Below are 66573 nucleotides of genomic sequence, written 5' to 3'. Positions count from 1 at the left end.
CTTAATTTAGTGTGGTAATCCTTACACCTGAATTTAAGTTATATCAGTAAATGAGATGTTAAGGAAAGGCAGCTGCTTCTGCTAAATAAACTCCTTTGTCTAAGACTTAAAGGGAGCAAAAAAGCCAGGTGGAGTTATTGATCTGTGAATATCAGCTGGCTGGGCCTCACAAGCAGTGCACTCCTGTTTCTTCTAATTGCCAGTGCCTTCAAGGAAACGCTGCCCAAGCCAACAGGCAGGGAGACCTGATGGTCTGCTGGGGATTGTGTCTCCCAGAGTTGCAGACGGTTTATTACCAACAAAGCAGAGAATCTGCAAATGTATGAATTCACCGGTGATACTTTAGCCCTATTGAAGACAAGGGCAAAAATCCCACCGCCTTGCGTTTCGGTGTACGTTGTACCAGATGCAGTTTTACTGACACAATGCAGGAGGGGGTTCTTTGTCTCACTTCATCTACTTAACAATTTGAAGCTGCTGCACAGATTTGCTTATTGAATTGGATGCTACCTCATTTTTTGCAATTTGCCTCCTCTCCAACATTAAGAAAACAATTAAATTATACCTTCAAGTCCACAAGGTAAATAAGACTTATTACTTGGGGACTTACTGTTTTGATTTCCAGTTTAAAAATTGATTGGTTTCTTGGTGAGGAATGTAATGACTATTCTTTTTGTCTGGTCTGTTTTAAGTCAAATTGAAAAAAAAAAAAAGAACGAAACAACAGGAAAAAACTTGTGAAATTCATACAAAAATTATGCTGAAGAATGTTTTTTATTTTGGAAGGAGGGAGCCTGAAGTTTTTATTTTCTTTGACACAGTAGCTGTATTGTGTTTTATATTGCATTGTTTTGCTTGTTTCAGTTCTGTATGTTAATTTATGTTGTGATAACTAAGTATAAGCAAGATTTTTGGAATATGAAGTTTGGATATTAATGTGCATTTGGACTTGGGTGACTTTTCCTTATGTGTTTTTAAAAATACTCATTTGCAGTTGATCACAACTTTTAAAAATTGAAATTACTGAATGTGTTTTAGGGCACCATCTTCTGGTAGACCGGACATACTGTATTTGAAGGGCTACCTTTGCTAGGCACAACTATTTCAAGTATTTTTGACTAACACTACTCTGCAGGCTTACAGGTCATTTCTCATTCTAAATCTGCAATAAAACACTATTTAACATTTTTTACATTCTTCTTATTCATTGCAAATGCAGCTATTCACTGCGCTGCACAAATGTAAGTTGGGACAGAGCCTGTAAAATTCCAGTCACAACAGGCACTTTGTGAATGTGCTAGGTTAGCCAGACAACATATGTCCAAGCGCTTACAATTAATAGACCATTTATGTATCTTATTTCTTTTATAGTTTCGCCTTCCACTTCTCTTACATATTTCAGAAAATAACACTTCTGGCCAAAGCAGTTTATTGGCTCATGTGCACATGGGCTTAGTCATACTTCCTTGCAATCGCAGGGCATAACCACTGTATATTCAAACACAATCATTTAGCTTAACAAAGGCCATTACATTTGCATAAATACACAATTTAGTAGGCCAGTTCAATTAGCAGTGCACCCGCTTAGTACTTTTAAAGAGGTCCTAGGCTATAGAATTTGTTATTTCAGAGACTTTGGAAATATAAAAACAAACCTGGGACTCTACAGAGCTAAAATTTTTTTGATGTGATAAAAAGAAAGTCCTGGTTACAACATGCAAATTGTCGTCTGCCAAAGCAATCAGATAGCGTTAGTGCATTTAATACAAAATAGAAACACTGTGCGAGGGTCAGACTGCTATACACGTGGCCCCCTCTTCTCTGCCAGTGAAAAGTACCAGACCAACTGTGTGCGCCTCTTTGCACCCATTCAAGAAATAAGGCAGGCTGTGAGCGCTGACCTCCTGACGACAACACAACACACTTCAGCAATGATGAGAAGGATCATTTCAGCAGAGAGGACATTGTTTTGTTGAGAACACCAGTTACATTTACATTTCATGGTATTTTCCATATAAAATAGTATTATAGAGATAACACTTGTTAACTGAAAATAATGAACACATTTGCAAGCAGCACAGAGCTGTTCCATAAGCCATGGCACTAATGAAGGCTGGTCTCCTACAGGTCTGTGTTCTGCATCCTCTGCATTCTCTAGCTTGTAATCTCTTCTCCAGATCCCCAGTTACACTGCAGTTCTGCCACCCACTTGGTGCCACAGACCTCTCTCACTGCTACAGGACTTAGCCTGGCCCTCGGCCACTCTTTACCTCCAGGTTCCTCCCACCATATTCACCTATATCCCTCAACAGACTTGTCAGTGTTCTGTCTCTGGCACTCCTCCTCTACATCATCTTTAATTTTCCCCCAGGTCCACCTACATGCTGCCTTCTCTCTGTCCCCTTTGCAGTATTATCCACAGCTCCTAGCAGCTTCCTAAGCTTCTAGTTAGGTATCTTAGCCGCCCTTTCCACCCCTTGTGCACTCCTGCTACCTCCAGTTATCACTGGTTTGATGTGCAAAATGCAGGTAACTCCCCTGTGGACTTGTATACAGACCCCCCAGCAGCTAGCTGCACGAGTACCACAGCTACAAAGGCCAAGTGCTGCTGTAGAAATCTGTCTCTCCTTACCTACAGCCACTTACTTACCTGTAAAATTGCAGTAGCTTTGAGATCACTAGTTAGCTGCTTAATGTTTGCAAGTAGCTTCCAATGGTGCTGGAGAGGACTGGTAGAGCAATTCCCCCGGTATCGTTTCTTTAGGAAATCATACTGAAAATTTTTCACTTTTGCTCACGTGAGTGAAGAAGTATGCTGATGAGAAAGACAAAGATAATGAATGTATCTAACCAGCAATTTTCTTCTCTTACTATATCAAGCTATATCTAGGAGTAAGTTTATTTACTTAATCCTATTCCTCCCTTAAGGAATTAAGGCCTCCAAATCAAAGCACTGAATTGCCTTCCCCTCCTATTCTTTTGCCTGTAGGTGTATGTTTTCTGTGATCATTCTGCTTAAACACTAGCCCAGAATAATCTCAGGCAAGCAAAAAACCAGATGTTTGACTTCTGTGAGATTTGTTTTATTACTTTGAGCCTAGTTTTGGCTTTCTTGCATATTCAGTATTTTAGGTGCACAAAACTGAAGGCTTCTTATAGCTGCAAAAAGAAGAAAGAAAAATCTCTACCTACAGGCACAGAAACAGGACATGGGGAAAAAAAACAAATTTATTTTCCTCAGTTTAGCGTTGATTCCATTTCCTAACCCCAATTTAAAATTTTGGGCCAGTAGAGATAAGGTTTGAAGCAGGTATCAATGGTATATAAGAACTGAACACAAGCCTACTTTATCTTCTGGGATCTAATAAATGGTTAGCAAGAGGTCTTTGTTGTAAAGTTCAGAACCTGAAATGGCACATCGATCTGCTTGCCAGCTGTCAAGAGTCACCAGGTCAGGAAAGCATGCATCTTTCTCCGTGGTTCAACAATGAAATGATTTCATAAAGTAAAACTTAAAATGTCACATAAAACTACTACAAATGTTAAATGGTTATCTACAGGTTAAAATTGCTCTTTAGGAAATGGGCTGGTACAAGGCTGTCTGTCATCATGGCCCCAAAAGTTCTTCCTCCTGAATTACTATCAGTTGCCCCTTAAGGATGACTCACTAGATGCTTTGAGAATTAGATCGGTTGCACTGCTGCTTTTTTATCTTTACAGTAAGAGTGTAGGAAGGTCATTACAAATTTCTTCACTGTAAGTCAGAGCAGCTTAACGAATCTCTAGTTAACTGTTGATTATCAGTAGTGGTCAATATTCCTTTCCATGCTCCACTGCAGAAAAGGGATATTGCACCAACAGCATACACAGATACTAGATACACTCTCTGCTGCATTTAACCACACTAAAATCTTACGCCTTTTTCCTTGTCCTTTTCATACAAGACATTCAAATTCACCGAGTAAAGAAAACATACATCAAGAATTAATTGTTACTATGAAAAGCAGCCAGAAAAGCTTATCTACATTAGAGAAATTTGCGTCAATATAAACAAACAACTAGAAAACTGTGTGACAGAACAGCCAATTTGTACCACTGCAAACAGCAATTTGTAGACTGATTTAATAAGCCTGGCTCAAAACTTGTTAGTGAAGACAGAGCCTACATTAGGCTTGCTAAGCTAAGGCACTGGGAAGAACTGATCCTCCATTTTAACATTTCAGTCTTGTGCCTTCCAACTATACTTCCTTCCATATCAATATTACTGCTATTAGGAGTTGAACAAATTGTCAGTTGAAAAGTGGCTTGCCTTTTTTTTTTTTTTTTTTTAATTACTTGAAAGCTTAATAAATGCTTCAATTTGTAATTTGCTGCCAAGGGCAAGACAAAATTTAAGTTGCAAAATTCTACATTAACATAGTGTTGGTGAGTAGTAGCCAATCAAGGATGTTCATACTCCCATCAGTTCTGAAAAGCAGTTTTTCATTCAGCACAAAAGCAGTTTGCATTTTCAGTGGTTCATTCAGTTTTGCCGAACTTAAGAACCGAATAGAGCAGCTGACACTATACCAAGTTTGTCCTAGGTTCTATAGAAGAAGCCTGTGTAAAGAAAATATTTTAAAAATTATTCACTTTGAAGTTTTTTACAGGAAGGATCTAGGAGCATTTTTTGGCCATCTAACTACTTACTACCCGGACAAGAACAGCACAATTACCTCTCCTAAATGCATCAGGACATAATTGTTTATGTAGTTAATTCTAGACTACCTTTCATGCTGCAAGCCAAATGATGATGCATCATTAAAATTACTTAACGGTTCTCTAAAACTTAACCTAACCAGTGCCCTGCAGTGGAAGCCCCCATCCAAGATACAATGCTTTATTAATTGTGAACATTTTTACAAGCCAGCCTTATCGACAGTTGTCTACTGCCCTAAGAAATTATGAGTATCTTCTTGGACAGCAGCATCTCAAATAGTTTAAGATATCTTTTGAGTACCGTCATCTTATGTTAAGACTAATAACTTAAGAAGTAGATGCCAGTGACACTGAATAGCCCTCCCCCCCCCTTTTCACCCCCAAATCTGTTAGTGTTGCATGTATTTCTATCCAGCTCATGTATCACTCAACTTCCAAGTCATGAACATGCTCAACTTCAGTAAAACTAAAAATAAAGTTACCAGAATTACAGCCTCTACTGATAAAACAATCAAGAGAGTTAGAAAGCTAAATTCCTGTATACCAACCAGTACAAGCTGGGAATAACAAATCCTTTCTGTAACATCTTATTTACATTTTTGCCTCTCAGTCTTCACTCATGCTGGCCAAGAAGCATCTAGCTCAAAAGGATTAAATTTCACAGTGGAATATTACGCCTTCAAACAAGCCATTGCATATGACTATTACTACCTAGAAGAAGAGAGAAAACGTTAATTGCATCATAGAATTGTAGTTTTGCACTGCACTGGCAATTTAACACTGGTGACAACCTGGCCTTCGTACTGGACAGAACCAGATGCATGAACCAAAGCCTAAAAAGGTGCTGGATTTGTTTTTTGTTACATTCTCCTCCTATACAGTTAACGTCTTGTTTAAAATTCACTGTTTGCGAACTGCACCAGAATAAATCTTGTCTGCTCAGTTCCTCTGCTCTGTAAGGCTAATGCTGCATACTTATCTGTGAATAGAAGCAGTTTTGGTTCATTAACACAAAGTTGTAAAGTAATTTCAGTACAGTGACAGAAATAGCTGATTAACGCATTCTAAGAATTAACACTGCTAGTTTTGAGAGCTACCAAAATAGTTAAACAAATGCAGTTTGTTTTTCTTTAAGATACTGATTCTAAACACTGAGCTTCTGTCCTATGCACAAAGTGTCATGTATGAAAGATCAGTGCTTCCTTCTTTCTGAGGGGTGAGGCGGTGAAAGCATGCGTGTGGTGGTGCAAATGCTCCAACTGAAGAGGCCAATAATTGATTGTCCAAGAAAAAAAAACATTCACAAAAGTTTTATTAAAAAAATTCCCCTTTCACCTCAAACAAGTGAAGCTTAAGTTCCGTTCTACTAGGTTATGTTTAGAAAAATGAAAATAATACAGTAATTTTTGAAGGCTATACATTGTAAAGTCCCGTAAGTCAGCATAAACTTGGACTGTGCAAGCAAATATAGCAAGTATTTCAGATGTCATTTATTTGGTCCATCAGATGTACAGTATAGTAGTAGTATCTGAGTTTACAAAACATCAAATATAAATAACCTGAAACTGTAACAATACACAAAAATTTGCTTCTTACATTGACATACCAGGCAGTACGAGCTGAAAAACTTGAGTAAATTAACAGTTTTACAGTAATGTACATAGTGCCAGTTGAAGTTTCAGAACACTGTTAAAACATGGCACTAATTTGCTTTATTGAATTTTCTTCTTTACTTGTTCAGGGTGTGAAAAATGTTTAGGACTAGGCTAAAAATATTTTTCTTCAAGCAAAAAATAAGAATGTAGTTACTTAAAATCTGGGCATCAGATGATGACACACTACTAAACAAGAGTAGGTTTTTTTTGTTCTATTGAATTATACCTAAAAGGCATTTACACAAAAATAACATGCTTTTCCCATGACTGTTTAAGCAAATACTTATCTGTAAGTATTTATAAACTATGCTTCTACTACATTTAATATATGGAATTATATCTAAAAACTTCTGAAAGAGTCTACTGAGATGAGAGCTTTATCATCAAGAGAAACAGACACAAATTATTTAAGCCAGTGGTTTGGTATTCACTTGGAATAAAGGCCTGAAAATTAGTCTAGTTCTGGACATTTTTCACATCCCAACATAACACGCTGTTACTGCATTACGTTATCTGAATCATTGTGTCAAGGGGCATTTGCATGTTCAGTCTAATGCTATAATTTCATCTTGCTCTTCTGTCTGCTCAGTACGCACTCTCTTTGTACCGACACACTCTTTATCTTCTAGTTTTCTCTTGCGGCTTTTGATTTCCATATCATCATCAACATTGCTTGAAGTACCTTCATCTTCAGAATCAACAATCAATAGATCGTCTTGATCTGGAGCTGCAAAATACATGTGTTTAATTCAAATGGATACTGTAAAGATAGTCTACTGAAACCAAATTTCATACTTAAAAATATGAATGTCTCTAATACTACAAATACAACTTGAAGCATTCTTCATCCATATTCTCTGTCATTCAACTGCAAGAGTATTTAGAATTTCTCTGAAACAAGGATGAAATAGGCTTTTCACACAGTTTATTCCCGCTTCGCTAGAGGTATGGAAAACATTGCAGTTATGCGGGAAATGCATTAGTTAGCACTGGGTTTTTTGCATGTACAAAATAGAAGAGTCGCGTGCTGTCTGCAGCAGTCCTTAGAAAAGAACATTTACACACAACTGAGCTGTAGTCCAGCCTTTCCTTTCACTAGCGCATTCAACAGAGGTCCCACTAGAAGCCATGCCCCATGAAAGAGAGAAAACAGGGAGGGAAGAGCGGAAGGGTGAGGAGACTTAGAGAGCTGAAGGATAACAATGGATAGTATACAGAAGGGAAAATAGAACCAAATGTGAGCTTTCAAGACATCTAGTGGATTTTGTTTCTTCTGAAGTACAAATTCACTGTAAAAACTAATCTTATGCTTTTTTAAATACAATTAGAAATCAATATTAGCAATACTCTTTAACATTTAATCCTCCCCTGAAACAAGACACTAGTGGAAGTGACTGTGTACTTGTGCGCGTGTCTTAAATAGGACCATCTGACAGGCAAAGGAACATCATCCAAATGTGTAAGACTGAACTACAGTTATCTAACTGACATCTGTCACAAATGTTCAGATTCATACGCTATCCCTATAAAACCGTATGTTTGCAGTACTTCAGCCTTCAGTGCTTAACCATCCCACAGTCACGAAAGCTAAACTATTTTGAATATGTTCGAAGAAACACTCTACATTAGGAAGGTGATGGTACTTCTTCCTGAATAGGAAATACTGCTTTTCTTGTCGTGCTTCCCTAGACAGGTGAAAAATAATTAATTTGTAACCAGATAATACCAGATGTTTTCTTAAATTAGCAGAATGAAACATGATCAAAAGGAAACCACAAAGTAATATTTTAATCTGTAGGGAGAAAGTGACAGATTTGGTTGATTCTTTTTTGTCAAGCCATAGCGTGACCATCAGAAAGAATGGGTCTTACTTCATTTAGAATACACTTCAGGTGACACCCCATCAAGCCCTTGCAAGTTAAATAATGTAATTTTGAGGTGTATTTACTGTAACCCTTTGTAAGAATCTCAAATGTGCATTTTGTAACAATTGTAAACGTGCATTTTTCTGTTTAATATTATGTTTATACACAGAGGCAACTTAAATGCTTTTTATTTCATGTTGGCAAACAAGTCATAAAACTGAAGACAACTATTTTAATTGGACTGCACTACTGAACCACTCTTGTTTTATTCAATATTGATTACCATTATTTACCTGTTGATGTTGAGGGCTGCGCTCCATCATCACTACCGTTGGTAATATTCTTAGATGCTGGTTCTGATGGTTTAGGACCAACCTTTTCAGGGCTATCACCAACAACTTCAAATTCTACATCTTTCTCTAGGTCTTCACTATAGAATAAACATATATATGCTTTTAAACAACCAAGTGAAAATAAAAACCTGTCTTTTTCACAAAGAACGCGATTCAAGTATTAGAGCACCCTGCAACTATGACAAAATGAGAAAAACATTAAAAAAAGAGGAAAATCTGTTCAGTCCTCCCTTACAATTTATGCTTTGTCTATTCACATACACTGTTCCACCCAGTGCCACGACTTAAAATGCTTAGGAATGAGAAGAATAATTCCTTGAGCTTACCCTTCTTCCTCAACGTCACATTCCTATACACACTGCACTTTCAGTGAGATAGTGTATATAGTAGCTATTTTATTTATCCAGGGCTAAATACACACCCCAATTATTTCAAACTGACTTCTGTTTCCACCGCTGTATCTGAACACAGGTTTTGCACTGTATTTTTACATTTATTCCAATTACTTTTGTAAAACAAACCGAAACAACAAAACCCAAAACAAACCAAAAAACTCCAATTCTATAAATTCATAAAAAATGACAATTCCTCTTTTACTTCTGTATTTTCTTTCCACAGCTTAATCTTTGAGCTTTAGTCATAAATTTAAAATTCTGAGTTGGAAGTTCCCTGTGGAACTGTTCTACGTATACACACAAAAATAATTATTTCAGAATCCTTACCTATGAAGCACATTGATTAACAGCGTATAGTCCTGGAGGAAATCATCTGCTTGTAGTCGAGTGCCATTTCGAATTCCAAAGTCTGATAATTTCCTGTGGTTATTTGCTACAAAAATAGTGGAAAACTGCCGTGTATAAAGCTATTTATATAAAGATCTTTTACATCTGAATAAATGAGTACTCCAGAAATGTTATGTAGAAACTTAAGACTAACATTTATCAGCTATATTTAAAGTAAAAGCTGACATTTAAGCCTATGAGTAGTTAAAACTACTTATGGCTGACTTATTTACTCCTCATGCATCATATTCAAGCACTTTACTATTATTACATCTAGGAACATTTCTGAGATAACATTTATATTACAGTAGCGTCTGCAAGCATCATAAAAAGACCACAATCTAAGAACAAGAAAATGAACAGGACTTGCAAGCAGAGGAAAATACTGGTGTACCTTTATAGCTGAATACCTATTCTTGAAAGGAATCCCAACACTCCAGATGAAAAGTACTTACACAGGAAAGCTGAACTGGACACACAGGCTTGTAGACAATATCACTAGCTATTCTTGGGCCACTTAAAAGACTTGTAAATCCAGTTCTCTTCAAATATTAGTCTACAGGACGAACACTAGAACATTTGCTATACTTCCATTCTGTGTATCTTTGTTTCTTCCAAGTTTTTATCTACTCTTATCTTTAAAAGCTGCAGTATGCATACCTTCTGTTTCTCCTTCTTCTGAAGAGATAAGAATAGTTCCTTTTCCATCATCTATTTGTACATCTGGTGCTACCATAGCAAATTTTTCTTTCACTATCTGCAAAGATGAGTATGATTATTTAATCAGTATTTGACTTCAAAGCACTTATAGAAGAAGGAACCTTGAATTATGTTGATTTTTGTATCCTGGCTCATTTTCAGGCATCTGCTGAAAGCCTGTACTTTTTTTTTTTCTTACTTCCATGAACAGAACTATATTTTTGTTGTCTGAAACCTACAGGTTCAGATAAGCTGAAAATTTTTTAAAATACTTCACAGAACGACAGAATTACACATCAGTTGTGCCTATGCAACTCTGACGTTGGCTACTGAACTATTCACCTGAAACAATTTTAGAGTTTTTGCTTTTAGATATGAATAGGCTTAAAAAAACACCAAAAAGTTGTAAAATATAAACATCCTTTCACAAGATATACAAGCACATATGAGCAAGAAGCATACTGGCTAATCTAGCTCTCCTTGTAACTGAGGGAAATGCAAAATGTAGAGCAAATATAAACAGCTGATGTTCAGTCAAAATATACTGAACAAAACCCTAACTTTAATTTACAGTATTAGAAGCAGAATGAAAGATGTAGCTAATGTTCAAGATTTACCTTATCCTGGAGTGTTAACACAGTAACTTTGTGTACATTAAGTTTCACAGTCACTTCTGGCTTACTTGCACATACATAACAGTTAGGATTTGGTGGATCCAAAGCGCAAGGAACCAATAGCTTCTTTCTGGGATTTGGCTGCTTGTTCAGAAAAATCTTGAGGACAGACAAGAATAAAACAAGTTATACTGTAAGTAACAGCACTCATAAAACCTGTTCTCTTACAGATTTATTCTTAGTCTCACAGGCTGTCCTGTTCCCTAATCCTCTTTGACATGCTTGCTGAACAGGAGAAAGTGCCGATTATGGCTAGTCCACAACAACACCTGTGCTGGCTGAGCAGCTATTGCCAAACAGATTTGTAACATGAAACAACCATGTTTCAAGTGATGTCAGTCTGGTTCTCTCTCCTACCCACCAGCCAATTTTCATTAAATCAGAGGAATTTAATGATCCTTGAGACTTCCACTTCTCTTTTCATTGTGGCTGAAAGTACCCAGCACATTCAGAATCTACTGAAGCAACAAGTGAGAGACAGTAAACACTACACAATAGTCAAAGCAGGTTAAATGCAACTTTTAAACAAATTATAAGGAACAAGAAAGTAAAAGTATCTTATTCCCACTTACCGTTCTACACTGATCTATTTTTCCTGATAAAATCTTCAAACCCTCCAGCACTATCAGACCAGCTATTACTGCATTAGTGGTAGCTATAGCTGGGATAATATTTCCTGCCATTGCTGCAAAATAGGCAAGAGTATGCAGATTTTTAAACAGTAAATGAAAATGAGAAGTTTAGATTAGTATTTAAATTGAAAAATGTTATATTTCATCCTTACACTTGATATCAAATCTGCTCTTCATATTCATACTGAAAACATGCATCCTGAGGTTCGCGGCAGAAGTGACAAAATCCATTGCAGAAGGATCATCCTAACAAGAAGTTAATAAAAAAAGTATTTACAAATCAGATTACTCGTTGGAAAAGGTTTGCAAAACATGGTCCTTAAAAACTTAAAATCAGAAAGTTTAGAAAACAAGAGTCTGTAAAATATTCTATTTCAAAGTCAATATACCACTTCTTTGAGATGGTACATTTAGACAGAGCAGTAATACTTTAAATACACATTTAGAAATTGTACTTAGTAGTAGTAATAAAATGCCTTGTATGTTCAAAATAATGTCTAAACCCTAAGTCTGACAATGTTTTATGCTCAGTTTCAAAAACTGGTGTTTAGAAAAGTATTTTTATTATCTGTTTTAATACTATTCCACTTTTTTGTCCCCTCTATATTTACAAACTACTTTTTTTTTTCTTATGCCAAATGACAACTGACTGCTGGAAGATTACACTGTTCTTTTCTTGGTTTTCTTCAGCAAAACTCCTAATACATCACATACCTACTGTCAGAGCTAATTACTGCATACAACTCAGCAGAACTCCAGCTAAACCACTGTATAAGAGCAGGTTTTAGAGAAACTTATAAAGAAAAAATGAAGTTAATTATTAAAATATTTTCAAAAATCAAAATATGACAAAATACTTCTGCATTTGTGCTTTTTAAAGTTGCTAGATTAAGTTATTTTACATCACAATAGTTAATCCTTACACTCAGTGAGTTACAAAATATAGTGTTTAACGTATATATTTGTTTACATATGGAAACCGATTTCAGTGAGGTGCCAGACGTTTTTGTTCTAAGCAATACTATCTTGGAATGAAACTGAATGAGTCCAACGAATACTTGTACTACGTATGTAGAGTATAACCGGTTCTTATCTATTTGGCAAACTAACTTTATCCCATATAAGCTCTGCTCCATCACCCTTCTCAGCCAGGTGAAGTCTCAGGGTTTCAACGCTCTTTGAAAATAAGTGTGCATAGCTCTTGACATCGAGAACTTGTTGATCCTTCAAGATTGCAGAGGATTCATTTTGTTGATCAGATATGTTTTTCTCTTTGGGAAAAGAAAAAAAAAATCAGGAATACTTACAAAACTCACAGTTCTCTCAGAGGAATTAGAATTTTCCATTTCAGCAAAATTAAGTATTTTCTAAATTAAAGAACAATACACTTAAACTACAGTAGCCCCAACATTTTACAACAAATCTGCACTTAAAACTGCAACTATGGCTATACTTGTATCAATATGTACAAATTACAGCAAATTTAAATTTTCAGCATGAATCAGGAATCAGCTTTCAGAAATGCATCACTGCTTATGGGTAAAGCCTCCTAGAATAAGCCGACAGATAATTTTATGAAATGTGACATTTCTGCAGCCAATACTGAGTATCTAAAATGACAAATGCAAAACAGTTTTAGAAAAAACATTTTCTATATGGAGAAAATTTAAATGTCTTCAGGAATCACAAAGAATTAACATGTTCATTATCAGTACTCACCTGTGACAGTGAGAAAATCTACATATCACACAGACGCATTAACAGCCAGCAGGTATGACTAAAAAATATACAGTGGAAAGAAGGACAAGTACCTTGATTTTGTACCTCAGCCCAGTCCAGTGGCACTGGAGGCTTTCTTTTCCTCCACAGCTTATCCATCGTCAGCAGATATCTAATGTCGTCTTTGAAAAGCTACGAAACATTTTAAATAAAAAAAACAACAAACCAAAAAAAAAAGCCCATTAAAATTAAAAGGGGAAAAACAGACATTATTTTTACATCTGCTGTGAAATTGAAAAATCAGCATAAGATTTTTGAAATTTTGCTTTCCGCCTTGATAATATTTTTAACCACATAAATAAAAACATCAAAAAAACTTCTTATTCCCCATTCTCTAACACTTACTGCATAAAGCAGACACAGCTCTGATTAATGAAGGGGTGGTGGTGCGGAGAGTTAAGTAAAACATAAAGAAACAATAGTCCTAACAGTAGGTTCACCTGTCCACTGAAGTCATCACTACAGCTTTTTGTATACTCTCCCTAATTCTTACCTACACACCAATGACTTTCCAAAGTTATTACTACCTATCAACATCACATTCTGTAAGTTATTAGTACCCATCAGCACTTCATTCTATGCTAATTTTCTCTACTTATCCACTTTCAGCAACTATTTAGAAGGAAAACTCCCAAACCAGTTTATATTTTCTTACGCCAGTGCCTGATTATACACAGAAGATGACTGATAGCTTTTAGGTCCTCACATGGGTTCTGGTTATGCCCAGTAAGACTCCTATAGAATTCAAGTTTACCTTTTCATATTAAAAGTAATTTGAATGAAGTTTTTTCTGTATGGTACAAACAAACTGCTGAAGCCATCTATACAGTCACAGAGGGAATGATGTAAACGAGCAAACGTAAAAGACCAACAATACTACAGCAAAATTGGTGGAAGTCATAACATAATTGCACTAGTGTTTGACTTAACTTTAAAGCACTTCATACACTGCAAATAAAGACATTTCTTGGGGGTAAGGAATACCTTAGTAAAAAGTTTAACTGGATCGTATCCAGTTGATTTAGCCCACTCCTTAGTTGAAACACGTTTAATCTCACCATCTTCATTGGATGCTCGTGCTCTGGCTTCTGCTTCTGCTGGCTCCCCTATTAATAAAGTGTTAGCCAATATTTTAATTCAAAAAAAAAGGGAAAATCACATCCAATATTTCCCCTAGGGTCAAAACCCAAAATTATGCAGGGCCCATAAAATGGATTTACTGCACCCAGCAAAAGCTGAGGTAGACACACTGCAACTTCTCCTGTTTGCTTTTGTAACTGTGACTCAACTAATTTAACTTGATGTCACCTAATTCCTTTACCGGTAGGAACACTGAACAATTGTTTCCTATTCGTTTTCTCCACATAATGTTGTGATTTCAGTGGTCTCTTTTCCTGGCTGAAGAGTTTTAGTTTGCTTAGAACTTCAAAACACGCAGAAAAATAAAGTGGCTTCCTACTTCCAGTTATTCCTACACAAAAAATTCCACACACAGAGATACTATTCATTTTGTGTTTCTTTTCCAATCACATCTGGCAATTACTATCATGATTCCCAATAAGCAGCACGTTGATGTTTTCATGAAACTGTCCATTAACTTCTCGACTGATTAAGAAAAATCAGCTCCGAGACCATCACTTTACATGTAAATTTGTGAATGATTCCCCCCTTTTACCAACACATCACTTGCATCATTTCGTATTTATTTGCACCAAGTCTACCTAATGTCTCATTGCACGTCATTCTGCACCGTGAAACTTTCTACAACTTTTGCAGTTAGTCCTCATCTTTATTATTCTGACTGACTTTGCTTATCAGGTATGCTGAACAGCAGTGGTCCCATCACCAATCTGAGACACTCCTCTAATCACCATTTATCTGTATCATTTAAGTAGCTTATCCACTTCAGGATCTTAAATCCTTTTTTCTCCCCATGGCTGCTTAGCTCCTTCGGGTTCCTCACAAGAAGTTTTTGGGTGCCCCCTGCAGATTCAAAATAGCGTAAACCAGATGTGCTTGCCCACAGGTTTGCCAACTCCTTCAGAGGACCTGCAGAGCCACGCAAGGCATGGCTCCCCTTCACAAAGGTTGCACTGACTCTCCCCTGCAACACCACATATGTCCACAGATTCCAAACAGCGTTACTGCTACAGACACTTTGCTCACTGACATGAGGCTACAGCTCAGGCCTTCCCATAATTGCCCTGGTATCTTTCTTTAAATTTAAAGTGGCATTGTGCCTGCTACCATCCAAGTATTCCAGCTGCCATTGTTTTAAGGGAGTTTATACACCACTTTTTAAGACTCAGTTATTTCATTCTGCACGTCCTGTCGGAACCACCTGCTGGGTGATCACTATCTGATGTTCAGAGAACCTGAAGAGCTGGAGGATCCTCTAAGCTCCGTCTCCAAAGTCCATTCACATATCAAAGAATCCAAAAGAAACAACACAGAATGATGTTTATTCACCTCCACAGTAACTACAGTTACTGTCCCTACAGAAAAATACTGAATAGCTACAAAAACATCACTTAGAATGGGCATATTTCCTATTTGGATTAACACTGAAGTGCTTCAGGCTAGAAGAGTTCAAACAATCCCTTATTTCCTTGCAGTCCCTCAGCGAGGAATGGAAGAAGCCAAGTGGTCACAAATCCTCAGTTTCTTGGTCCTCTGTTCAAAAGACAAGCCTCCCAGCTGCAGGGAAGGAGGAAGCACTCCATCAAAGCCAAATATATAGGGGAAAAAAAGGCCACCCTGTGAATATCAGTTATATTTAATTTGCACTTCAAGCTCACGTTTCAAGTTTCTGTGCACATGGGGAAGGCCGCTGGCTGCAGAGGGAACAGGTGTCTCCAAACAGATACAAGCCTACTCGCCTAAATCATGTATCTTGCACCTAGTTGTGTTAACTGAACTTTATGATTAGCGAGTATATCGCTTGTGTAGCTCACAGCTGTTCTAAGCACACTACCTGAGCACAACTAGTGAATGCCAGTGACCCACTGTATTAAAAAGTTTTCACAACAGCTGAAGTAACCCTTTTGAAAATGTTTTAGGCTGCCCACAACAGCCACAGTTCTGACAGGTGAAGCTATTAAACTTTGTCATTCTGAAGAGTATTTTTTGCACATTTTTATGCAAAAGCTTCTGGTACGCACTATGCATCAAGTTAACTAAAAACACTGCAGTTGTTCCAGGTACCTATTGAGCAGCAGTATAAGGGAACTAACCTACGCACAGTGTACATGAAGGTCTGCAAGGGAAACTACTGTTAATACCCCCCGAACTCTTGTCTGAGGGTAAATGGAATCCTCTTAAGAGAAAACAGAGCTGAACTCTCTAACCTTAAGAAATGTACAGCAATAAGTCACAATCTCTGAAACAGAACATTTCAGTAACAGGGTAAGCTACCAGCTTATATCACACTCACAGGCAGCTTCAGGATCAGCTCTGTCAGGAGAGACTTCTTGATCAGCATCTTCTTCTCCAAACAACTGGCTATATGATAATTAAGAAGAACAACACAACACTAGAATTTCATCGTATCTGGTTAAAGACTAAAATACTTGCTAATGGATATATATCCACTCAGAATCCTTGCTAGCAGAGTGCAACTTCATACGCTGCTTTTAAATTTGCTGGGATTCGTCACACATGGACTTAACACTGACAACATAAAATGTCCGATACAAAAATTCATTTAGCAAAAAACAGTTCTGTGTAACTCACTCCATAGTCCCCCTAGCCTTATATTTATATTGCAGGACTGAAAGCATTGCTTATAACCCTATAAGATCTCACCAAACTTTACATCTGTTAATACATGATTAAACTGAAAATCGTGTTAACTTCATATAAAGGTGAAGAATAAAGTAACCTTAACCTACACTGCTGTGCCAAACTAATATGCCCAATTTTTTGTGATATTACAAGACCACCTAAATACTAACCAACTTTCCTTATATTAAAAGAGAAAGAAAAAAAACACCCTCAAAAAGCCACTCCAAAACCTAGGTCAAAGAACTGGAATTTTTTTGCTATAATCCATACTTATTAAAAACAAAAACCACAAAAGCAAACAAAAAAACCCCAACCCATGTCCACTTATTTTGCTGTCAGTAGGTTTAGAAACCAGAAGACTGAACCACTTTTTAAAAAAATCACTTACTTGAACAAATACTTAGCCCACACAATGCAATGGATAGGTTCTGACGGCGTATTTCGGATTGTACAGCCTGGAAAAGTCTTCTGAGTTGGTTTAGGATGACATTCATAACATTCTGTCATTCCCTGGTGAAAAGTGAAATATTTACTTGTCACACTGTGAAGACTGCTGATAGTAAATGCTATTACCAGATGAACTGTAACTGTATCTCAAAACACCCAACACCCTGTTGCCTAAAATAGCCAATGATTTAAACTGAAAGCAACAAAAGTAATACACAACCTAACCTTTTTTATAACTGTTACTTGTCCAAGGTAGCCTGCAGTTCCACTCTCTATAAGAGGAACATCAGCAGCCAGACACATCCTGTTCACATGGTTACGGGCAGCTGCAAATCGAAGAGTTTTTAAAGAAAATGTTGAATGATTAAAAAAAAAGTTTTACTTCTCCAAATTCAAACTAGCCTCCTATGCAAACATTTATCCTTAAGCTGCCTTATTTTGTTACAGAACACTACATCATTTTCACAGTCATTTTCCAGTTAACACAAAATATATCAACACTATTAAATACAGCAAACTCAACTAAACAAAGTTACATATGAACACACAATACTCATCAGTTCCCATAAAGCAGCAACACAGCAGTTAATGTTTACTTTCAAAACACCTGTAAAAGTAGTAACTACCCTTTCAAGTTCCTAGCGAAGCACACAAGCGTTAGTAAAACTATAGATAAGTTAGGAGGATACTTGTTATTTAACTGACATTGCAGAAGTACTAAGTGTAGAACACATTAAAGTTCTGTTTCTACAAAGAAGCAACAGTGTTTTCATCTCCAATATAAAATCATAGTGAAAACTTCACCTCTGTTATCCAGAGCATTCATAACCAAAGTGAACTGGCGGAAGAACTCTACGTTATAGTCAGGGCTACAGAAAAGAAAAACAATACTCAAAATGGCACATCAAAGTTGTTGGTTATTATGTCACAACACAAACTACACATGCAAAGGGTAGACTGATATTCGTGTGATAAATTACACATATTATAAATATACTGCTAGCCTTTAACTGCTCCATTTGTCTCCTGCCCATTTTAAAGCTGGGTGAAAGCACAAATTTTATGCTGCTGGAAGGAAGCTGCTGCAATTAGTACTAATTTTACCAATGAAACAGACAGACAACGAAAAAGTGATTATACTGCTCTGACCTAATGAGTAAATTGGCTGAGCTGTGGTAACTGACCTTAAAAACCATCAGCTGAGGCTAAAATGTGCACACTGTAATTACCATAGCTCATCAGACTGTTGATAATTCATTATACTCTGATAGTTCAATTGGTTTTGACCACGCCTCCATACCCTTAGGAGCCAAGACATGGGATTTTAAAATCTTGACGCTCCAATATCTTTACATTGCATTTTTCTGATTTAAAGAAGGTGACAAAGAGAGAGCATAGAGGAAACAGGACTAACGGTTTTACAGTTTCAGGAGAAGGATGCAATGAGTCAGTGTTTCAGTGGCTAATCGCAACATCAGAGTTAAAACCTTAATATTACAGATCATAAATTTTTAAGAAACTGGACACAAATTAAAACATGGAAAATAGCTAATGAGGATCTACATTATCTTGTACTCTACTTATTGGTTATGGACCATAAAGACTAGATTTACACAGTTTGGGGCATATATAAGTGACATTCAGCTACCTACATACACACAAAGGCTTTCATTTTTTTTAATCATGGACTCAACATTCACATTTATTTCAACCTAATTATTGCTCAAGACATCAGGGCATCCTTACAGTGTAGAAACTTACATAGTAAATGTTGCTAATAAAATGAAAAATGGACAGAAGCAAATGACTACAGCTTACTACCAGAGCTTAAGAAAACTCATACAAAATCCATACTCCCACTCAAATGTGTGGTAGTCTCATATTTAAAACTATTCCTTCTTACTGCGCCAACTTTGTAAAACACCTTAAAGCACACCATAGTAGCATTTAAATAACACAGAACTTGCAAATCAAAAAACGTAAGTAGAGCTTAAAAACAAACATACTTCATGATGCTATCATGGTAAGCTATAATATTAGCTTCTGGATAAAACTGTAACACGCTTTCCTTGGCAACCTAGAAATAAAACAAAAACAAAAAAAACCACTTATTATTCCTTCCTTCCTTCTAAAGACAGACTCTATACCAGTTGAGTATTGAGTAAGTCTACTACCTTAAGACATTTAAATACTTTTGTTACGAAACATTTGGACAGCCATGATCAACCAACACTTACCTTGTCACAGCAGAAACTAAATTGTGACATATTTCTAACACTGTCTATAAAATAACAGAGTAAGACTTGAGCTTTGACTTTTTCCTCACCTGTGATTTTGATCTTCCAACATGCTTCTTCTGAAACAAAAACTGCCTGTTGAGATTGCTGACATCAATAGTATCCAAATCAATCTAGAAACACACAACAAACAGCCATTTCACTTTTATATAATAAATAACACAGAGCTAAAAGGAACATCATTAACAGAGTTTATGTGATTGACCAAAATGCATAAGCATTACAGATCCCTTTTCAGACCTGTGTATAGGTGTTACCTCTGCACTATAGCAACTGTAGAGGCATTAATGATCACCTAATCATCCTCAGGAATCCATACATTTTAAATAATTACTAGCAAATGGAACCATATGTCAAAAATTAAGGGCTACATGAGAACACTTTCTGAAGAGAGTCCCTTCTGCAAACACATGTGAATGCTGAGATATGTATGCACAGCAGTTGGTAGCAAGTCAGTAACTGATTGTCCTATTTATGGTAGGATAAAGATTTTAGTGAGAATTCATCAGGAGCACAACTCAGAGGAGATACTGCAGGTATTCAGCCTAGATAGGTCCAGTCTCCAGCCAGACTACATAGTCCACTTCTCCACCCCGAATGCTGGCTTTGTACCCTGCTCCATGCTTCCCCAAGGTCCAAGAAAGGCTACTCGGCAAACTAATTGGTACTTCTACTTTATATTTGCACATGGCTTTGAGCAACTGAATCAGTAAACTGAGGGCTGCACTGCCATCTAATTCATACACTGCAGGGCAAAAGCTTTTACTGTTTGTCACCAGCACTAACTGCTTAAGTGCGTATTAAAAAATGAAGCCTACTTAAACAAAAGATATCCAGTCATGCAACCAAGATGTTTAAAATCATATACCACAGAACATCTGTGATGTACAATCTCAAAGGATGCCATGACTGTAATTCCCCTAACGGCTGTGTTTCTATTAATATGCACCCATGAACATTATAATTTCAAATGTGTTTACACCCCACCACAAGAATTAAGAAGATGTAATTGGAACTTTGAGAAGATCTATTCCTACCTTTGTTGCCACTGCTTTTCCTTTAATTAAACAGTTTCGCTGATCAACCACTCTGTTTAGAAGCCCTCTCCTATCCCTAACGTTTTTAACAGGGAGGGGAGGGAGACAATTTTTCTAAGCATCAGAGATATTTCTCCCAAATTCCTGACACAGTCAACATAGTAATGCTTGCCACTATATGGAGAGTACTATCAGACTGACTGTACAGTGTGAAGTTTAAACATGACCTACTGAGGGTGTTCTCATAAGCTTTTAATTTTAATAACCAAACTTGAATAATGAAAAAACTATGCCTGACTCTTCTCCCTGAAGATCCTTTGCATGCAAGACCCAAGCACCACGATTAAACTTCCTGTTTTCTGAAGGGACTATTTTTAATTTAAGAATTAAGTTCTGAGATACTAAGAACTGTTTTAGCTAAAACTGTTTGTTTAAACACTAAATAAAAGCACCCATGGATACAGAGCAAAAAGAAAAATACATGTTTTAGAAATACATTATCCTAGTAACTTCCCAAGGTCTTCTATCTTTTCATGAAAATAGTATTTGCATGGAAACGCATTCCTGCCTCCTTGCCTTTCTCATAAGACACACTCAGAAAGCTTGCTTAGTCCAAAGCCAAAAAGCCTGAGAACCTCAAGTGAAAATGATTAAACGCATAATTCTGTTAAAACTTCCACCACCCAGAAAGCTTTTAGTATTTTAACTAGAGATGATAACAAGTGACACAAACTGCAACTGAAAACAGTATTACCAAGACCAAAGAAGAAAAGGAAGTTTTTGTCTTAAGAGAATACCTGACACCATTGGACTGCAACAGAAGCTTCAATCTCGCTAAAAATTACCAGAATTTAACAGCTCTCTTGTTAAGATAACTTTTACACTACTGCCATTTTTGCAAGTGTCATGATTTAACACCAGTCAGCAACTAAGTACTAGGCAGCCACTTGCTCACTCCCCCTCCACCCCCCGGGGATGAGGAGGAGAATCAGGGAAAGGTAAAGCTCATGGGCTGATATGAGAACAGTTTAATAATTGAAATAAAGGTAAAGAAACCCAACCAAACAACGAACATTAAAAAAAACAAACAACTCAAAACAGTAATAACTGTAATGGAGAGGGGGAGAGAGCAATAAAACCCAAGGGAAAAAACCCCAAGTGATGCACAATACAGTTGCTCACCACCCGCTGGCCGATGCCCAGCCGGTCCCCGAGCAGTGATCGGCAGCCCCCAGCCAACTCCCCCAGTTTATATACCGAGCACGACGTCCACGGTATGGAATATCCCTTTGGCCAGCTCGGGGCAGCTGTCCTGGCTGCTCCCTCCCAGCTCCTTGCCCCCCTGCTCGCTGGCAGAGCATGGGAAGAGCTTGAAAAGTCCTTGGCTTAGGGTCAACACTACTTGAATGTTATTCTCTTGCTAAATCCAAAACACAGCTCTGTATCAGCTACTAAGAAGAAAATTAACTCTATCTCAGCTGAAACCAGGACAGTAATTTAGATGGAAAGGCCTCAGAATTCCCTAAGAATATGTATTAATGTTCTTAATTCAGATTTGGAGTAATTTGATTTTTTTCTTCATTCATGAGGACAACACAACCGCCTTTCCACAAAATATACTTAATGAAATCATGTATTTGTGAGTTTTCTGGTATTCAAAACCCCTAAATTTTTTTTTAGCTGATATTTTGGTTAAAAAAACATTTCACAACTTACTCATAAAAAAACCTTTTCAAGTGTTCAAGTTTGTTAGTGTTTAATGAGGAAAGCCCTCAACAACATCACAAACGTTGACAAAAGCAATTTATTCTCCTAATGGCAAATTTCCTCTTTGCGTAACAATCCTCTCTTTGCTTTTGCCTCCTCTTTTGCCCACCCACTCCGTATGTTAGCAAAACGTTACTGTCTTGCATAAAATGCTGCCAATGATATTTTTAAATGAAGATGGCCCGGATCCAAGATGCACTTAAGTTAATGGAGTCCAACCAAGTCGGCCTTGAAAAACAATACAAAAAACTCAAAACTACAGTAAGTGAAACAATAAGCATACCCCAATGAGATTTATGCCTAATGACTAACTGGAAAATCAGGAGATACTAAAGTTTTTCTATTATAACAGACTGCAGGAGTACAGAAATGACATAGTAAGGCAGGGGGAAAAAAAAAGGCGGGGGGGGGGGGGGGCAGGCAGGAATCAGTGCAGAAAAACGCAGGCTTTCACTCTTCTGTGTATGTTTACTTCACCTGTACAGTGTTATAAGTGGATAAACTCTCAGTGGCAGACTGAAATCCAAGGGGCAATCTGGAATTACACTTAAGCATATCCCACAAGTTTTAAAAAGTGCTTCAGCAGAAAGGCCTGAGTTGTATGAGTAACAAAGCAAACCAGTAGCTGTACTCTTCTACAAGCCGATACAGTTTTAGCTGTAGTAGATACATAGTTTAGACATAGCTTTAGCTGTCTCCAGTACGCTCTGCTCAAGACCTCTGACTGCAAAACCAAATTTCTTACAACTCGTTATACAAAACTCTCAGATGTGAGTCCTAGCCAGGCACCCACAAGTAAGAACACATTCAAGGAAACACACCTGTGCTCTAGCTGGATTTGTTACTCCCCCGATTTCTTAAAACCACACGCTTTCTGTAACTGCGGTAAGAAATTAAGAAAGGTCTAGAAACCAGGTAACTCCACGTTTTGCTAACAGCATTCCTCTCTATCCCGTTTTCACTGCCACCCTCTCAGTTCTGCCTTTCCCATACACAACCAGAGATTCCTATCAGGAAGCAAAAGCGAAAGCAACAGCCCGCGGGAAGGTGCCGCGGCCGGCCCGCCGGGGCTGACAGCTTTACCGCTCGCCGCCGCGGAACCCACCGCCCCCCACGGCGGGCGTGTTTCGCTGCAACCCGTTACCGGCCCATCACCCGCGGCGCCCGCCAAGGCGGCGTTCGGCGAAACTACGACTTTGCGGAGCAACGGCCGGGCAGCAACCACGGCCCTCCGCTCCTCCCGGCGCGCCCCCGCCGGCTCCCCCGCCCGGCGCGGCACGGAGCGCGGCACGGCCCGCCGGAGGGAGCCGGGCGCGGCGGGCCGGCCGAGGCGGGGACGCGGATGGCGGGCGCAGGCCGCGGCCCCTTTGTGGCGGAGCCCGTCCCCCGGCGGCGGGGCGGCGCGGCAGCCGCGCCCGGCGGCTTTGGCGGGCCGGCAGCAGTTTGAAAACACGCAGACAATGCGGCTGGCGGGAGGGGCCGCGCCGCCACAGCGCCCCCGCCCCGCTCGCCCCGGCCCCCCCGCCCCCCGCCCCGCTCGCCGCGGCCCCCCGCCTCGGCCGCGCCGCCGCCCGCCAGCCCCTCGGCCACCCCGGCCCCTGCCCCCGCCCCGGCCCGCACCACGTCGATGTTGCTGAAGCCGGTGAGCACCAGGTCCTTGAGGAGCTCGCAGCCGATGCCGCCGGCTCCCACCACCAAGAGCCGCGCCTGGGCCACGGCCTCCGCCAGCTCGCTGCGCAAGGGGCCCGACACCGGCACGGACATGACGGCGGGCGAAGAACGGCGGCGGCGGCGAGCGGGGGGAGCGACTCCGCGCGGCTCTCCTCAGCCGGGCCGCACTCCGGACAGAGAGCCCGGGCGGGACCAGAGCGGCGCCGCCCGCCTCGCCCGCAGCGCCCCCTGCCGGCGGGAGGGCCTCGCCCCTTTCCCGCGCACCGCCCAGGAAGGCCGCAGCGGCGCCAGGGCTCGGGCGGGACGGGGCGGGCGGAGCCGCCGGTTCGAGCCCCGCTCTCGCCGCCGCCCAGGGGCTGCCCGCGGCCCCGCAGCGACCGGCGGGAGGGCCGGACCGAGCCCGCCTGCTGCAGCCGGGGCTCGGCCCACGGCGTGGGCTTGGCCGGGGGAGCGAGCGGGCCGAGCGCCCTTGCGGGCGCGGGGGATTTTCGCGCCGTTAGCCTGGGCTAGGGGCTGGCCTCCAGGAGCTGACCGGGCCTGCTGCAACCCTCCCCCGCACAAAGTCGTTCTGCGCACACGGTCCATCCCTTCAGCATCACCCCATCCCCCCTTGGTTTTTTTTTTTGGATCCACACTTCTAGTGCATTCATTTAGTGCTGCAGCATTAAACCTGTACGAAACGCTTTAAGGACACTTACTTAAATTACTCCTCCATTAAGTCAATTAAAATACTGCAATTTAGCCTAAGCCAACAGGGAACTCCACAGAGGAACTCAGATTGTTTTAAAGCAAAGCAGCACGACCAGCTGGTGCTAAGGAGCAGGGCGCTACACCTGCCCCGCGCTCCCCGCTGCGGGAACAGCAGCACCAACACAACCCTCCACCTCTTCCCACCCAAAGCAACATGACTGTCCAAGCCCATTTAAGCATGCCAATGTAACTTATCCACTGGAAAAAACGTATAGAAAAGCTTCATGGTAGAACACTACAGTGACAGCAAGGCCCTTCCAGCCACTACCCAATGAATTCCTAACCTGTGGTCAAAACAAAGTAGATTTATTTTGAAAAAAAATCAAGCCTACATGAAGTTCCTCACTGCTAGTAGTTCCCTGTCCGGCTGATGAATGCTAACTATAACTTCCTGCAACAAGACACTCTTTCCCCTTTACTTTCCTCCCCAAATGTTAAGTGTAACTAGCATCACGAAACAATCTCTACACTTAGATTTCCATGTGTAACCAAAGTATGCAAGTTTTCCGTCACCACATTTTAGAGGCATGCTAATATATACTTCAATTGGCTATTCTTGGAAATAAGCACAATGTGATCGAACGAATTTGGTTTTTCACCACATGCAAGGAAGACTGTTGCATAATTACACACTTTCACCTGTAGTAAAAAAAACCCAACCAACAGACTTTCCATCTATGCCAAGAAATATAATTTATTTAAATAATCTCTGATCTGGGTCTTCTTGCACAAAAACAAATTCTTCAAGAGGGGTTTGATGATTTGTTGGCCAACAGCTTCTCTCACATGTATAAACTATAGCAGTTCCAAATTCCACTGACAGATCTAAAAACAAAGCAATAAAGGTATGTAATGCAAAGGTATGAAAAATGACATAACTAAGGGCCATTGCTTATTGCTATGTTTCAATCTTTGCCAATTCAGAAAATTTTTCATATTCAGTCTCCTATGTACAAAGCATTTTCTAACTTTAAAGATTTTTAAAGCAAGCTGACTCAGAATTTCCAAAGAGCTTCTTAACTGTCCGCAATCTTATCTGATGATATTTATTATTTTCCAAGGCCTCGTTTAAGAGGCAATAAAGACCAATTACTCCCAAGGTCATGGAATTATCTATACTGCTGTTATTGAAGTTCATTAGTGAGCAAATCAAGTTGTAATCACAGAGTATCCATAAACCAGAGTTATAATCTTTTGCTGAGTGAAATCTATAATGGAAAACAGTTGATTCTATGTAAGATGATCATTGTAGCTAATTAAACACATCAGCAAGAAACAATCCAAACTGCAGTTTACTAAACTTTACCAAGAAGGTGACTGTTTCTAGTATTCATTCAGCTAAATCAAAGGTCACCACCTGAATCGCTCTGGAGCATGCTGACCAGCGCTGGCATGAGTTGAAATTCAAATACTCTTTTGCTTCCACAGTTACTGCAGGCTGGAATACCTTCACTAATGTTGGCTGGAGGACACGTTATGAATAAAGGCTGGCCACCCCTGGAGTACCTACAACAAGAAAGGAAAAAAGTAATTTTTTTAAAATCTAATCTTCATAGGAAAACTTGTATGTTGGCAACAGTTGGGACTCTCTGAAACCTCTGAACTTGCTTGAAGTAAAAAACATTGTTATGCGCCAGAATCGTTGTCTAAGCTTCAGATGAGCCATCACACAAAGAATAAAGATGGGGGGGAAATATTTGGAAGGCCAACACTTGGAAAGTCTTAAAGAAACACCTGGATTTAAAAGAGACAAATGCTTTGAACTGACACCTGCAAAATACGCTGTAGCTGACTCCATCAACCAAACTACACTTTCCTGAAAATCGGAATGCTTAATCTGTGGCAGATGAAGATACTCAACATAGAATAGGTCTCAAAACCACTGTAGTTATGCCACAGAACCAACATTTTATTTATAAGAGCTCCACAATTAACAGGAAACCAACATCAAAGATGGTTTCCACTGAATGTCAACAGAGCCCAGGAGAAATAAGGGTCTAAGAGGCGTACTCACCACAGCCATGAAGGGCAATGGGAGGGCCACGTAAAGATTATAACTAGAACTAGTGACAGTCACAGGGATCACCAGAGGTGATGTTTTATAAGAACAGAAAATTAAAAGAGCATAATACTACAAAGTGATAGATCCAGTGGAAAAAACATTTTCTGAAAATGTAACTTGCACTCTGCATTTAATACATTTTCCCTATCATTTCTGATAGATAACGAATGAAAGTTTCTAATGCTTCTTATCTGTGTAACCAGCCCCTCAGACTTTACCTCCTCATCAAAAAGGTACCAGCTAGTTCCACCTGGTTCTGGAAACTTGATAAACAAAGGTCCTGTCACTACACTGAGACAGCTTGACCAGCTAGGCTGCATTGGACTCTCTGGAACAAAGAACTTAAAAACTAACCCTTGGTAGGATCCATTAAAACTATGTGTATTATTTGGTACTATGAATAATTTATTATTTGAACTCTTTGTTATACTTGCATTCAGAATTCACTCCTCTTTTGGGAAAGCAGCTGCTGTGAGGTTAAACCTGCTTTTGTTCTAGGAAAAGCAACAGATTTACAAGAACTAAAGACTGCAGGGTCCTGAGGGGTAATCACAGTAACCCCCAGAACAACTCAGGCTTTAGAACAAGTAATCTCTTACTTCAGTAACATGTCAAGGACTGAGATGTAAGCAATTAGGGTAAGGTTACAAATTTTCACAGGTGCAGACAGCCTTGGAAGTCTATCACAGCGGCATACTGCTCACTGTGCATTATACTTTCAACTCAAAACTGTCTCTTGAAAACCTCCATGTCTGGATTTCTGTGAACCTTCAAAGACAGTCTGGGTCTGTTCTCATCAGGTCTTATGTTGAAGAATGTCTCCCACAGCCAGATCTGGGGCCTCTGATCCTGCTTTGCTTCTCATTTCCTTACACTTTGTATAAAAAAAGCCCAACCAGGGACTGAAGTCTGACCACACAGGCATGGCAACAGCTCTCTTAGCAAATTCTTTGATTAATAAAAACATACGTGTATTTCCAATGAAATAGTTTATTTACCAACAATCTATACTGTTAGTACATATCTGTACTAACACACACAGATATGACCTGTATTTCCCTGTTACAACCAGATGATAAACATACCTCAGAATCTGTTCAGGACACACAGATATTCTTTTCATAAATTTATGGAACGTGGGGTCCCTGCTTTTGACTTCGCTCTTCTCGTATTTTTCAGTATCACCTTCACCTGCATAACTATAAGAAAACAAGAAAAGAAACAAAATTTCCAGTAAGATTTTCAGTACAATAAGCATGCTTTAAATATGCAATGGTTACAATACATTCACATTAAATGACACTAAGTACACTGAAAAAAAATTATACATGTTAATTTAAGAGTCACTTCCCTTTAGAGCTTGCAAGTGAACATTTTGCTTCTAGTCTTTCAGTTTCTGGTGTTTTACAATTACTAACGGTGTTTCAAAACTACCTGCACTACCTGCATGAGATTCAAATCCACCAGATACCTGCTTGAAAAAGCCCCAAACAACTCAATCCTTTAGTAACCTCTCAGAAGTTTTTTTAGCTTTTAAAGTATGATGTCTTTTTAAATTTTGAATTAAGTGTAATTAAGCAGTTCTATGATTCTATACAGGTCAACGAAACTCAACAGTAACACCGCTTCTAAAGAGCATACTATGCAGACTCTGCAATTGACAGTAGCTTTAGTTATCAAGAAAGTCAATGTTGTTCACAATTCAGGAAAATTCACTGTACTTGTTAATACAATCAAAAGACAAATGTCCTGGATATGTGCTTGCTGTGATCACCTAAGTTAATACTGGAAATATTTCCAGTAACTACATTCAAAAATTGTTTTTCAAACACCTTCAAAAATCTTCAGGAGTCTTACCATCATCCTAGCCTCTAGCCAAAATCCCTAAGTATTTACACTCTTAATAATGCAATTGGAATAGAAGAAAAACTTTAGCCTTGTAAAGAAAAAACCAAAAAGGCAAACGTTTCAATATAAGCTCGTGTCATTTAGCATAAAATACTGTTTAAACCACACTGGTTTAGTTTCAGAGATTGACAGTCCACTGCTCTGTCTGGAGCCCAAGGACATTCCAACTGCTCAGTCACTCAGAAATAGATGCATCTCCAAATAACTCACAATCTGTCAGAACTGGGTGCATTGTTATGATCTCCCAGCAAAGCACTACACACCAATGATTCCTGAAGGAGCCAGTTACAAACAAAAAGCATTCAGATTTGGAGAGTCAGATTTAGATTATCAATCAGCATACAGGAAACTACGTAATCCCTTCAATTTCAGCATGAAATCCAGACCCGTTCTCACCTTTCTGACATCAACTGTTGCAAATTAACACCCTCTCTCTGCTGATACTCCTTCCATAGCTCATCTGCATGATCTGTATCAATGAAACCAGAGTAGTCTTCCTCATCCACAACACTAATGTAAAAGGGCTTGAACACAGGAGCTGAACTAGATGTTGCCGTTATCGTTCCCTCACTGACTGGAGAGTGTGCATTCAGGGAACCTGACCCGTCCACAGCCTCAGACAAGCGAAGCTGTTGGAACTGGGATGCACAGTCCGCCTCTCTGGACACGGAGCTGCTCACCGCTTCATTTAAACCAAGCAGCTGAAGGGAAGCACATGCAGGAGATTCTGCTCCATCACAGACTCCCCAGTCATCTGCTTCATCACACCAATCCTTTGCAGCAAAGTTGGATTCTTGTTTCTGGGAAGGAAAAGCAAAAAGAGCATTGTCAAGGTAAGCCACCCTAATGCACTTCAAATACAGGTTGGTAACAGGTAAGAAAACTAAAACCTTCACCTAATGCTTAGTGTTATTTCATCCATCCTCCTCACAGTGGTACTTACCAGCATACCCACACCTACTTTTCGCAGCAGCGTAGTTATGGCAAAAAACACTGCACACTGGAGAACTGGAACAAGAATTCACTGGCTTTTTGAATGGCCTTTGTACATCATGTTGCCATACCTTGGCTGCTGGCAGGACCGCTGACAGTTTGGGTACATTTACTTGAAGCACAGTCCCTGCGCCACAAGTAAGCTCAAAGGACAGAATACGGAGGAAAATAACAAAAACAATAAGGATAATACCATCATCATTTTATCAGAGTATAAGCTTGTTTCCCACAGACCAAGATTTACCACTTTCTGCCTGCCACCACCTGTGACTGCCACCCTCCTCTTTCAGCCTTAAGCCAACATGCAGTTTTTCTTCATGAGCTAAAATACCATAAGTATATTAATGAGAACCAAATCAGATTAAGGAAAACTGATGATAAATTTCAAGAAAAATCTGTAAAAATTAGAAAATCGGGCATCTTAAAGATCAAACCCCCAAACCTAAGCAGAACAGCCGAGCCATTTAAAGTTCAAAAGTAACGTTGAGGTAGCTCAAGGAATTAAAGCACTAAATATCAGTTTTGAGCATAGAGCTGGCCTGCGGTCTCTGCCGGAACACAAGCCTAACGCAGCTCGGGAACACGAAGTTAATCCTCTGGTGAATCCCGCGCAGTGCTCACCGTGCCCCGCCACCGGGGCCGTGCCGCAACCTCCTCCCGCCTCCCCCCACCCCCCGGCCGCCTGGGGGGGCTGCGGGCACCCGACAGCGCATACAAAAGGCGCCCCCCGCCCCCCGGTACCTGCTCCGCGCCGCGGCCCGGCGCCCCCTCCGGCAGGCTCTGGGCGCGCAGCACCGTCCAGCTGCGGCGGGCGGGGAAAAACAGGAGAGCGGGGTCAGGGCGCGCGCGGCCGGTCGCTGCCCCGCGCGGTGCGGTGCGGTGCGGTACTCACCCGCCCGGCGCTCCCCGGCAGCCCGTCCCGGCACAGGCGAAGACGCTGGCGGCGCGGTGGCAGGGGGAGCCGGCCAGCGGGCAGTACACCTGCACCAGGAGCGCCAGCTCCCCGCCGCACAGCCCGCAGCGGGGCCGGCCCGCCCGCACGCGCGGCACCCAGTCCTGGAAAAGCAACAGCACGGGCGCCGCTGGAGACGCGCCGAGGGCGCCCCGACAGCCGGCCGGGCCGCCACCCCCTTGGGGCAGGGCCCCGCCGCCGCCGCCACCACCACCACCACCACCACCACCACCACCGCCACCCTCCCCCCCCGGCCCGCCCCTACCGCGGAGCCCCCCAGCTTGCTGGTGGCCCAGGCGGGGGGCAGCCCGCCTCCTCGGCACGGCCCCACCATGGCGGCGTCGCGCAGCCCCAGCAGCACGGGCGGCCCTGCCGCCATAGCAGCGCCTGGCTACGGCGGCCGCCGGCGGACACGCGCCGCCGGATCGCTGGGCCCGGCCCGACCGAGCGGCGGGGACGCGCCTGTGCGCATGCTCGCGGGGCCGGCGGCCGTGCCCGTGAGGCGGCGGCGGGTCCGTGCCCCCCGCAGGGCGCTGGGCAGCCGCAGGGTTCCGGTGTCGGCGCGGTGCTGAGCAGCCGTGCGGGGGGCGGCGGGAGGCGCCGGCTGAAGGCGCCCCAAAATCCCGGAGACCTTGCGTGAAGGCGCGCCCCGGACCGGGCCCGGGCGAAGGTCGTAGAGAAGCGCGGGTGCAGCGCGACCCCCCCCGCCGGCGACCAAGCCCCACGCAGCCGCTTGCTCACTCCCCCTCACCCAGTGGGATGGGGAGGAGGATCAGAAAGGAATGGAAAACTCAAGGGTTGAGATAAGAACAATTTAATAGGTAAAGCAAAAGCCGCGCACGCAAGCAAAGCAAAACTAGGGATCCGTGCACTGCTTCCCATGGGCAGGCAGGTGCTCAGCCATCCCCAGGAAAGCAGGGCTCCATCACGTGTAACAGTGCCTGGGGAAGACAAATGCCATAATGCCAAATTTCCCCTCCTTCCTTCTTCTTCCCCCAGTTTATATACTCAGCATGACGTCATATGGCATGGCATACCTCTTTGGCTAGTTTGGGTCACCTGCCCTGGCTGTGTCCCCTCGCAATGTCCCGTGCCCCTCCAGCCCTCTTGCTGGCAGGGCCCAAGAAACCAACAAGTCCTTGATTTAGTATAAACATCACCCAGCAACACCTAAAAACATCAGTGTGTTATCAACATTGTTCTCACACCAAATCCAAAACACCGCACTGCACCAGCTACCAAGAAGAAAATTAACTCTATCCCAGCTGAAACCAGGACAGTGATCATGACAATAGATGACATAATACCGAGTCAGAAGCTGATTATTAAACTCTGCATCCTGACAAATGAATTTTGTGTGACTTCACTTTGGGTTTTAAAAGCAAAGCATACCCTCCACAACGCCTACAAATCTGTGTGTTCTCTCCTTTCATTCATAATTTGTTTTGTGAGCTGTGCCCAAAACTCCATTTTGCGTTCTTTCAATTTCTTTGATGCCTTTTGCACTAGGTCTATTTCCAGGTATCCTTCATCCGGATCATACTGAGGCCAATGGACCAAGCCTTCTCCGTTGGGATTTCTGGAAATAACATGATGAAAAGTTAGTTTTCCATTTGCATATCAATTGTGCTCTGACTGCTTAGGTTGGGAGAATTTCAGAAAACTAACAACACAAGCTCAGATTATGTGATTTTAGTATCTGAATAGTTGGATATTTTTTAACAAAACGCTCAACAGTGGAATAGCAAAAAATTAATAATTGCCATTACTTTTGGATCTAAAACTCCATTGCAGATGGAGAAGTAGCTCTTGGATTATTTTTTTTCTTTTTTGGCTTGCAGGTTCATTTAAAAGGTTTTTCTTGCAATCATTAAGAACAAAAATGATTTAATATTTATCTTAAATTCTGCCAAATTTGTAGGAACCACCATATAAGCATTGCTTCAGGCATATAAGTATGTTTCAGGCAGCACAGACAGAACTTGAGCTGTAATTAACATGATTCTCACCCATTTCTAGCAAAGTTAGTCCAATATTTCATAACAGTTCTGCTAAGTTTATTTTCTTCTTCTGTAGTATACCCTGCGAAGTCAGAGATGAAATGGCAACATTAAAAAACCAAATAATCAAAAAAGTAGCAGCTATATATGAATTCAAACAGACTGTAAACAGTTCTAGTTGTTGCTCTGAGCTATGTGAGTTTTACCTGAGCAGAGATCTAGGAGAGAGCTGCAGATGAATGATTTAATGATAAGTACTAAAGACAGAAAGTGTTTATCTTGATTCCAGTGTTTCTAAGACAGAAAAACTGTTCTCAAGCCCTCCAGTAAGCAAAATGATTAAGATGATGTTTGAAAAGAACACTTCAGCAAGCATGGATACATCACCGGCTAAGAACGGCCTTCCAAAGACAAAGGCAATCTCATCTGCATGATCTGCTTTTACAAAGTCTGGTACAACACCTGCCGCTGAACTTTGTCGATGTTGAAATTCATAAAAGTAGACTGGGTTGCCAGCATCTAGTAGAAAATAAACAGAAGGGTGTTAGTTTGAGAAAATACCTGCCACCAAACGTGATAAACTTTCATCACAAGCTGTTTTGATACAATGAAAACACTCTCAGTTCTTGGATAATGACATGTGATGCATACTGTCCACAGACACACCCCAGGATGGAATTCTACATTTCTTCTAATAGGTGCTGAATTAGAGACTTACCTCTATGGTATCTAGCCACCTCAACGGCTGAAATCACAAGCAAGGAGTCTCCCATTGCATCAAAAAGGCCATCTCGCACTTGAGTACGGTTTCCTGTATTCCCTATGTATTCATTGTATACTTGATCAACAAATTCACAAGTAACACCCTGAACATGAACAATAAAAATACTTCTTATAATGTTGATGAATATTATAAAGAGTAACAGCACTGAGTGTACCATCTGCACATCCCTGGCCAAACATTACCTTCTTTCAGAGAAAATCCTCAGCTGGGTAAGAGTGTGGCTCAGAGCTCAGAACTGGGAGTCACACAGCTACCCAGATACAGATGTTCTCAGGGAAAAGAGGTTTGTAAGATCTAAAGATCTTTGATCTTTAGATAAACATCAGTCAGTGATGCTGATAAATACATATGGTAGTCTGTTCTCAGTTCTGTGGAAATAACCCTCATCAGAGAAATCATGTTGGATTTCATAACATTCATTTATTGGTGTAGGTGGCCATAATTTACTGCCTTTCAGAACAAGCCTGGGCTCTGCCATTCTGAGTTCATAATGGATGTCTGTGACACTGAATGATCCATTGCGAGTACTAGCCATGTTTATAAAGTCCTTAATTCTTACTTAGTAATCTGCAATTTTCTCTAGTAGTTTCAGGAGAGCACAAAGGAACCAGAAAGTTAAGAGGTTTGTAAATTACAGGGAAGCAAAACCTCAAGAAACCTGAATGTAGGTCTCAGTGCCATTTTAAACATCTCAAGTTATTACTTTCTATTCTCCAGCTTCTGCTTCAGAAGGGTTTGTTCTATAGGACTTGTGTCATACCTGCTGGTACCATGCATGTCTTGGATAACCTAGGGTATCTAAAATGTCACAGGAGACCTATGTTTAGGTACCTGAATCACTCATGGATTTCCACAGAACTCCTTTTTAAAAAGAGGGGCATTTAGGATAGAAATCCAGAGGGCATTTTCAGTCGCTAGTGGCAACAGGAATATACTGTGTTTGCTGCCCATTACTGCCCCATGGTAGGAAGCTGTCAAACAGAACAAAGTTTGCCTCTAAAATATACCCCTCCAGGAGTACAACACAGAACCAGGCTGGTGAAGAAGCAGCAGTGGTTTATTCTGAAAATGGTGTCTTACCTGAAATGAGGATGATAAGAAGCTCTGTAAAACTTGATATGCAACATCTGTGTCCAGACCATCTGTGTAAGGAGGTAATTTCATTATCTGCATGATACAGAGAAGCATATTTATTAGAAAATCCTGCATTAACAAAATGTTATAAATAAATAAATATAACAAAAAATAAATAACAACATTGTAAGTCTCTTACTGTAGGAACTGCCCATCCAAATTCACAGTTATTTACTCCTATTATATATGGGACTGCAGTGATCAGTTTTTCAGATAGTAACTGCTTGGGACTCTTTGGAAAAAATACACCATCTATAGTTGTGCTGATGAACAGGGAACGCTGGACAAAAGAAACCCAAACCAAACAAACAGCTTCATTAATACATGAATTTTGCTTCTAGAAAAAAATTTCAGATTTTTACTGTAGTTCCAAAGCAAAGCAAATGAAGTGTCAAGTGAAAATATTAAAAATAACAGTATTCAATCCATCTCTAAATTTTCTCTGACATATTTTCTGCTCTAGGCAGAAGATTCTGTGAAGATTAGCATTATATTTTTACCATTTGTGAAAGATAGATGATGATGTTCAATTTACATCTCTTCTTAGTTCAATCCTGTTATGGATGTGTGGAGCAGTGGGGGAAAAAAACAATTTCTGTGTTGAAACTACAAAGGAACATGGGATCCAGCACTGTGATAAGAAATATTAAGTAGGACATAGTTTATTATATTAACTAATTTTCAGGTTCTCCAAGAGAAACTAACATTTCCTACACGTTTTTCCTTCCCCTGGTACAGCATGACACCAAAACACAAATAGTTCAAAGTCCATGTAGAATGAAAGGGAAATTACCTGTTCGCATTTTTCAAGCGAGGTATAGCATATCGGCAGGGTTGCCAAATCCTGACAAGAAAGTCACATTCATTTGAAGTTCTCTTAATATTACAGCACACCAATAGCATACTCTATTATGATAAAATTTGAAATGTCATTTAAACACAAGAAGTATAATTTCACCTACCAATTTTAGTGTTATCTGTACTATCTCTTCTTCTGTTTTTTCTCTTAAGCATTCAACTACTTCAGCTGAACTGGATTTTCCACAGCCAGAAGCAAAAGCAATTCTCTGCAATCAATAAAAACAAACACTCACTTTTTCATGTACTTCCCATGGACGGCTCTATGTGCCACCAGACTGGAGAGTCCAGTAGGGGCTGTCTAAACTTCTGCACAAGGATCACTGAAGCCAGCCATGTTCTAGCTGCAGAGGTAGAAAATAAGAAGCCCTCATAACCCTTCACACTGTGGGCTGAGCAGAAGGACAAAATACATGCCTCCAAAATATTTTGATACAGAAACAGAATAAGATAGTCATTCTGGTAAATAACATGCTGGGCTGAGAAGGCAGGATGACAAAAAGGAGTGAGTGATGCACAGTCAGAATACAACCACGAAGACCACAGCATCACAGAACGGTCAGGGTTGGAAGGCACCTCTGGAGATCATCTAGCCCAACCTCCTGCTACAGCAGGGTCACCTACAGCAGGTTGCACAGAGTCGTGTCCAGGTGGGTTTTGAACGTCTCCAGAGAAGGAGACCCCACAGCCTCCCTGGGCAGCCTGTGCCAGGGCTCTGTCACCCTCAGGGTAAAGAAGTTCTTCCTCATGTTCAAATGGTAAAAAGAGCATGTTATACCATTCCTGATGATGTCTTTTTGGGTGGAGTAACAGCTCTCATTAGACAGGCAGAGCTCATTATAATGTTGTCTCTTTTATATCCCAGATTATCGACTCTAGGTTCCTGGAAGCCGTTTCTTGTAGTCGAAAAAAAATATTGGGTTGAAGTCAGCTCTTATTTTCAAATATAAACAAATCGATTAAGATTTTATTTATTTGCACACAACAGGCATCAAACAGGAGGGGAATAGTAATCAGAATCTGGTGCCATTTTCCAGCCAAAAATTATAGCTCAACTTTTCTTGAAGACAGTACATGTTATAGTATTCCTTTACATTCCACACTTCTTCCCTGACTTCTCTCTTTGCTTCCTTAGTCTTTTGCTTTTATTCAAACATATATGAATATTTGGGTATTTGAAAAGCAAAGCACCATTAAACATGTATTGTCTGCACACAGAAATACTGTCTTTAATGACTGTGGTTGCAGTTTCATAAGAAAAAAAATCTGTTTCTACATTTTAGAATAAACAGTTTAAGATATGCAAAACTATCTGGAAAAATAATGAAAATTACTACAAAATACCCACTTGTGCTTCGTTCTCAGGATGGTCAGTGAACAAAGCCCTGATTGCAGTACCACTCTCTGAAATGGCCTTATGGAACAAGCCCTTTCCCAGGGGAGATAAGACCTGTAAAAAAGCAAGAACAAGCATTACAAGCATGATAAGCATGATGTTCTGATCACTGTCTTAGAATTTCAATATTAGGGATTGCCATTTGAAACGTTTTGAAAGGAAATGTCATAAGACTGTATCCTCTGATCATAGTTCAGCTATGCAAAAGGATTTGGCAGCACTGTCAGGGATCACAGCATCACAGAACGGTCAGGGTTGGAAGGCACCTCTGGAGATCATCTAGCCCAACCCCCTGCTAAAGCAGGGTCACCTACAGCAGGCTGCACAGAGTCGTGTCCAGGTGGGTTTTGAATGTCTCCAGAGAAGGAGACCCCACAGCCTCCCTGGGCAGCCTGTGCCAGGGCTCTGTCACCCTCAGGGTAAAGAAGTTCTTCCTCATGTTCAGCTGGAACTTCCCGTGGTGCAGTTTGTGCCCGTTGCCCCTTGTCCTGTCGCTGGGCACCACTGACAAGAGCCTGGCCCTGTTCTCTTGACCCTTGTCCTTAAGACACTTGTATGCATTGATAAGGTCCCCTCTGAGCCTTCTCCCGGCTAAACAGGCCCGGCTCTCCCAGCCTTTCCTCATAAGGGAGATGCTCCAGTCCCCTCATCAGCTTCACAGCCCTCCACTTGCCCCTCCCCAGCAGTTCCCTGTCTCTCCTGGACTGGGGAGCCCAGCACTGGACACAGCGCTCCGGGTGCAGCCTCACCAGGGCAGAGCAGAGGGGCAGGATCACCTCCCTGCACCTGCTGGCCACGGTCCCCCTCATGCACCCCAGGATCCCACTGGCCTCCTTGGCCACCCGGGCACACTGCTGGCCCAGGGGCAACTTGCTGTCCCCCAGCAGTCCCAGGTCCTTCTCCTTAGAGCTGTCCCCCAGCAGGTCACCCCCAGCCTGTACTGGTGTGTGGGGCTGTCCCTCCCCAGGGACAGGACCCTACACTTACCCTTACTGAACCCCATGGGGTCCCTCTCTGCCCAGCTCTCCAGCCTGCCCGGGTCTGGCTGAAGGGCAGCGCAGCCTCCTGGTGCATCAGCCGCTCCTCCCGGTTTTGTACCATCAGCAAACATGCTGAGGGCACCTCGGTCCCTTCGCCCAGGTCACTGGTGAGTAAGTTGAACAAGACCGGAGCCAGTGCTGACCCCTGGGGAACACCGCTGGCCACGGGCCTCCAGCTGGGCTCTGCTGCCGATCACAGCCCCCTGAGCTCTGCCATTCAGCCCGCTCTCAGCCCACCTCACCGTCCGCTCATCTAGTCCACACCTCCTGAGCTTGCCCATGAGGATGTTATGGCAGACAATGCCAAAAGCCTTGCTGAGGTTGAGGCAGACAGCATCCACCACTCTCCCCTCATCTACCCAGCCAGTCATTCCATCAGAGAAAGCTATCAGGCTAGTCAGGCATGACTATTTCCCCTTGATGAATCCATGCTGACTAACCCTGATAACCTTCTTTTCCTCCACAAGCTCGGAGATGAGGAGCTTATGCCAGCTTTTTCCCATCCCATAGCACCTTGCTTCCAAGATTTCATGGAACTACACTGCAAGCCAGATATGGATCAAATATAACTGTGTCCAAGATAGTGTGGCTGTGTTACAGAAGGGAAATAAAGAACTGTTGGCCAGAGAGCAGGAGCTTAGGAAATAGGAATTGTTATCACATGTATCACTGAACACTCGTTTCACTGTGGGATCTCTACCAAATTGTGAGAGACTGAAGAACCTTTTAACCAGTGTGTTCAGTGTTGATGTAAAAATTTGACATAATCAACTGGGTCACAAAATGCACATCTGGTTCCTCTATCATGACTATTTGCCTTGGTTAGTTTGTGCAAGTGACTGTCAAAGCAAACAGGGAATGGGCAATACATCCTCTTAAAGGACTTTCCTGACAAATATAAATTTTTGTGGCACTGGAAAAAAAAACACCCCAGAATTTAATTTAGTAGATAAGGAATAACATTTTGGGTCTGAACTACAAGATTTGGACATGAATAGAATATTTTCATCAATCAGAGGCTGTATTGTTATATTACAGAACAAAGTAATGTGTCATTTACTATAAAACCATCCCTTTTTTCCTCACTGACTTTTCATACAGGTACTAAAAATTAATGCGGAGAGTGGTTTTTTCCCTAAGTAATTAAAATTCAATATTACTATGATCTTACAAGAGCAGAAATGCTGATTCCTCCTGCAGATTCTCCAGCAATAGTGACAGATCCCGGATCTCCTCCAAAATATATGATATTTTCCTGAACCCACTGAAGAGCTCTTACTTGATCTAAATACCCCCAGTTACCTCGAGCGTGCTTATCACCAGTGCTGCAGAGAAAGAATAGATTTGTTTAAATACTCAGTGCAAGAAACAAGGCAGAGAAAAATAAAATCTGTGGTATAAGAAATCAGCTGCCATTCTCTACACAGAGCTTCTCTACACAACTGAAAACTAAATGTCTCAGAAAGTATTGAGATGAGAGTAGCAGATGAACAAGAACAGACTTGGAAGCTGACTTGGGACCTGTAAATTGTTCCCAACTACTGCATATGTAATGAAGCAATGTATAGTTTCTTCGCACAAGAAAGTATTCTGCACATCTCTTCACAAAGGTTTTGCACACATAATTTTGGAAATCACTTAGCAAAACCTGAAATAAAATCTTACCTAAAATATCCGACAATACCTAATCTGTACTGAATTACTACAACCACCACATTGTCAAAGGCTGCTAATGCTGAACCATCATATGATGAAGCTGCTCCAAAAATGAATCCACCTCCATGTATCCATACAAAGACCTGGAAAAACAAAACAAAGAACAATCCAGCACAGATAACAGCTTCCAGTGATAAAAACTAAATATAAAACAAAATACAGTATTTGGTACTGTTTCACTCCTGACTCTTTCAGATTACATGTCACAAATGGTAGAAGTCTTTTAAATATGAGGCCTGCAGTCTTACAAAATGGCAGTGGTTTGATTAAATACTTACATTATACCAGTGCCCTGTGACATTTCACAGATTATTTAGAGGAAATCAAACATCACCTAGCTAAAATGTCAATAAAATTTTATTTGTAAAATCAGATTTTGTCTCTCTCAAACAAACATTTACTGGGGCAAAGCATGTAACTTGAGCATCATTGCAAAACCGCACCTTAAGTTTGCATATAGCACAAATTGTAGGTTTGCTGTAAAACAATTCTGCTAGTGGTTTTGTAATGGTTTTGCTTACAGGCAGCTTCTCCTGATTTCCTGTAGAAACGGGTGTGTACACATTTAGGTATAAGCAATCTTCAGACATTTGGAGAAGAACATTCTCTTTTCTATTAGTAACAACATCCGAAAAATACTGTCCTAGTTCTTTATCCTGTAGACACCTGAATAAATGAAAAAATAACAAGCAATATAACTAAACAAATAACTAAATAACAAATAACTAAAAAGCAAATAAACAACAAATAACTAAAACCTCAGAGCTACTAAGTGTAGCTTTTCTGTACTTACACAACCAAGTGCAAACCAGAAAGCAAGCTCTAATACATTTCTACATGGTTGGCGACAGAAAACATAAAATATTATTTTCATTTTTAATATATTTTCTTCCTTTGACATGGCATTAAGGAGATCCATGAAAAGGAGCCACAGTCTAGAGCAGTACACAGTGACATGAAGATATAATTTTGCATGTTTCAAAATATTACAGGAATATACCTGAAAATACATATGGCTATAAATTGCTTAAAAGAAAATGCAAATTAATTTTTACATCTTCAACAGGTTTTTTTATTGTAATGGCAGGTATTAAGCTTGAGACACTAAACAAGGGCAGCAGTACAAATGGAGTAAGACATTTACAATATAGGCTAGAATTGGTCTGCATTTTTTATGTGTCCTATTAAGCATGTGACTCCCTTGGCATTTGTTTCTTCTAATAGTGCATTCCAACATTTCCTCGGCTTCTTTCTGTTTCTGCTCCAAAGTTACACAGTTTATAAACATTGCTAAGTAATGGCCAAATGCTCCCTGTACATCAGTGTCCTGGCATTGCATATAATATAAAATTATTAAAAAATTCAATGGTTTCTTACATTGGTGGGTAGGAAGTGGCATCTCTGACACCTTTCCATGGCTCGGGTGGCTGGGGTTCAGAAAACCTCAGTGGTCCAACTGGAGGCTTAGCAAAAGGAAGTCCCAGAAAGACATTTACATTCCTCCCAGCAGCGTCTACTTTGAATTGGTACCCTCGTACTCTCCCATAGTTGGTCATCACTTCTGGTTGCTCTGCTTTTTGTCCTGGGGAATGTGAGCACAAAGTCACACAACTGGTCTATTTGTAAATAATTGCTAGATTTCTAAGAGCTTTAGCTACTTAAATATACACCTTCTGTTCACTTAAACAATTCATTTTCGCGCATGAGGCTTCAACAAACTCTAATCAGTATAGCTGACATTATTTCAGCCTTCAATTTAATTGGTTTGTATGTATAATCTCCCTCAGGTATATCATATGTATTGTCTCACTATACACAAATATGGGTAATTGCATATAGACTTTAAACCTTTTTGATCCAGGTTGTTAGAAGTCCAATAGATTGCTCTCATTAAGAAAAGGTATTTTCTTTTTAAGAAAAGACCTGTGAACACATGAAATATATTCTGGACCCTTGACAGTATGTACAGCGAAAAGAAAAAAATTCTAACACACCTGAAAGTAGTATGGCATATACAAATACGGTTAACATTTAGGTAAGATTCATTCTAAGATCCGTTTGAAAGTTCTCAGTACCAAATTACAAATGTGGTACAGTGGCCTGACCCGCCTCAGATCAGACAAGATTTTGGGACAGGAATTTGATTTTGCTATTTGCAAAAAAGGCAAACATGACAAATGACTGAAAGCAGATCACAAAAAGAAATGAAGAACTATTTGCTATTCAGACTTAATTTCTATGCAGCAAGGGGCTCCCCTAGGTGAGCAAGCTGCACATGTGCTCTATTTCCTTACAGAAAGCGATAGGGAAAAACCCTTCTGAGGCTTACCAGTAGCTACCAGCGCTGTGACTCCAACGGTGAGAATCAATGACAGCAGTGATGTGTCCTTTCCAGCTGCCATTTTGCAAGCTGGTCACATAGTCCTCTCCTCAGCCTGTCGCCTTATATACTCTGCTGAGTATTACTGTTATGCAAGTTATATGTTTTTTAAAAAACAATAATAGAAAAATCTTAGCTTTTCCTGCTGGATGGTTATCCCACATGTCACTCAGTCCTGTGTGTTCAGGGATGTTTGTTTGGCATCTAATGCAACACATAAGTTTTGCAACACTAAAGAGATGATTATCCAACTTCTGTAGTGTGGGAACAGCATTAAAGGATTTGAGTGGTAACTATACGTTCAAAACCCCTGAAAGATCAGGAGGCTTTATGAACTACTGTGTGAACTCACATCTATCATTAGAGCATGAGATGAAAGAGAGGGAAGAGATAGCTGAAGAGAAAAAAAAAGAGATTTTCTGCCTATGTGAACGAAGAGATTGTGGTAGTGGGCTCCACCTTCTTTTGTTTGTCAAGGCTCAGTAGCTCTTCCCCCAGAAAGGCTGTTATGCAGTTTTATATCATGTGAATTCTCAGTTGGCAGAGACAACTTTTCTATAGATTGATTTACTGCTTGCACCTTTGATTTCAGCTGAGTCATAAAGACCCACAGTCATTACATTAGTTCAACACAGCTATTGTACATCTAGTGATCCTGTGTACTACGGCTGTGCTTGTGTCCTGCATCCCAAATCTTCCCAAGTATATCTGCACAGGTGTGATTTACAGCCCTTATAAGTAAATCCCGGTTAACTTTAAACCCAGCTGCTCAGAGAGCAAGCTGTGGCCAGGTACACCTTCAGCACATGCTGGGTATCTTGAGCATTTGCTCTGTTGATCCGGACTCCTGCTTTCTGTACTGAGCAAGCTCTGCACTGCAGCAGCTACACTTTAACAACGCCAATGCTATGCTAGTGTGCATAGCAGCCATCTCTGAGTGTACGGTTAGTGCACAGTATACATTGGCAAATGGGATAACACTGTACATTGAGTTTCTAAGAAAATAATGTGGACAATAACTTCATCGTCAAATTTTTATAGCTGTATAGGTGTTCTCTGAAAGACTTTTTTCTTGTTTCTCGAGTGAAGTTCATGACACTAAAGGTCAATAAAACTGGTCTGTGATTAGTCTGCACTGTTATGAATGTACAGTCTATACTGTATTGATAGATGTATGTGCTGTCAAATGCAATGAGTGGAAACAGGTGCCTGGAGTACGAGTGATGGAGTTTAGCATAAGTTATCTCCCATCTTTGTCTCTGTGACAAAGTTTTGCTAGAAGCCAAGGGCAGAAGTACTAAGTAGTAGTAAACTCTGCACTCCTGTTTGCTTGCTTGAATGCTGTTGCAAATTCTTCCACTGTCCTCACTTACCCTGGACTGCTTTGGTTCCTGGCGCGGGAAACCTGTTTCTACGTGAGGTGGAACTAGAAGATTCCCTGCTTGGGACTCAGCTTGCATCCTGATGGGCATGCATGCCTCAGGACTCCCTTGTGACCCACAAACTACAGGAGGGGTCCTCTGCTGCAAAGTCAAATGCTCTGCTTGCTGCTCTCTACTTTTGCTGTAACAAACTTTATTTACCTCCATAAACAATTTATTTTCTATCTCCTGATATTTACTGATTCTACTAAACTCTGTCCTTTCCCATTTGCTTTTCCTTTATTTTCCCCCTTCATTTACTACTCTATTTTCCCAGCTTTACTCTTTAATCTTTGCTCTACTCACTACTTTACTCTCCAAGTACACATTCTGCAAAATGTCTCAGCTCATGTCCCATCCACAGTCCCAGAGAGGGGGCCATTCTGAAAATATTACCAGCGCAAACCAGTTTCTGCAAACTCTGCCAATCTTACTTATGAGAAGATAATAAAGAGATGGGATTGTAGATCCCTAAAGCCTTGCCTGTAGATACTTTGTATGGATCTGCAAGCATGATCTGTATGTCTGTATGCTCTGGAAATGTGGAAACTTCTACTCTAGTGACACAGACTAAACTTGTGGAATCTGGAGACAGTGCTACATACCTGGCAAGTGGAATTATTGAATCCTTTTGGCATTTAATTTTAATACAGAATATTTTGCACCTTACCCTACATCAGTGAATAATACGTACCTCATGGATCAATCACAAAAAAATCCTGCCATATGACATTTGCCTCTTTATACTTCAATGTCCTGCTATCTTTCTTGATTTCAACAGCTAAAAAATAGAGACAAACATCAGATTTATAGGCCCATAATTGAATAAGAGCTCACAATTACATTTTGCCTCAAGTACGTATGGCAGGAGTGTTTAGACATCTGCGTTTAAAACAGGGTCAGTTTGGTTTTTTTACTGAGCCCCTCATGAGTATTCAGTGAAGCTGGAGTGTATAAAACAGAGCTGTAATCTATGAAGCTTGGAGAGCTTTAACACTCTCTCACTTTGGCATGTGGTAGTCTCACACCAGGGTGTTTCTGGGATGAGACGGAGTATCAGAGCACTCACGCCTAAGTAGACAGGAGTAAAATCTTCTGACGTTTTCCAACTGTGATTTATTTTTAGCACTATGCCCGTGCATAGTCATAGCAGAAGTCAGTTCTGCTGTACTTCTCTGCATACACTTAGAAGATAAGCATATATTCTGTGCATATATATACAATACTGCCTGTTTATCTCCTTTTAAAGGGAGCGGTACAGGACCTCAGGGGAATTGTACACGCAATAAAATTTATCAAGACTATTTTGAGATTATATTCCCCTCACAAAACATGTTAGCAAAAACAAAGGAGGAGGGGCAGATGGCCAGCAGGAATTCCTGCTTACCAGAACAGCAGTTGGGCTAACAGCCTAACCCTACCTCCTGAGTTCTGACTGGCAACAGAATCTGGGCGGAAAGACATAGGAAATTCTACCCAATTTCTTCCAATATTCAGAAAGAAGGGATGGCCAGTTAGTTGCTGTAGGACATTATTAGCCATGAATAACCTTAAATTCTTCCAGAGATATAGAGGTGAGATGAAAGAAGCGGGGAACCGGTGCCTAGTGCCCCACAGGATCTGTGGAGCTGCGTAAGGCTGCTGGGAGGTAGCAGTATGGTCAGGAATAAGGTTGGGAGCTGGAGCAGTCTAGGAGCCAGATCCAGGGAACAAACAAAACAGACCCGAGAAAGAAGTTCTTGACAACACTGAAATGAAGTGTTCAAGACTTGCTCTTGGTAGTCCATGCCAGTAAGGACTCTGGAACAATTCTGGTACAAACACATCTCTCTCCAGTGCTAGTAATGGAGGCCTGTGACCCAGTGCAGAGCACCTGGAACTGACTGATGGCACCGAGAACAGCCTGAAGCACAATGTAACACACCATGGAAAAGACAGAAAGCGTGAAAATCATGTTACCAGCGTGGATCCTTCTAGGGAAATTATGGCCAAATTTAAAAGGAAAAAAGTGTGGGTAGTGGAGAGCATTTCTCCCTTTTCTAACTTCTGAGAGAAGTCTTAATTCCAGCACTACCATTACAGATTATGTATCACAACAGTCAGAAATATACTATCACTGTGGTAAAACCAACTTAGAAAGCAGAACAGTCTTAAGTTTAATTTATTTTTCCACAGAGGACATTTCTGTATCTAAATCAGATGAGAACTTCTGTACCATTGCTGATACACTTGACATCAAAAGACAGTTTTACTTTTAAATCGGTTCTTTATTAATTTCACTTCCTTAAAAAAATGTTGCTGCTATATTGTGTCTTCAGTCCCAGGGAAGCAACAGAAATCTGCTTGTGGGGAAATCTGGTACCTATATTTAATAAGTGAGGCTCCTGTTGTAGACATGAATCCAGGAAAAAGTGAAGGATCAAAAAGGGGAAAAATATCAATTGGAATTATTACAGTGAATAACTGCAAATATGGCAACAGTGAAGAAAAGGTCAAAAGAAGGGAAACCTGATTTTATCCTCAAAATTACTTTAAGTAATTTCTTGTACTATCCTAATAGTTTGCATATTATGTGTATGTTTAGACTGTAAATTATAACTCTGAATTAACCTTCTTGTTTTCCATTCTTTTGTTGTTTGTCTTTTCAAACATCAGCTTTCTCCAGAATTCTACCTTTTTTTCTTTCAACTTTCTGGCCACCTTTTGGTTTAGATTTATTTGCAAGTATTCTTCATTTAGGTTGTAAGATGGCCATTCAACCAAACCCTCTCCATTAGGATTTCTGTAAACAAAAAGAAAGAAAAAGTGAATTGCCCTTTTCAGTCACAAGGGAATTCAATCACAGAAATTAAGACTGAATCAACAGAACAGCTAATTCACTATGGAGTCAATACAAACTAGTAATGTGTCATGAATCTCATGGTTCTTACCCATTTCGAGCAAAGTTAGCCCAGTACTTCATTAGAGTTCTACTAAGGTTCTTTTCTTCCTCTGTAACTTCACCTGAGAGAGAAAATAATTATTGTGCGTGGCATAAACCAAAACATTGCTTCTACAGAAGCAGCATTTCAGACTGTGAATATGTTGTAACAACTTACTGATTACAACAGAGGCAATGCACCTGCAATATGCTAGTAATACAGCAATCATCAGGAAAGGATTTCAGCGTTCTTTATGAATGAGGCTGCTATAATTATCCTTAATCTTTCCTCAATGGACCAGTTCCGTTTTGAATAAAATGCTTAAATATTAATTGAGTCTTTAACTTAACCATTAGATCATCATGCAGAAAATAAAACACTAGAGTTCCAGGCCTTGCACTAATCAACACAACTGGCCTACTATCTGAAAAAGAGACCGAGTCCCAAATTCTCTGGATCCTGACAGCCCCTGGGATTCCCTGGAAAGGAGACATGAGTTTAAGTTCCTCAGGAAAAGAAAAGAGCCTAGATTTCCTTCTTCCCAAGCACTCTGCTAATCCCCTGCAAGTTTAATTGACCCTTCCTTCAATTTATTTTTCAGCCAAAACTATCTTGCAAATTCATGAACAGTGCTGGTACAATGACGGTGATGTTTTCTAGCAAATGTCCTATTTGCCCATTTGCTGACAATATGTGTAACTTACTATGCTTCAGAAACAGCAAACTGCACATGATAAAGAATGAAGAAGACAGTAAATTAGTGTTAAACAAATTCTAACAGGAGAAAGGTATCACTGTTAATACATGCACTTTGATTAAAATGGAGGCTGAATTACTGAACAGAATAATGCCAGTGTTATGAGAGCAATTTATAAGCGAACACTGAGTGTTCTATTCCTTACTACGTAGCTGAATATCACCAGCCAGATATGGTCCTCCAAAGACAAAGCCAACTTCATCTCCATGATCAGCTTTCACATACTCTGGTTTACTATCCTGGTATGAAGTGGGCCGATGCTGATATTCAAAGAAGTAAGCAGGGGCTCCAGACTCTAGAGGACATAACATTTAGAGAGTTAAAGAAGAGAAGCATAAATTACATCAGCTGTTTAAAGTATTACTTTAAATATGCCCAAAGTTTTATACTGGGCACATTTCCAGTGTAATGTCACATTCAAATATGTATTATTCTTTTTAATTCAAAATTAAGATCTCACAGCACTTACACAAAAAAAATCACTCCAGGAAAACTTACAGAAAACAAAATAACATCAAATTATTTTCCAGTTCCAGGTATTTTGGCACAGCTTGTCTGCACTTAGATACCAGAAAATCTCCAGACTACAGAGCTGTTGACTTCCCAAGCAGCAGTAGGCCAAAAGACAAATTCCAGGTTGCTTTAATATATTTTAATTTTTAAGCCTGTATACTTCAGTTAGCAAACATTTACTTGTGTTATCATGCTCTGCTCTCAATATATTATGACTGTAAGTACAAGTGCAAGACACTACTACAAAGATAAAGGAGTACATACACTTGTTTCACACAATCCTGCAGATCTATATCACATGCGCCTTCAAGTTCCCAGTGGGAATTTCAAGAAGGGATGCCTACACATGACAGGATTTGTGTCTACATCATTTGATCCAGCAGGTAGTAAGAGGTTTGAATATCCTACTAGTGTTCATTAGCTCACCTCTGTGATAATTCAGTGCTTTAATGGATGGCATGACAATTCCTACATCCCCTAGCAAGTCCAGAAATCGGTCCCGTAGCTCAGCAGGATCGTCAGTGTTTCCCAGATATTCATCCACTATCACAGGCAGAAACTCTGATGGTACATGCTAAGAGAAAAAGGGGAAACAAGAAACAGAAAATTTATCACACTCTGAATTAGCAGCTATAAATGTCATCTTTTACATTTCAGAGATTCTGCAAAGGCACAAAGGTCCAGGGTAGCACCCATGTTGATGGGAAACCATGACAGCAAATAAAATCTGTTCAGACTTTTTGTGGGGAAACCCCCTTCTGCACCTAACACCAAAAAAACAAACCAACCAACCAACCTCAGGTCAAATTTGCAACGGATTTATATAGGTTAAAACTCTACAGGAATCAATGAAATGCAGCAGCGCCTCCTGATAATACTGTTGGTTTCTGTTTTCTTTAGGAGAAAGGAGATAGGGATAACAAAAGTAAATTCTCTGAGTCCTTGAAAGATTTATGGGCTATTAGACTACAGGGCAAGACCAGTGGGATCTCCAAACACAGCTTACGTTTTTAGTGTTAGAATTTGCTGATTGAAAGATAAATTTCAAAACTAGGAATGCAAAGTAACTACTTTAAAAGTTACTTTTAATTTAACGTAAACATATTGAAAACCCTGTTTTGAAACCCATCAATCAGGAGATTAGCCATCAGATACCATGAGATTAGAGACACTATTACAGTAATCCTATATAAAAATACATAAAAGAAAAATGCCGGTTCAGAAGTCTAGAAGGAAAAAGGCGTTTCCCCAAATCCCAGGCCTGACTCAGTCCTGTTTCTGTGTAACTCCATACACTGTGGTCCTGTCAACTTTGCTGGGCCTCTACCCAGAGCATAACATCACCTCAAGTCTTAGTAAGACTTAGTAAGAGTATGACTCAAGCAGGAAATTAGAGAACAACAAACTCCACAAATCTGTTATATACATTAAAAAGGAATTTCACTTCTCAAACTAGATTAGTGCAACAGTACTTACCATCATTTGTAGTAAAAATTCTAAAGTTGAAGTGATTGATTTTTTATCTCCTACTTCCTTCAAACCTGGTATTTTTGATGTCTGCATGGAAAAAAAGGATGTTACTAGTGCCAATCAACTTCTCCAATATTTTTAACATTCGAACTACATTATTCCACTTCATTCTTACTACTAGTGTTTATTTTTGAAGCATCATATCATATGCAAAAATGTAGTACAATGCAGCATCTGTCTTGAAAATCTTGTATTTACTGCAGTAAATGTTTCCTTGGTGAAAGTTTCTACATAAACTACCCATACTAAGTAGTTTATCCTTAAATCAACACATATTGTTAAGAAATTTCTAAGACTAGAAAGCATTAGGGCAGAATTGAAGCAAAAAGTTTCTGTCTCAAAAGCTTATTTTCCCCCTGGTAGGGGAGATACTAAAAGTTATTGGCAGCCTCTCTATCTAGTCCAATTGTTTGAACCCTTCGAAGTAAAGATAAGGCAATGCTCCTCCTCTTTTGGAACATTGCATAAAATGACTCTTCTTCCAACAGAATGAATTAGAACAGATTTCACTTTACATTTTTCTTCTTGGACTCAGTACCAGCGCACTCCCAGAGACACACAGTTACTACATAGATTCAAAACAAATGCTGTGTACTACATAGATGAACATGAATACTTGGGAAATGAAGAAAAAAGGACAAGGAAGAGAAAGGACACAAATCCACTGCCTGCAGCTTTGTTCACCATATAGCCATTGCTTGTTTTTTAGAGTTACCCATAGAATTCATATCAGAAAGAATTAATGCACTGAGCATGGAATGGACACCTGCATTACCCCCATACTCTGTCCCCAAATGAGATAGTCAAACGATAGATTTTTCTGCATGGTAATAAGGAAAACAGGGGCAATGATATAACCAGCAGTCCGAGTTCATAATGACATACAGCATAAGCTGTTTAAGGTGATCAATGTCACATTTTTAAACATTCTATGTATCAATCTTGAATACCATCTGTTGTGGGGGAAAAGATTGGTTTTAGTTTTCTTTTAGTAATAAGCCCTTGACTGTTGCATTCTTTCCTCTCTCTGCCTGGATGAGGGATTACAATGTTAGGATAAGAAAATACTGTATAAAATTGATGTTCCAGGGATGCCCATGTAGTTTAGCTTGCAGGATGAAGCCTATCACTGTTTTACGACCAACTGCTTCTGGGTCACTACAGAATCATAATGCAAGCAAAGTTTACCTTATATACATTTCCAACAGTGCAAAGCCTTTTGGCAATACTTAAAAGGTGTCCTACCAGCAAATACCTTCTCAGAGTTGCCTAGATAGTTAACACAAACATTCAAAAAAATGAAGAATGGCCATTAAATTACAGATCTAATATTCCAGCCAAATTCATTGTTGGTGACTCCTATCATATATGGGACTGCATTAAATTCTTTCCCAGCCAGTATGTCTTCAGGTGACTTAGGAAGAAATACTCCATCCAAAACTAAGGATAGATATGACATTTCCTGAAGGAGGAGAAAAAAAGATCAAATTACTTGTTAATGCTATTTTCCATTTTTTCCTTCAAACCATATAATAAAATATCCACATTTAATGTTCTAAGTGCAAAAAATGGCTTTAAGAAATCTGAGTATCTACAGCTACTGTAAAATAAATTTATAGTTCAGCACAAGAGTAAAAAATCCAAGCCTGGTTGGGTCATGCTATGCAGTAATGTAATGTTTTCCTGAGCCTGTCTTGCTCCTAACTGACATTAGACATGTGCGCTCGAGTCTTGGTCACAACTTTACAGGTGCTGTGAGACTTCACTGAAAATTTGAAAATTATGTGATATTATTTCAGTATTTAGGGGGTATTTTGACAAAAGTCAAGAAAAATCAACTTGGGAATAGGCCCACAATGAATTCTGGTCAGAGGCTGAGCTGAAGTTTTGCAAGGGTACCATTAAAAATATCTGTCACTAAGCAAAGATTCACCTACCGTACTGTGAAAGACTATGTCCTTTGCTTCCTGGTTCCTTAAGCAGTTTATCAGTGAGAGTGAACTGCTCGTCTCACATTTAAATATACTTGCAACTTTCTGGAAATTATCAACAAAGACAAAACCTGTTAGCTATGAGGGGTCTTTAAGGAATTTATAAATATAAAATTATTATAAACATTACTGTTAATAGTTTTATCTAAGGGCAGATTCAGGTGAGTCTGATAGGTCTTTCAGTATTTTATTTTACTAGAAATACTACAGTTTGATCAGAAAATGAAATTATTCTTACTTCTCTTTCTTGCTGTATTTCTATTCACTGTAATACACCAGCCTTGCTGCAGGCATAATACAAGGCTGTAACATAAATTTCAGAAAATCAACTTATGAGAGACTTACATTATTACTACCTGCTGTTTCAGAAGGAGAAATGAAAAGGTACATACCGAGAGGAATTTAATATTAATTTTTTTTGTTGCGTTTTTTTTTTTTAAATAATTCATTTACTTCAAATAAAGCTCCTCCATAAAAGACCATATCTGCATAAAAACTGAATGCCTCTTCCGGATTCTAATTAAACTTCCCATAATAAATTTCATAGTTACTCTATAAGTTACAGTGTGCATGAAAATGAACATATGGCTGCCTTGGCATGTGTGTAATTGAAAATACCCAAGTTGAACCACAAATATTATAATCACATAACTGTAAAATCTACTTCCAACACCAAATGAGATTGAAAATAAATAAGATTATTTGAATGAAAATTTACTTAGTACTAATCTATATATTTATAGGTATGCAGTGAGAATAAATGTGATCAACTTTGTTGCATAACATGCAATCAGATTTTCCCCTTTTCTCTTTAACCAAATTATCAGATATCAGAATTATCCTATTTTAGGTTATAAAGGCTTTAAAAAAAAAAAAAAGAGCCTACCTTAAGATCTGTTGAAAGAAGTAAATCTTCCTCAGGAGGGATTAGAATTCCACTTTCTGATATTGCTTTATGAAAGAGATTCTTAGACAAAGGAGATAAAACCTGCCAAGAAGGGAAAAACAGATGTATTTATTCTACAATTAAGGTCCTTATCCTATAACTTTATGCTTGACTGGACTGCTGGATTCAGTGGGGAATTACACATTTTTATGTGCTTACAAGGGAAGTGTTCAGACTTAGCACAATATGCCATTAATCTTACTTTCAAAAATCAGATTAAACACGAAATGTTATACTATTTGAGTTTTTGAAGATTTTTTTTAAGACTTTACTTTTTAGTGTATTTACTGCATGCCTACATGTGCAAAAACAGAGCAAGATCCTGCAGATACACCAAAGAGTGTGACAGATCCTGGATCTCCACCAAAGTGTTCAATATTTCCTTGGATCCACTGAAGAGCTGCTACTTGATCCAAAAATGCCCAGTTCCCACGAGCATGTTCATCACCAGTACTGAAAGAGAAGTATTATAAGCCAGCTTCTCAGGAAGAGTAATAGTTCTTCTAACACCAGAATAAAATAAATCCCACCAATTTACATTTTGTGTAAGGTCTCATACGTGGCCAAGGAAAGATCTGTACAGCCTACTGACCTAAAATCCTTCATAGTCAGATCTAAGCCCCACTGATTTACTTGCCTCTACCGTTTGTTTACCCATATACAGATAGCTTCCTGGCCTTTACACTGTATGACTTTTTTCTTTACACACCAAGGGATAGAAGGCAAGAACAAACATCCTATCCAGAACCAAATAATCCCAATTCTGATTTGACAGCAGGTTCCAATCAAATGACAATGTAAATGGAATTTATGGATATTTCTCAATGTTCTCCAGTCCTGCTGTCATTGAACTATGTATTTAAACCACCGTGACAGCAGGAAGCTGGTGTGGAACTTCAGCTGATTCAGAAAACAAAACCATGCATGCTTCAAACATGATCGGAAGCATTTTGTAAAAAACAAAATAGGTCATCTTACCTGAAGAATCCAAGGAGTCCAAGTCTGTACTGAATTATTACTACCACAACATTCTCGTAGGCTGATAGTGCAGAACCATCATACCTAGCAGCACCACCAAATATAAAATTTCCTCCATGGATCCACACCATTACCTTAGAGAAAAAAGGGTGAGACACACTTTTATACATTGCTTGGTAGATTTCATGTGAAAGAGGATGACAACATCAGAGAATTTGAACTTCAAATCACCAAACCTCAATAGGAGCTGAATTTTAGGTTGGTGGACTTTGAATTTTATGTAATAATATTGTTTTTGTTAATACAGCACCAGATTTTCAAGGGCAATTAAGTGACTTAGGAGCTATCATTAGGGGCCAACTTTGTGCAACACAAGTTTGTAAAATGAGTTTACGTACAGGTAACTTGTCCTTGTTTGAACCAGCAGGGCTGTAAACATTTAGATACAAACAGTCCTCAGAAGTTTGGAATGGAAGGTGCTTTTCTTTAAAGTTTTTTTCAGCTATTTTCAACATGGACAGATCTTGAGGACATCTTCACAAAACAAAGGAAGCGTGACTATTAGTAATAAAACTGCAATAGCAACAATGTAACAATGATAAAGAAAACACACTTTCTTTTGTCCCACAGGCTGAATTCCCACAGGCTACTCAGAGTTTGTTACTTATATACAGTTAAAGGTGAGGCCTGTAAAAGCACAGCTCTGTGCACAGTACTTAAAAGGCTGAATCATTTCATCACAGCATAATGAGAAAACATGTTTCCAAAGACAGGAGTTTCCCAGGAATTATTTGTGGTCCCTTTTCCCACAGTTCTTTTGAAATATTTCAGTACTGGAAGCATATTCATTACCAGACAAAAATCAGACCTCCGTACCCTAATAAACACAACACTGACAAACGTGACCAGGTCCTATATACAAATGAACCGAACAGCTCTCACAGTGGTGGGTAAGAAGTTGCATCTCTCAGACCATTCCAAGGTTCAGGTGGTTCAGGGGGGGAAAACCTCAAGGATCCAACTGGGGCTTTTGCAAAAGGAATCCCAAGGAAAACGTTTACAAGTCTGTCTGTCCCCTTCACATTTGCCTGCCTCCCTTTGAGCCGCCCATGTGCGATAGTCACTTCTAGCTCAGCACCATTCTGTCCTAAGTGACACATAAGATAAAAGAAAAAACACTGCATCTTCACAACTGTAACGTTATCATATAATGTTTACTATATTGTATATTTATATTAATTATATTAATTATTCTATAACTCTATCATAATTACCAGACTTTTCAATTAATTACTTTAGATTTTGTTCAGTTTCATTTCGCTTCTATGCAATGACAGACAACCCCAGCCAAACACTCTTAAAGCTGGATTGGCCAATGACAACAGGAACTAGGCAAGACAGTTTAGTCACTCTGCAAGAGCATAAAGCTTAACAACAAATTTCAGAGCAAACAGAAATCATTAATATTTTCTTAATTTATCATCCAATAAGATCTTAAAAACATTTTGTTTAGATAATTTGGAAATGTTTTTGCTTTCTAACTTTTAAGAAACAAAGTTTTATTCTCATAAAATCATATCAGGAATGGTTTCAGCTCATAAACCCGTAATTTTTGCAACAAGCTTATTGGAATACTTCTGCAGATTACTAACAAAAGTATAAGAGCAGTAGACTTTCAAAATCACTACACTGCAACTTGCTAGTGCAGTTGCTTCCCCAACAGCAATAACAGATATTCAATTTTACCTTCTGCTTCGCAAGTGATGAATGCTATACTGCAAAACAAGGCACAAAGCAAAGAAATGTGGCTTTCAGGAGCCATTTTTCACGCCCGTGTGGACTCTAGATTGTTTTCTGGTTTTGTCCGGAAGAGAATGGTACAAAGGTCCCTGCTGAGGGCATTCTGATTAGGGAGTGCAGCTAAATTCCCTTATGAACATGCACTGCATTAAGCACCTTCAGAGCTGTAGGTGATACAAAGTGTAAATGCAATCCCTTAGTGCAACGCATTTCATCATTACCTGATCCTAGGAATGAATGATTTAGAAATGATCCAACACCACCTGTGAACAACAACAAAAGGTCTAATCGTAGCTAATCTGCTCTTAATCCTGCCAGCAAACAGTGAAGCTCTGAAGATGTGCCAGAGCTGTCAACGCTTAATATCTTGTAAAAAAACGCCAAAACAACAGCCTCACCAAAAAACAGGATTACAGATTACAAATAACTAGAAAATAAGAATTAAAAATTAAAAAGAATAAAACCAAAAATAGTTAATTCTTGCAGAAGTTTTCATGAGGGCTAGCAAGGCTGTACCATAATTATGATAATAATGATCATAATAAGATCCCACAGATCAATATGTGGCTCCAGACCTGGTGTTACTGGCTGAATTTTGGTTTTTTTGATCATAGGTCAGTTTCACATCCCCAGGTCTGCTGGTGACCGACAGGGTTCACCAGTCTGAAAGGGGGAAAAGGATCCTAGGCCAGGAGTTAGCAGGGCTCATTGGGAGAGCTTAAACTAGATTCCAAAGGGGAAAGAAATAAAACCAAGCTCCTTAGAGATGAGCCTGTGGACCACATCTTGTTGGAGGCAAGATTGATAGCCCAGCTGAAGTGCATTTACACCAATACACCCTGCATGGGCAACAAACAGGAGGAGCTGGAAGTCATTGTGCAGCAGGAAAACTATGACAAAGTTGCCAGAGGCAAGGAGGGTGCGGCAGTGGGGTAGCCCTGTATGTCGGGGAGTGATTTGGTTGTCGAGAGCTGAATGATGGTGGTGATGGGGTTGAGTGTTTATGGGCATCAGGGGGAGGGCCAGCAAGGCAGGTATCCTGGTGGGAGTCTGTTGTAGACCACCCAGCCAGGATGATGACACAGATGAAACATTCTACAAGCAGCTGGCAGAAGTCTCAACATCACTAGCCCTTGCTCTCCTGGGGGACTTCAACCTACCAGATGTCTGTGGAAACATAATACAGGACAGAGGAAACAGTCCAGGAGGTTCCTGGAGCGTGTGGGGGGTAACTGCCTGGCACAGCTGGTCACTGAGCCAGCCAGGGGAGATGCCCCGCTGGACCGGCTGCTTGTGAACAGGGAAGGTCTTGTGGGTGATGTGGTGGTCAGAGGCCATCTTGGGCACGGTGATCATGAAATGACAAGATTTTCTGATTCTCGGGGAAGTAAGGAAGGGAAGTCAGCAGAACCGCTACCTTGGACCTCCGGAGGACAGACTTTGGCCTGTCCAGGAGCCCGGCTGACAGAGTCCCTTGGGAGGCAGCCCTGAAGGGCCAAGGGCTCCAGGCAGGCTGGACATCCTTCCAGAGGGAAGCCTTAAAGGCGCAGGAGCCGGCCGGCCCCATGTGCCCAAAGTCGAGCCGGTGGGGAAGGTCGGCCTGGCTGAACAGAGCTTTGGCTGGGACTTGGTGGGGGAAAAGGAGAGTTTTGTGACCTTTGGCAAAAAGAGCAGGCAGCTCTGGAGGACTACAGGGATGTGGTGAGGTTGGGCAGGGCGAAGATTAGAGAGGTGAAAGCCCAGCTAGAACTCAGGCTGGCCACTGCCATAAAAGATAAAAAATGTTTTTACAAATTCATCAGCAACAAAAGGAGGGCCAAGGGGAATCTGCATCCTTCATTGGATGCAGCAGGGAATATTGCCACAGAGGATGAGGAAAAGGCTGAGGTACTTAATGCCTTCTTGGCCTCACTCTTGAACAGCAAGACCAGCTTCCCTCAGGGTACCCAGCCCCCTGAGCTGGAGGATAGGGACAGGGAGCAGAATGAAGTCCCCACAGTCCAGGAGGACACAGCCAGTGACCTGCTGCTCCACTTAGACACACACAAGTCCATGGGGACAGACGGGATCCACCGGAGGGCACTGAGGGAGCTGGCGGAGGAGCTCGCCAAGCCTCTCTCCATCATTTATCAGCAGCCCTGGCTACCCAGGGTGGGGGCAGCTGACTGGACGTCAGCCCACGTGATGCCCATCTCACAAGAAGGGCAGGAAGGAGGATCTGGGGAACTACAGGCCCGTCAGCGTGACCTCGGTGCCGGGGAAGGTCATGGAGCAGCTCATCCTGAGCGCCTTCACACAGCACGTGCAGGGCAACCAGGGGGTCAGGCCCAGCCAGCGTGGGTTTGTGAAAGGCAGGTCCTGCTTGATGAACCTGATCTCCTTCTGTGACAAGGTGACCCGCTACATGCATGGATGGGGGAAGGCTGTGGATTTTGTCTGCCTAGACTTTAGTAAAGTCTTTGACACAGTCTCCCACAGCATTCTCCTGGAGAAACTGGCTGCTCATGGCTTGGATGGGTGCACTCTTCTGCTGGGTAAAAAACCTGCCGTTTTGTTTCACATCTCCTGCATGAATGGTGTCATCAGCATTCAGATGCAAGGCATACCACTTCAGGCTCCTCTGCACTGCTTTCACTTAATTCACCTCCAGCGGGGACACTCAGAGCCTGTGAAGCCAACTTCACCACCACAGATCACACATCACCCTACTTGGGAAACAGGTTTGTCAAAGTCCGTTCTTTAACAAAAAAGATCACAAATGAGATAGGTAAAACAAGATTTTCTGTGCAAGAAATTTCAGAGCTACTTGCTATTTATTATATAGTTCCCAAGTCTCTGGGTTGCAAAGCGTGCCAATTTCTCATGAATTTCACCTGGAACTGAGCAAATATGCATTGCAGAATATAACTCGCCTCTTATTTTTCATACTTCCCTCAAATCTTTATGGAAAATCCTTTCTGATGCAGTCATTTTTGTTCCAGTCCAATGTGAATAGCTCCGGGATATTTGTCAATTTTTCTTGTGGACTAGGAAGACAGACCAAAACCAGCAGACAAATTTCAACATAAGGGAATAGGTGTATGCACCTGTTTGTGTATGTATGCATCCACTCATGCACATAAACATGAGGCAGAGAGTAAGGGGTTGGAAGAAGCAGGATTCCATGAGGCTACTTGAGTTGAACACTTCCCATCAGTGAAATCCAACAAATATGGGCTTCTTGTGCTGCCAAACTGAAATCTCTTCATCCAGTTTAAAAAAACCCAAACCAAACAAAAAACAAACCACAGCAAACAAAAACCACTTTTAAAAGCAGCCATCATCTTCACCACTATGGGTAAGTCAGCCTCATCAGCTTTGTATTTCCTAAGCAGCCAGAAAAATGATGCTTACCAATAAAATGTATTATCCAAAACAACATACACTAATTGAAAGACCAATTTAAGATAAAGGATTAGATTAAAAAGTGAACTTTAATGCCAATGTACTGTATATATTAACTGACTGGAATACAAAACAAAGATGAAAGCAGTGATAAATGGAAACTTTGCTCACAGGTAGTCTTATTTAAAATATCAGCAGATGTGTAAACATACCAGTAATCTTCAGAAGAGGTCCTGCTGAGGGCAAATCCGATCCGGCCCAGCTCCCTGCACTCAAAAGCACACCTGAGGTAACCGCTGTTTCTGTAAGGCAGTGTCGAGCAACAGAACCACAACATACATCTCTTCTTCCAGCTGCAACATCTTTTGAAGCACCAAACCTCAGCTCCTTTCAAATCCTCTTTTCTTTCTGTCAGCTGCTGAGGAAACTGCCGCCCTGCGCCTGGGGAAGCATGTTCGCATCTTCTCACCCGTGACCATGATGTGAAGCTGCGGGCTTGAAGCAAACCTGGCCCCTATACAAAGAGAAATCAAACATATGGCAAGGAAGCTAAAACAGGTAGCACATCATATATTTACACAGGAATATGTGCTTCAACCTCATTATAAAGGAGTGTATGATGCCAAAATAGGTCATCATTACACTCTATCACTCTAGTGTCTTAAAGTTTGCAGGTTTTTGTTAGATACAGTTTGACTTTACAAATTAATTAGGAGAGTAAAGAAATAAATTAAGCAAGAACACCGTCGGCAGCACTAAGTTCACTTCAGAGGTCCCTCACAGCCCCTCGGCCGCGGCGCTGACCGCTGCGAAGCCATTCGCTTCTCACTCAGGCTTTAGTTCAAAGCTGTGCGAGCCTGGAGCGGCTGGGCGCGCCCCCGTGCCCACCCCGGCCGCCGCCACCCTGCGCCCTCGCTGCCCGCCACAGGGGGGCGCTCCCGCCACGGCCAACACGGGCCGCCGAGCGCCCGCCCCCGCGCCCGGTGCAGCGGCAAATGGCGTCCGGGCTCCTTCCGCCCCGCCGGCAGCGCCTCCCGGCAGCGGGGGCGGGCCGGGTCTGAGCGGCCGCCATGGTGGGCCCGGGTCCGGGCGGCGGGGCGCCGCTGGAGAACGCCAACCCCCTCATCTACCGCCGCTCGGGGGAGCGGCCGGTGACGGCGCGGGAGGAGGACGACGAGCTGCCCGACACCATCGACGACCGGGAGATTTTCGATATCCTGTGGGGAAGGGCGGCGGGTGGGGAAGGGCGGCGGGCAGGGAAGGGCGGGCCGGGGGGGTCGGTGCAGCTCCGCTCCGCTTTCCTTAATCCGGCACATCTCATTCGCTCCATTAACGACCCCGAGCACCCCCTCACCCTGGAGGAGCTGAACGTCGTCGAGCAAGTGCGAGTGAAAGTGAGACCCGCGCTGCGGCGCGCTTACCGCCTGGCCCCCGCGGCCGTCTCGTCCCGTCCCGCCCGGTCCCCGCGGCCGCTGACCGATCCCCGCGGCCGTCTCGTCCCGTCCCGCCCGGTCCCCGCGGCCGCTGACCGATCCCCGCGGCCGTCTCGTCCCGTCCCGCCCGGTCCCCGCGGCCGCTGACCGATCCCCGCGGCCGTCTCGTCCCGTCCCATCCCGTCCCGCCCGTCCCCCGCGGCCGCTGGCCGGTCCCCGCGGCCGTCCCGTCCCGTCCCGCTCGTCCGCCGCGGCCGCTGGCCGGTCCCCGCGGGCGGGGCAGCCGCCTCTGCCGCCGGGCCACCAGACCTGCGGCGGGCTAACGTCAAAAGAGGGTGACTGTAGCCCTGCACGTAGTATTTAAAGAATGTCAGTGAACGTACCTCCGAGCGACAAAGCCCAGCTCCAGGCGGCGTGTCGCACCGAGGCCCCAGCTGCCCTGGAGCAGGGCGGGGTGGCCCACGGGCAGTGTTTGTTTGCGGCAGGTGAATGACGCCGAGAGCACGGTGGCCGTGGAGTTCACACCCACCATCCCGCACTGCAGCATGGCGACCTTAATCGGCCTCTCCATAAAGGTGAAACTGCTCAGGTCCCTGCCCGAGAGATTCAAGGTGAGCGATCAAATCATCCTGGAAAGCAAAAGAGGGGGATTGTGTTGGGGAAAAAAACCCAAACAAACAAAAGGCAAAAAAAAAATAAGCTGACTAATTTACAGTGAAAAATAACTATGGCCTTGTCCACATCATGGGTGAGGGAGACGCTGCAGGAAGCAGAGAGCAGCAGGTGAAGCAGCAGTGCAGAGCTACGGTTCTGTGGCAGCGGGGTCAGGGGTGAGGGGGGTCGTGGAGGGCACGGGAGGAGAGGTTGGTGCCTCACCCCCTTGTCTGAAGCAGGCTTCAGCAGATGGGCATGCAGAATGTTCTTTTTAGGCTTTATTTTATTCTGCTATATACAGCAACTGGTATTGGCAAGAATGTCCTTCTCCCCCTCTTTTTGTTATCGTCTTGGATTTATCATTAAATAGTTTGAACTTAAGCTTCTAATATTTTGTTGACTTGTTCCCTTTTTCTTTTATTACGTTTTTTTAAGTTGGATGTTCATATAACACCAGGAACACATGCCTCTGAGCATGCAGGTAAGGTTTTCAGTGCTCTGTTGTGTGGTCGTCTGGTTTTTTTTTAATCTTGAAAATTAGAGAGGAGAGAGATTCCCACACCTGCAGAGCAGGTGTTCAGTGTCTGGGACTTCGTGTGCATCAGATTCTGGGGGATGTTACAGAACAGGGATGTGTCATAATGACACTTTGATACGTTCTGTACTGTATTTTAAACATCTCCTCAGGCAACCTGTACTGTCAGCTAGTCATTGATTTGCCTGGGTTATGGAGGATTCAGAGAACGGGGAGAGGCTGGGGGGAAACTTCTTCTTGTGTTACACCTACACACGCGTAGCTCCCTGCTGCTGAATCATAAACAGCTTGCTGGTTTAACTTGTGGTAACATGGTAGCTTTGACTTCAGACTGCAGCTGTCAGCGTACTTAGCATCTGTGGAATTCCTAGTCTACCTGAGCACCATAGCAACACTGGGATTATGTGTCAACATAAAATGCTTTAAAATAGATACTGTACATCAATGTTTTGACCAATTTCCTGTGGTGTTTTTTCCTGCACAGTTAATAAACAGCTTGCTGATAAAGAACGTGTAGCAGCTGCTTTGGAAAACTCTCACTTACTGGAAGTGGTGAATCAGTGTTTGTCTGCTCGGTCATAATTGCCTGATGGGGAAATCGTTAGTGTTCTGTTATATTAAACTAATTTTGTATATAAGTGGTGATGCTAGTGTTACACTATACGTACATCTATAAGCAAAATAAAATCACTTGGATTTTCTTAAGTGTTTCATTACTCCTACAAAACACAGTATGTGGGGAAATCAGCTTACAGGCAGCTACAAAAATATAATGAAAATTGACTTTTAAATTTTATTAGTCATTGCATAGGTATGACTTTTTTTTTTAAAGATTAGTTTCAACCTTTTAACCAGTTTCTCACTATCCAAAATTAGTTACAAACTGCATTTTAGAAGTGCATTTTGCACACTCGACTTTTACAAGTATACCAAGCTAATTGGCAGTTAAAATCTTTACATTCATATGACTGTTTTGGACTGCTAATATAATTTTAGCTTCAGATACCAAAACCTGTGTAAATTCATGTGTGCGAAGTTGTAACATGTTTTAGTAGTAAGTTTAAAGACTTCTAAATTATCTGCCTGGTTTTTACTGTATTATGTTGGATTAGCCAAATATGGAGGGCTCTTTAGATCCCTATAAAAAGTGATTTAAGTACTCATTACTTACGGTAGGAAATGCAGTATCTTTGAGGCTTTTTTTTTTACATGCACCTGCCTCAGTATAGGAGAGAGTCATTCACAGTTTTCAGTACAAACATTTCCGCTACTCTTCCCTGGCAAAGTTTGACAGCTAAATTACAAGTTTTACATTAAATGTATTGAATAAATCTCAATAATACCTAGCCTATGCTTCTGGTCTGGGAAATGTGGCATTTACTAAACTGTTGTCTTTGGCAGAAATTGACAATAGAAGAACTCATTAAGATAGAATTCCAGTATTAATTAGCACTTTTTAAAAGATGGGTCTAATTGTGGACCACCTGGAAAAATAAGAACCGGTTAAAAAAATACTATCAGGTGTTTTGGTGCCTGCACACATGCAATATTACCTTCATTGTCATCAGTTACCTAGTGACTAATACAATTTCTTAAAAGTAGATTGTGCTCACCTGTTTGAAGGTACTGCTTTATATTTCAGTAGTATTTTCTCTTTCTCATCATCCTCAGACACTATTTTAAAAATGGTGAAGTTTATGAACACCATGTAAACCACAGCCTAGTAGTCCAGTTTAGTCTGTGTTGAGCAGCTGAGGAAACTGAGGCAGTGGTGATCCAAATGTGACATCTAAAGTCACATAGCAAAATAGGACAGAAACAAATGCAAATCTTCCTGTGTCAGAAATAAGGCACCCAGTTTGCACAAGGCTTCAACATCAAGCCAACTCTGCAGCAGCCTTAATCTGCTTATTTGGCTTAGCATCCTTTGAATGATCAGTGCTTGCTTGGATGTATGAATGAAACTGTAAAGATAATATTTATGTAGTATTAATATTGGGAAAGGAGCAGAATGACCCAGCTGTTATGCTATCTTTCTGTCTCTCTCGCTGAATCACTGAACTGATTAGTTCTGACATTGCCAACGTTTGCACCACAAATGAAACTTCAACCATAGCAACGCATGCAGGCAGCTCATAGGCAACATGCTTGGTTGGTTTGATTTTGTTTTCTGGGGGGTTTTTTTGTTTGTTTTGTTTTATTTTTTCTTTTAATAGAAAATTAATTTTGCCCTCCCAGATTTTGGGGAAGAAAGTAATGCAAATATGTGCCAGGGGGAAAACAGAAGGATGACTAAGCTGCCAACAGATTGCTTCAACCTGCACTCCAAATAGAGAAGGAATCAGTAAATTACGCTTTGTTGAATCGCTCTGCTTGGCTTTCACCACTACATAATAATAGTCTTATGTAATTCATTGGGATGTTGGCACTTGGCTTGTGAAGCACATTGTACACAGTAATGCTGAGGGTGCGCTTTGTACCATTTACCTTTTCAGAGAAGCAACAGTATGTAGTTAGTTTTGTTTAAGTTTATAGTATATAGTTGGGGGATGACTTTTCCATTAAGGGACTCTTTGTGGGTTATCAGAGAAAAGGTCTGACTATTTTAGATCTGACATGTTTTTCTGAGTCATGTTTATGTTGTATTTATAAGATGATAGAAACAACAGTAAGGACAAACCACAGTTACTTTGTTGAAGATCACAGGTCCTCCTGTACAGGCTCCCTCAGCTTAGATACTTGCTGGATGATAACGGGCTGCCAGTTCTAGCAAAAATCTTCTGTTCCCTGGTTTTAATGATTGTTAGCTGGCTCCTGCTGTATGGAGATAAAGTGGGAGAAGAAAACATTAATTTGTTAGAAATATTTCTTTTCAGACTTTTATTTTCCAAAAGCTACCCCTAAATTTAGCCTCTGGAATGCTTTGTAATAGGACACATTCCACAGAAACTATGACCCTTTAGAGCAGCTGTGTTGAATACAAACAGCCTCATTCAAGTCCAGGAAAAATGCCAGAAGCAGACATCTGTTTCACATTCCGAGGCTCTGGGCAGAGCCTTCCAGGGGTGGCTGAATGGCATTCACTACTCTCAATCTGCAAACACTACAACAGGCGCTCTCTAGGGCAACTGGCTGTGTTGTGCACTAGAGTAATCTGCCGTGTGTTCGGGCTCGCGGGCCAACACAGTTTGTGCATCTTGGCTTCCACCACACTGCACATACTCGCCTGCTCACACAGTCCTGCTCCCTGGGAGGAAGCAGACTTCTTCCCAGCTCTCCCATGCTGTCACTGCTGCCTAGTACCAGCAATCTGAAGCTTTTGAAGACTGTTCACCCCCCAGTTTCATGAGTGGCAGGGAAGCAGCTCAGCAGCTTTGTATCCAAAGCAGCAACTGAACTGTCCATGGAAGAGCTTCGCACTTTAATGGCGGTATTTCTTGTGCTCCTTTGGTGGAGCAATGTGTACCACATACTGGGAACCATTAGTTAAGAAAAGTTGTTTCAGTCTTCTGTCTATGCTTAAGATGTGTTTATGTCAATAAAGTGTTTTGATAAATATCTCCCTCTGGAGCTTTGATTTATAAACTACATGTTTTACAATGTTTTTTTGTTAGAGCTCTTGAAAACATCTCCTTTTAGCCTGTCAAGCAGACAACTATACCAGTTTCTCTTCCTTTACGAAATGCAGTTTGGTGAAAATACAGACTGAGTAAGTGGCAAAGTCAACTCCTCCTCCCTGCCCCCCCCCCCCCAAAAAAAAAAAAACAACAAAAAAACCAAAAACAAAAACCAAAGGTTTAGTGAAACCTTTCAAAAGTTACTATGGAAAGGTAAGTTATCAGCAAAGAGAATGAAACCAGGGGAAGCTGAAGCTATTACCTGTGTGTTTAAGTCTGCTGATATGTCTCATAACCATTTGCCAGCAACATTTAATAGAAAGCACGTAAAACTTTATCATTCTACAAAACGCAAAAAATACACAAAATTTTTACAAAATGTATGAATAGCAGAGAGCCCTCATTTTGTTCAGCACACTTCAGTAGTTGCAGGAGACATGCTATCACATTCTGTAACCTTATGTATTTCTTCTTATCAATTCATATATTTCTTCTTTCAAGTCCTACCTGTAAAGAGCTTCTGCATCTGTGGCGGGTTATCTCCATTCCTTAACTTTCTTTTCTGGATCAAAGGAGCAGCCCTGTCTGCAGTGATAAAAACATCCTGGTGGTTTGGATGGTTGGAAACCCTGCTTTCCCAGCTTCATTCCACACGCTTATCAGGGTCACTGAGTAACCTGCCAGTTGTCTCATCAGTTTTGTTGCTTTTCAGCATGTTGTGTTGGCACATGCAAGCTTCAGATGCCAAGGGTGTCCTCTTCAGTTCAGAAGTTGAAACAGTCACTGGTTCCTGCCATTAGCTCAGCTCCCAGCATAGGGCTAAGGGAGAGAACCGGGCAGAAGTTAATTTCCAGCAAGTCTGTGGAACAAATACAACATGGGAATGGGGAGCAGCTGTTGCATGGGACCTTTGGGAAGGCACAGGAAGAGAAAGAAAAGGAAATGGCAGTGGTGTACAGAACTACCATGCTGCCACTAGCCTTGGTCTGTGGCAACATGGAGGACACGGAGCTTCTATAGTGCTGGAGGCTTTGTCCTCCAAATTGCAGGGGAGATAAGTGAGCTCCCATTACCTTAGAGCAGACATCTCACACACCCCTGGTTCCCTACAAGCTAGCTGCCTGAAAGGGAGATTCCCAGGTGGGGCCTGTGGCCAAGGCATGGCTCCAGCATGGCTCCCCTCTGCCCTCTTCCTGTTATGCCGCCCATCCCATTAGTGCCCTCGTGCTCCCGCAGATAATGAGAAAGTCTTTGCTGTCCCACTGCAGGCAAGTCACAAACATCAGGAGGAGACAGAAGGATCAAGAGAACAAGTATCTATGTAAAACTGATGCTTTAAGTTGACAAAGGGAGACATACACCTTGCCAAATCATAAGGGCAGTGCCCAGAGTGTGGGCAGCAGCTGAGCCAAGCAGGAAGACCCAAGTGACTGGCAAGTCATCACTGCCAAACTCTCTCTGCTGGACATGATCCTCACCATTATTTTGATGTAACTTTGAGATGATGGTTTATCATAGCACTTTTTTCCTTAATCTACCCAAATTAGTTTCATCTGGGTTCCCATCAGATGTGTCACATGTGTCTTTGACCAAAATAACCTCAGTAGATTGTCAGGAGCTTGCTTAACCCCAGGATGCCTGGCAGCTTGATTTCTCTACACTTTTGCTAATGGAAGAGCTGGCACATGTTCTGACTAAGGATTATGAAGGTATCTAAGCAGCAATACTTTTTATTTCCCCTGAAAAATGACAAATAAATCATCTATGTAGTCTGCAATGCTTTCAGAGAAAAACAATAAATGCCAATAGATTCCAAATGTTTTTCCTAACAGTTTTAATAGAACAAAACTAGTTTTATTACTGAAAATCAGAATATAGTTTCATTAACACTGCAGTCAACTTTAAAAAAAACCCACGATTACCTTTGAGGTAGACGGAAAATAATTAGAAATGAGTCACATAAATTGTTTCTCTTCAAATT

At 41.1% G+C, this 66573-nt stretch overlaps 5 protein-coding genes and 1 long non-coding RNA gene across 7 annotated transcripts; 1 reads left to right on the top strand and 5 right to left on the bottom strand.

Moving 5' to 3' along the window:
• Positions 1 to 5992: 5992 nt before the first annotated feature.
• UBA2 (ubiquitin like modifier activating enzyme 2) lies at positions 5993 to 24334 on the bottom strand. 2 transcript variants are annotated; one of them, XM_037409122.1, is made up of 17 exons: positions 24089 to 24334; positions 19694 to 19777; positions 19374 to 19444; positions 18172 to 18236; positions 17593 to 17693; positions 17309 to 17430; positions 16571 to 16638; positions 14122 to 14243; positions 13170 to 13269; positions 12469 to 12629; positions 11511 to 11604; positions 11299 to 11411; positions 10670 to 10825; positions 10014 to 10110; positions 9294 to 9399; positions 8512 to 8648; positions 5993 to 7080 (listed from the first exon to the last, which is right to left on the bottom strand). In XM_037409122.1, exons 1-17 carry the CDS (start codon positions 24230 to 24232, stop codon positions 6899 to 6901), a joined length of 1923 nt encoding a protein of 640 aa, XP_037265019.1. In that variant the 5' UTR covers positions 24233 to 24334; the 3' UTR covers positions 5993 to 6898. The 2 variants fall into 2 exon arrangements, with proteins under 2 accessions (XP_037265019.1, XP_037265020.1); XM_037409123.1 differs by lacking the exon at positions 24089 to 24334 and adding an exon at positions 23290 to 23648.
• Positions 24335 to 25557: 1223 nt separating this feature from the next.
• PDCD2L (programmed cell death 2 like) lies at positions 25558 to 31233 on the bottom strand. The gene is made up of 7 exons (XM_037409384.1): positions 31070 to 31233; positions 30745 to 30908; positions 30594 to 30654; positions 29256 to 29659; positions 28037 to 28150; positions 26247 to 26395; positions 25558 to 25714 (listed from the first exon to the last, which is right to left on the bottom strand). The coding sequence occupies exons 1-7, from the start codon at positions 31181 to 31183 to the stop codon at positions 25584 to 25586; spliced, it is 1137 nt and encodes a 378-aa protein (XP_037265281.1). The 5' UTR covers positions 31184 to 31233; the 3' UTR covers positions 25558 to 25583.
• A 777-nt stretch (positions 31234 to 32010) lies between these two features.
• LOC119157675 (fatty acyl-CoA hydrolase precursor, medium chain-like) lies at positions 32011 to 45685 on the bottom strand. Its single transcript, XM_037408777.1, has 15 exons — positions 44228 to 45685; positions 42062 to 42197; positions 41110 to 41314; positions 40254 to 40398; positions 39682 to 39815; positions 39188 to 39341; positions 36929 to 37030; positions 35685 to 35789; positions 35516 to 35566; positions 34862 to 35002; positions 34669 to 34755; positions 33523 to 33670; positions 33192 to 33323; positions 32814 to 32886; positions 32011 to 32383 (listed from the first exon to the last, which is right to left on the bottom strand). Exons 2-15 carry the CDS (start codon positions 42132 to 42134, stop codon positions 32209 to 32211), a joined length of 1725 nt encoding a protein of 574 aa, XP_037264674.1. The 5' UTR covers positions 42135 to 42197; positions 44228 to 45685; the 3' UTR covers positions 32011 to 32208.
• A 94-nt stretch (positions 45686 to 45779) lies between these two features.
• LOC119157676 (fatty acyl-CoA hydrolase precursor, medium chain-like) lies at positions 45780 to 55044 on the bottom strand. Its single transcript, XM_037408778.1, has 13 exons — positions 54916 to 55044; positions 54112 to 54316; positions 53568 to 53703; positions 53170 to 53303; positions 52491 to 52644; positions 52132 to 52233; positions 51192 to 51290; positions 50576 to 50716; positions 49201 to 49281; positions 48151 to 48298; positions 47357 to 47506; positions 46464 to 46536; positions 45780 to 46315 (listed from the first exon to the last, which is right to left on the bottom strand). The coding sequence occupies exons 1-13, from the start codon at positions 54989 to 54991 to the stop codon at positions 46126 to 46128; spliced, it is 1689 nt and encodes a 562-aa protein (XP_037264675.1). The 5' UTR covers positions 54992 to 55044; the 3' UTR covers positions 45780 to 46125.
• Positions 55045 to 58423: 3379 nt separating this feature from the next.
• On the bottom strand, positions 58424 to 60265 carry LOC119157678. The gene is made up of 2 exons (XR_005107626.1): positions 60170 to 60265; positions 58424 to 58867 (listed from the first exon to the last, which is right to left on the bottom strand). It is a non-coding gene; the product is annotated as an uncharacterized LOC119157678 (long non-coding RNA).
• Positions 59375 to 61801, top strand: CIAO2B (cytosolic iron-sulfur assembly component 2B). Its single transcript, XM_037408779.1, has 5 exons — positions 59375 to 59565; positions 59668 to 59747; positions 60272 to 60397; positions 60876 to 60921; positions 61460 to 61801. Exons 1-5 carry the CDS (start codon positions 59424 to 59426, stop codon positions 61555 to 61557), a joined length of 492 nt encoding a protein of 163 aa, XP_037264676.1. The 5' UTR covers positions 59375 to 59423; the 3' UTR covers positions 61558 to 61801.
• Positions 61802 to 66573: the final 4772 nt, after the last annotated feature.

The sequence above is a fragment of the Falco rusticolus genome, chromosome 15 (assembly GCF_015220075.1).
Source record: "Falco rusticolus isolate bFalRus1 chromosome 15, bFalRus1.pri, whole genome shotgun sequence".
NCBI lineage: Eukaryota > Metazoa > Chordata > Aves > Falconiformes > Falconidae > Falco > Falco rusticolus.
The sequence above is the reverse complement of the archived record's forward strand: the minus strand, read 5'-3'. Positions and strand labels throughout refer to the sequence as shown.

Coding starts and splice junctions, on each gene's coding strand:
- PDCD2L (XM_037409384.1), bottom strand. CDS start 31,183: ATGGCGGCAGGGCCGCCCGTGCTGCTGGGGCTGCGCGACGCCGCCATG. Junction 29,660..30,593: donor CGGGCCGCGGCGCGGAGCAG/GTACCGGGGGGC, acceptor TTTCCTTCCCAG/AAACAAGAATCCAACTTTGC. Junction 28,151..29,255: donor CAACAGTTGATGTCAGAAAG/GTGAGAACGGGT, acceptor GTTTTCTTATAG/TTATGCAGGTGAAGGTGATA.
- LOC119157676 (XM_037408778.1), bottom strand. CDS start 54,991: ATGGCTCCTGAAAGCCACATTTCTTTGCTTTGTGCCTTGTTTTGCAGT. Junction 52,234..52,490: donor CTTGCTCTGTTTTTGCACAT/GTAGGCATGCAG, acceptor CCTTCTTGGCAG/GTTTTATCTCCTTTGTCTAA. Junction 48,299..49,200: donor AATTTTTACTACAAATGATG/GTAAGTACTGTT, acceptor TTTTTCTCTTAG/CATGTACCATCAGAGTTTCT.
- LOC119157675 (XM_037408777.1), bottom strand. CDS start 42,134: ATGGCAGCTGGAAAGGACACATCACTGCTGTCATTGATTCTCACCGTT. Junction 35,003..35,515: donor CGCTTGAAAAATGCGAACAG/GTAATTTCCCTT, acceptor TCTTTTGTCCAG/CGTTCCCTGTTCATCAGCAC. Junction 32,384..32,813: donor ACTAACTTTGCTAGAAATGG/GTGAGAATCATG, acceptor TGTTATTTCCAG/AAATCCCAACGGAGAAGGCT.
- CIAO2B (XM_037408779.1), top strand. CDS start 59,424: ATGGTGGGCCCGGGTCCGGGCGGCGGGGCGCCGCTGGAGAACGCCAAC. Junction 59,566..59,667: donor CGACGACCGGGAGATTTTCG/ATATCCTGTGGG, acceptor TTAATCCGGCAC/ATCTCATTCGCTCCATTAAC. Junction 59,748..60,271: donor TCGAGCAAGTGCGAGTGAAA/GTGAGACCCGCG, acceptor TGTTTGCGGCAG/GTGAATGACGCCGAGAGCAC.
- UBA2 (XM_037409122.1), bottom strand. CDS start 24,232: ATGTCCGTGCCGGTGTCGGGCCCCTTGCGCAGCGAGCTGGCGGAGGCC. Junction 17,431..17,592: donor AAGTAACAGTTATAAAAAAG/GTTAGGTTGTGT, acceptor ACTTTTCACCAG/GGAATGACAGAATGTTATGA. Junction 12,630..13,169: donor GGCTGAGGTACAAAATCAAG/GTACTTGTCCTT, acceptor CTTTTCCCAAAG/AGAAAAACATATCTGATCAA.